At 44.9% G+C, this 72,089-nt stretch overlaps 2 long non-coding RNA genes across 4 annotated transcripts in view; both read left to right on the top strand.

Moving 5' to 3' along the window:
* LOC142827573 (uncharacterized) overlaps positions 1-5,988 on the top strand; it is a 6,238-nt gene extending 250 nt beyond the window's left edge. The window contains exons 1-4 of one of the 2 annotated variants that reach the window (XR_012902247.1): positions 1-50; positions 721-873; positions 2,550-2,678; positions 5,268-5,988. The exon at positions 1-50 is cut by the window's left edge and continues 250 nt beyond it. This is a non-coding gene — a long non-coding RNA (uncharacterized LOC142827573). Of the gene's footprint in view, positions 874-2,549; positions 2,679-5,267 lie in introns of both variants that reach the window. The other variant, XR_012902246.1, reaches the window with a different exon arrangement.
* Positions 5,989-40,126: 34,138 nt separating this feature from the next.
* Positions 40,127-69,142, top strand: LOC142827772 (uncharacterized). Of its 2 annotated transcripts, none has more exons than XR_012902522.1 (7): positions 40,127-40,844; positions 41,100-41,149; positions 52,978-53,042; positions 60,295-60,366; positions 61,321-61,492; positions 63,118-63,226; positions 68,991-69,142. It is a non-coding gene; the product is annotated as an uncharacterized LOC142827772 (long non-coding RNA). The 2 variants fall into 2 exon arrangements; XR_012902521.1 differs by having other exon boundaries at positions 41,100-42,065.
* Positions 69,143-72,089: the final 2,947 nt, after the last annotated feature.

Below are 72,089 nucleotides of genomic sequence, written 5' to 3'. Positions count from 1 at the left end.
GGAGGAACTACTAGGGATTCTATTCTGATCACCTGGAAGATCCTTTACAGGTAAACCCTGAGGTGGAGGGTCATTGGTAGGGCCCTGGGCCTGGAGGTAGTGGAGCAGGTAGGCCTGCATCCCCTCCTATCACCCGACACCCTGAGATTTCACTCTCTGGGTGAAGAATCCTGCGTTTGTCAGCCATCCTCTGGAAGTAGGATGCCTGACCCTTCTCAGCTCAGAGTCTAGATATGAGCCATAGACTCTTATTGCCCTGCCCTGACTGGTGGTGTCACGTTGCTGGATCTTGAGGGGAGCAGCCAGATCACTGATGTACCCATAGGTGGGGGTGTTGGCCCCAAAAATGGTATAGGAGGGGGCCATGTGAGGTATTGAATAGAAGCTTATTATCTGATAATCCTATGTATGCTGTTCTTGTGTTTGTGTAATGTCTGTGTGTGCAATTATGAGCATGTACTTGTATGGACACTGAAGATTTCCCTGCATGTGGTTAAGCATTGGGCAGGGCCGAGCCTGTGAACATGCTAATTACCGAGGCCCTGTGGAACAATGGCTCTCAATGGGCTATGGACACACCCAAAGAATGGGGGCTGTCACCTGAGAGCAGCCAGCAGGAAACACAGAGACTGGCCTCTGACCAGGTGACCTGCTACATACTAGAAGAGGCCAGGGAGGAGGTATAAAGAGGCCATGCGGTCGATGCTATTTTGTTCTCAGCTCAGCACTTCATCCCAGAGGCAGCATTGCAGGGATCGAAGAGCCTGGAAGACCTGTGAACCCATCCTGATGATAGGATGTGCAATAAGAACTCTTAAACCAGCAGCTGTAACATCTCTGCTAGAGCCTGCATCGAGGACTGGGAGATTCAGTGTATGTAACGTACTGTACTTTAATAACCTTACTCTCATGCTTTTCTTTATTGTAATAATAAACCTTTAGATATAGATTCTAAAGGATTGGCCCAGTGTGATTTGTGGGTAAGGTCCAGAGGGTAAATTGACCAGGGATCTGTGGCTGGTTTCTTGAAACCGGACAGAACTTGTTCGGGGTAGTTGGGATTGGGTGCTAGGACCCCCCCCACCTGTGTATAGGCCCGGGGCCATCTGGGGCACGGACATTGCTGGGGTGTCGGAGGGGTTTTGCTCGTGAGGCTTCAGGCAGGCTGCTGAAGCGCTCTGTGGGACTGGTTTGTGGCCTGTGTGGAGAGGTCATCAGTCTGGGGGCTGTAAGGAGCCCCGGATTCGAACAATTCGCCCTGAGCGGACGCCTTCAGCTGTGCCCAGACACGGCCCGGTCTGTCACAGTGGTGTGGGCTATTTAACTGTGTTTATTGCTCAACCCCCTGAAAACACTCCTTTGTAATCCCGCTAATTCCCCATGGGTGAGTGTGCATGATGTACAAGGGTGTAGTGAGGCCGCATGGCCTACCACAAACCCAGATGGAGAAGAACTCTGCTGTTTGACCTCTACAGCTACATGACTGCTGCTTCCTGTAAAAATATTAAGGGTACTAAAAGACAGATATTGCTTCAAACACAATTTATCTGTATGCTTGGTTTAAACTCATTAGTGTTTTTGCTTTAATTAGAATGAGTATCAAATTTTAGAGAACACACAAGTGACTTAGACTCCCAAGTTCCTTAACTTTTTCCATTGTTTAAGTCACTTAGTTAAATTTTCAAAAGCCCCATCTTCTTTTTTTGCCCATTTGTTATCAATTTCCCTGTGTGTGGAGAAATTCTATATTATCTCAATAACTGAGAGTCCTCATTGCAAAAGATTTTGCCTTTATACACTGTTGTTCCAAAGAGACAGTACATATTTACCTCACAAAAGTGCTGTGAGGATTAATTAGATTATCTTTGTAAGTCACTTTGAAGTTATGAAGCAGTACTCAAATGCTGTAATAAATATTATTAAGTAGTATAATCCAATAGGATATTAATTTGGTTAAATCAAATAGGATTTAACCAAGGTAAAGTGGACATGACTACTTTAACTACTGTCTTATCTCACCATTTTGCATGGAGTAGTAAAAATTTTTGCATTAGTAGTAAAAATCCATTAGGAAACGTCATCACTCTTAAAGGACACTAGAAATTTCATAGCCAAGGTTGCTTGCTGAAATGGATGTTAAGGGCCTGATTTTGCTGTCAGTTACATGCGTGTAAATCAGGAAACAACTCCATCTAAGTCCCTTCATTCAAAGTGGTATAAGAGCCAGGATCAGCAAGATCAGAATCAGGCCCTGTGTCTCAAAGACTGCATGATTTATCCAAACCTATTGAAAATGTGTATTAATAGCTCTTATCTAGTCACCAAATAAGCACAATCATTCATAGAAATGCAGGCCTGGAAGGAATTTCTGAAGTGAAGTCAGGCCCAGGAAAATGTAGACCATCCCTACAGGTGTTTATCCAACCCGTTCTAAAAACCTCCAGTGAGAGGGATTCAACCACTTCCCTTGGAATCTGTGTTCCAGAGTGTAACTGCCATTATTGTTAGAATATTTTCCTAATATCCAACCTAAATCTCTCTTACCACAGATTAAGTTCCCTCCACTGGACAAGGAGAACAACTGGTCACCATTTCCTTTACAACAGCACCGTAACACATCTGAAGATTGTTGACAGATCTCTCCTCGGTCTTCTTGACTCAAGGTTAAACATGCCCAGGTATTTTTTTAACCTTTCCTCAGAGCTCATTTTTGCTGTTCTCCTCTGGAATCTCCAGTTTGTCTACATCTTTTCTTCGCATGTTATACGGCCAAGCTCTCCTGCGCCTGAAGGGTGGGGTGTACATTCCTAGCGTTCTTAACGTATTCCTAGAGTCTTTTCCTGAATGAAACACTTGGTCCGTGTTTTGGGCAAACAGGGATGCTCGGTTGAATGGGAGGTCCTCCACCTTAGGGTGTAGATCTTTTGACACCGAAGCCAGGTGGAGCCAAGAGTCTCGTCGCATGACGATCGACGTTGCCGTCGTGCGGGAAGCTGAGTCTGCGATATCCAGAGATATCTGGAGCGCATTACGGGCCACTGTGTAACCCTCTTGCACTATGGCTTTCAGTACCTCCCTTTTTGAATGTGGGAGATGCTGTATCAGCGGCACTAACTTCGAATAATTGTCGAAGTCGTGGTTGGCAAGATGGGCGGAGTAGTTTGCCATCCTCAATGTGGCTGTTGCCGATGAATACACTTTTCTGCCGAGCAAGTCCAGGCGTTTGGCCTCTTTGTCCACGATGGAATTTCTCGCCTATACGGACCTCGCCTTTTGTTGGGCTGCATCAACCCCGATAGAGTTTGGTACAGGGTGGGTAAAGAGAAACTCTGCGTCCTTGGCGTCGATAAAATATTTCCTGTCTGTGCGTTTGTTGGTAGGGGGCATAGATGCCGGGGTTTGCCAGATGTCATTAGCTACCTCTAATATAGCGGCATCGAAAGGAAGAGCCAGCTTCGATTTGTTGGACTGCTGCAAATTTCTAAGCAGGGCATGGTGTTTTGGAGGTGCGCCAGAGGTGCGTAAGTTTTGTGAATCCGCTACTCGCGTAAAAAGCTCGTGAAACTGCTTGTAGTCGTCCGCCAGAGGAGGTTCGTCATTAAACACCGCGTCGTCCGGGGAAGAGGAAGCGGCATCTGTCGGGGAGGCCACGGACTGATGTTCCGCCACCGGTGACTGGGTGGTATCGTCCTGCGGGGCAGAGGTCGTGGACGCATCTCCCATAGGCGCTGGTGGGCATTGAGCCGGTGGAATGGAGCCCTGGGTAGTTGGTGGTGGCGAGTATATTTGTTGTCGGTCCGGGGACAAGGGCGAGTGCCTTGTGATTGATCATGAACGCTCAGAATGCGGTGAACGATGGCGAGACCCACGATGTGAATATTGTGGAGAATAGGAAAGCGTGCTCCTGTGGCGATAGTAGCGGGAGCGAGTAGGCGATCGTGGGGAACGAGAGCGGTATGAATAACGATACGGCGATCTCGAGTAGTATGAGCGAGTGAGGCGGTGTAATGGACCTCCTCGGGGATCTGTAGTAACGGCGTGTAGGAGAGTACTCGTGATAGTGGCTCCGCCGTCTTTGAGGTGGTGAAATCAATGGTCCCGGGGAGAAGGCTGCCCTATCTGAGCCTGGAGAAGGCGTGCGGGGATGATGCGTCTTCCTTTGCGCCTTAGTCGGTACCGCCCTGGAAGCATGGGGGACCGGGCTATCTGGAATAGAGACAAGCGAGGCCACATTGGAAACTTCTCCTGGAAGGCGTGGTGATCGAGGCGCAGGAGATGGGGAAGGTGGAGGCACCTCCTCTCCAGAAACGTGAGGCTGTAGGGTCGTCGGAGCCGGTGCCGAAACAAGAGACGGGGAGGGCTCCTCCACGTCCAGAGGTTGGTCGGTGCGGTGCGGTGCCGACGTGCCCTGAGTGAGAGGAATAGCTGCGTCACTAGGTTTTGGATGTGACCTGGGTGCCGAGTGTTTTCTCGGTGCCGTATCCGGTGCCTTTGGCTGTTGTGGCTTAGGCTTCGGTGCCTGTTTAGGCTTCGGTGCCGGGCCGGCCACCGGTGCCGTCTTAGCTTGGGCGCGGTCGTGCGCCAACGGTGCCGATTGCTTCGGTGCCGAGGACCGCACCGAATCTGGCTGCGGTGCCGCTCGGAGGCTCGGTGCCGCCGATGATGGTGCCGATTCCGGATGGTTTGGCGGGGCCAATGCCACGGAGAGTGCGGGGCTCGGCGCTGATGTGCTACTGGATTTTGAAGGCTTTTCCAATGCCTGCGGGTGGCCCGACGCGGCTCTCAACTCTGCCGCACTTAGGCTCCTGGACGGAGCGGAGGTCCTTTCCTTGGCCTTATGCGTACCCGTGGTCTCTCGCTCCGTTGTCGACGGCGGCAGGAGAGCCTTATTGAAGAGCAGCATTTTAAGGCGCATTTCTCTATCGCGCCTTGTGCGCGCCGTTAGCTTGGCTCAATGGCCACACTTCTGAGGAATGTGGCCCTCCCTTAGGCAGCGAATGCAGCGGGAGTGGCCATCAGACACGGGCATAGCCTCTCCGCATGAGGCACATTTCTTAAACCCAGGAGAACCGGGCATGACCGGTTGTTGGAGTGTACCCCCGGAATTATAACGGGGAAATGAAATAAGTTTTTTTTTTTTTTTTTAACAATTAACTACTCTAACTAATGAACGATATATAACTGACTAATACTAAGTTAGGAAGGGGCTAACTGGGGAAAAACAACAGAACATATGTCTAATTTTTAACTATACGATTTCTCCTCAGGAGAGGAGCGTGTTCCAAATCCGTCTGCGGCCGTGGACGGTTAGGAGGAACTGGCGGGTCGGACCACGCGACGCAGAAAAGGCGCGAACGCCGCGGGACACTCTGCGCATGCGCGGTCCTCCGGAGGGGGCTACTGCTATGAAGAAATTTCCGGTTTGCGGCGCCGGGACGAGCCCGACACCTGTAGTGGAGCACCCACGGGGACACACATCTCGAAGAACAGAAGTTACTGCACAAGGTGAGTAACCTTTTCTTCTGTATAAATCCATGGCATGTCCACATCTTGAATACTGCATTCAGAAGAGGTCGCCTTATCTCAAAAGATATCTTGGCTCTGGGAAAAGTTCAGAAAAGGGCAACAAAAGTTATTAGGGATATGGAATGGTTGCCATGTGAAGAGAGAGTAAAAAGACAGGTTCTTTTTAGCTTGGAAGAGAAAGAATAAGGAGAGATATGATAGAGGTCTAATAAATCATGACTAGAGTGGAGAAAATGAAATAAGGAAAACTTGTCCCCAAATGCAATTAATAGGTAGTAGGTTTAAATGAAGCAAAAGGAAGCATTTCTTCACACAACACACAGTCAACCTGTGGAACTCCTTGCTAGGATGTTGTGAAGATCAGGACTTCAACAGTGTTTAAAAAATAGTGCTAGATAAATACATGCCCCTGGTCTACTCTAGGGGATAAGGTCAAATTAAGACATGCAACTTCAGCTTCGTAAATAGCATACCTTAAGCCAAACTATCTTAAGTCAAATTTTGGTGATGTCCACACTTGCTCTTACTCAAGAAGTGGGACTGCCACCATTGATGGGAGCATCCCTCTCAGTTCAAATTAGTGTCTCTTCACTGGAAGACTGACTGTGGCTGCTTGATCTTATCTGTAGTGTAGACATGACCATAGAGCAGTGGTCCCCAACCTGTAGAGGTTGCCGGGCGCCAGGGGCGTAGCCGTTCGCCCGCAGGGCGCCAGGGGGCGGGGATGGAGGCGGGGGCCCCCCCAATAACCGCGCGCCCCTCCCCCCACAGCCGCTCCCGGGGCCGGTGCCCCCCGCCCCTCCTCAAAGTGCCTGGGGCCACCTCCAAGGCCCGCGCGCCCGGGGCCGGCGCCCCCTTCCCCCCCCCAAGCGCCGCGCGCCCGGGGCCGGCGCCCCCTTCCCCCCCCCAAGAGCCGCGCGCCCGGGGCCGGCGCCCCCTTCCCCCAAGCGCCGCGCGCCCGGGGCCGGCGCCCCCTTCCCCCCCCCCCAAGCGCCGCGCGCCCGGGGCCGGCGCCCCCTTCCCCCCCCAAGCGTCGCGCTCCCGGGGCCGGCGTCCCCTTCCCCCCCCAAGCGCCGCACGCCCGGGGTCGGCGCTCCCTCCCCCCCAAGCGCCGCACGCCCGGGGCCGGCGCTCACCATGCGCCTGGAGCCGGCTCCGGCACTGTGCATGCGCCACGTGCCCAGGGCCAGGCCAGCCCCGAGCACGTGGCGGGCGCACACGAATGCCCGTGTTGGGGACCGTGTTGGGGACCACGGCCATAGAGGGTAGGTCCATCAATGGTCGTTAGCAAGGATGGGCAGGAATGGTGTCCCAAGCCTCTGTTTCCCAGAAACTGGGAATGGGTGACTGGGTGGATCACTTGATTATTTCCAAGTCTATTCATTCCTTCTGGGACACCTGGCATTGGCCACTGTCAGAAGACAGGATACTAGACTAGATGGATCTTTGGTCTAGATCACATTTTTCTAGTTTACTTTTGAGAATGTTATGGGGGACTGTGTCAAAACCCTTATTAAAAAATTAACATATTGCATGTCTACCTGTTCCAATACCACCAGGATAAATTTCATCAGGCCCTGCTGACCTGAATATGCCTCGCTTATCTAAACCTTCTTTAACCTGTTATTTCCCTATTTTGTCTTATGTTCCTTCCTCCCTGTTGTTGTTTGTGTTGAGTATTTGATCACCATAAACCTTTAGAGAAGACTGTGACTATTTTCTTCCATTATTTGATCTGAGGAAGTGGGTCTGGCCCACGAAAGCTCATCATCTAATAAACCATCTTGTTAGTCTTTAAAGTGCTACATAGTCCTGTATTTTGTTGAAGCAAAACAGGCACTGAACATATCCGCCTACTTGATGTCATCTCTGTTTAGCTTGCTCTCCACACTTAGTAGCAGACCTAAACTTTCCTTCCTTCCTTCTTTTGCAAATATATCTAAAGAACCTTTTCTTATTGCCTTTTATGTCTATTGCTAGGTGTAACCTTCCTGATTATGTCCCTACAGAAATGTACTAGTCTCTTGTATTACTCCTTGGCAGTATGCCCATTTTCCTACTTTTTGTTAATTTCCTTTTTGATTTGCAGCTCTTTAACAAATTCCTAATGGAGTCACTTTTGCCACTTACTATACTTCCTGTCTTCATTGGGATAGGTTGCAGTTGTGCTTTTAATATTGTCTCCTTGAGAAACCGCCAGGTCTCCTGAACTCCCTTGTTCCTTAGATTTTTTTTTTCCTACCCAAAAGAGCTTACCTATGCATTGTCTGACTTAATTAAGGTCTGGGCTTGTTTTTAGGTTCATTGTCCTTATTCTGCTCCTTTCACTCCCTCCTTTTGTTAGGATAAAGAAATTATTCAGGCATGTATGGAGGGAAGTGAGAAGGGGATGAAAGCACTGCCCCCTGCCCTCCCCCCCCCCCCCCCCCCCCCGTCCCTCATGGTCCTCCAAGTAAGCATGCTCTGGCTGGCCTGGGGAAGTCTGGAGCCGATTTCCCTGCTTGCTTAGGGGACTATGGGGGAGCATTCACAACCTTGCAGCCCACATTTACAAAAAAAAAAAAAGCACACACTTTCTGTGAAATTCCTCTGTACGGACCTGTTATTTCATGATCATTTTCACCCATGTTGGCTTCCTCCTTCAGATTCATCACCAATTCTCTGTCAGTCAGAATCAAGAATAAAATGCTTGTCCCCCAATTACTGATGCCACTTGCTGAAACAAAGTTGTCTCCATATGTTTTAAGAACCTACTAAAACTGAGGTATTTTGCTGTACTTCTTATCTAACAGGTGTCAGAGTAGCTAATTTCACATATGCAAATACAATTACATAGTGCATTTAATATATGCATATTATATTTCAATAGCTCCTTTCTCTTTGTAATAAAAATGGCAAAGAAAATTATCCCCTTATATCTTTCTCTCCATGCATTTCAGCCCTTCTGAAGAGAGAGTGGTTATTTTGTAAAAACAACAAATAGTCTGGTAGCACTCTATAGACTAACCAAACATGTAGATGTTATTATGCGCTGAAGTGGGCTGTGCCCACTTCTTCAGATGACTGGTCATTTGAAGAAGTGGGCTGTGCCATGAAAGCTCATGATACCATCTACCTATTTTGCTAGTCTATAAAATGCTACCAGACCATTTGTTGTTTTTTAAATTTATCCTGTACAGACTAACTTGGCTACGCCCTGAAGTTTCTGGTTATTTTGTATGACTCATTCATAGTGCGTCATTTTGCTGGGGACACTGGACACTTTGTGGAAGTGGCTGCAGAGAGTACCAAAATGCAAGTTTTAAAATCCTATCTTGTGGAGAACAAAAACCCATTTCATGCTCTTAGTGAAACAGTAAATCACAGAACAAATTCTATAAGATGTGTTTCTGTCTCCCAGTTCCTTCCCTTCTTTGGGTCATTTTTAGACAGTGCAGACACCACACTGTAAACAACTTTTTTTTTTGTTTTTTTTTTTTTTGCAGCAACAGCTGGCTCCATAAGTAGCTAGTCTGGCTGCTTTGTAGCAGGTTTTATTGTGCAAGAAGGCTGACCATGAGTTAAGTGCTCTTCTGGACTTTCCAAACATTTTTCAGAGGAATTTACACATTGACAAAAAATAAAAACAAAAAATCCTTCTGTGAACTGGAGGTGAATCAAATGGGAACACCACCACCATGCGCCAAATGGCCCTATCATTTGATTCACACTTATCCGTCCCGAAGTATAAAACTTTAAGAAAAATGATACTGAGCCCAACTGTCTCCTTTTCATCTGACTTGCATTGTCTAGCTTCTCTCTCTGCATTTCCATTGATGGAGGTGGAAAAGAGGAAGCTGGCTGAAGATCTTTACGTAGTAGAGCTGGGTAGTGGGGCAATTTTCAAAAATTGTACAGGCAAACATAATTTCTGATGTGACCCTTCTCCAGGATGGTTCACAGACACTAGAGGATGTACATGATTCATTGGAGCGCCTAGATTCTGAGACAGAGAGACACTCACAGTGGCCAGGAGACTAGAGCCCTTGCCACAGAGGCCTGGCTCCTTGATCTGCTCTATACTTGAGTTATGAGTGTAACTATTTTGATCGGCGTGTGATTATTTGACCATTATAGGTACAACCGTGTGTATGTGTAGAGTTTGACTGGTATAAAGTTGCAATACAGCTAGTGTAGCTTATTCCACTTCCCATACAAAAATACCTATCTGGTATAAAACTCCTTTATACTGATTTAACTGCATCCACGCTAGGGGAATTGTACTACTGTAACTATCCTGGTTTAATTAAAGTGGTACATCATTCTGGTGTAGACAAGCCTTCTCTCTTTGAAGCTAGATTAATGCAGTGCCATGGGCTTAAGGCTATCTTTGGGAAGCAATTAGAAGCTTCAGATGGTACAGAAATTTTTGGAAAACATTTGGTTTTTTTTGTGTGGAGAAAAAATGGAGTTTTGATCTATCTAATCCTTTTTATTTGAAATGGTGTGCATGTGTGTGGGAAACTTTCACTTCCACAATCACCTCCCCCGCCCCCTTTCAGTGGGAATTAAAAAACCAAAGGAGCTTTTCTCCATTGTCTGTCCCTCCCTCTCTCCCCCCCCCAATCTGCACTAGGCAGCTGTTTGTGGTTATTACTCTTCTCTGCAATTTAGAATGTCACTATCTTTATCAAGTATTTGCCAATCAGCTGGAGCTATGACATATACATTGTAGGTGAACAACAATTCTCATAACTTTGAGGTAGTGTGTAAATAGCACTTTTGTATGACAAACTTCAACCTATATTACACTAAACTGCTTGATCAGATGTGATTGTGTTAGCAAAAGAATCGATGACTCTTAACAAGAAAGTAAATTTTAAACCAAGGAAAGAAAAAAATTTTGTTCCAAAAACTCGGAACAGTCCCTAAAGTACTCTGCTTTCTCTTGATGCAGTTCACACTGGCTTATTTAACATACCAGGCAAGTAATCAAAGGTGATATCGAAGAGGAGGCAAGTTACATGTCAGTAAGTGGGTGTGAGTTTCATACACACACAGGGGAAGCTGGTGGAAAGTGTGAGTTGCACCAGTTTACAACTCTATTCAGTTAAACATTGAAGTTTAGACTACGGTATCCCGCAAAAACGCTGCTGTGTCCAAGGAACGTGTTTGCTCTTCTGCAAAAAAAACCCGCGTAGCTTTTTCCGCAAAAATGTTGCAGCCTAGACCTAGCCTGAGTTTGCCCTACTCTCGGGCACCTCCTCACTCCCCATCTTATCTTCACTACAGCCAATACCTGTTAAGGAATCCATTCTCATACTGTACTGCAAAACACTGCCACAATGTGCCAATAGATAGATACCTATGGAATTTGGCAATGAAACTTTCCCTTTGACATGGTCTATAAAAGCCTCAAGCCAAGAGCTGTACTAAGACAGGTCTCATTGTGATGCACTTTATTATTCCTGTATCACCCCAAAGAGATCAAGAAGGTGCAGATGACAGTGACTCTTAAAGAACACACACAGTACTGACAGAGTCTTAAAGGTGAAAATTCAGATGAAATGGATGAGACTATGAAGTGCTAAGGGATGTTTGTGGTGAAATAGATGTTTCAAAATCCAGGTATTTTAGATCTCCACTCTCCCCCTGTGCCCCATCATGGTCATGGATGTTGGAGTCAGCTGAAAGGGTCCTGTGGCCTGACCCAAATTCCAGTGAAGTAACATTCAGTGATACTATTGATTTCCATTCACTTCAGAGGAGTGTCGATGGTTCTCAGGGCTAAAGTCCTAGGGGAGGACATCAACATGGTATTGACAGAATTTACATTCTTTGAGAGTCTATCAATGTCAGAGTTTGGCAAATGGAACTTGTGGATGCAGGGCAAGAAACTTCCGGTAAGCTGATATTTGACTACACGCTGAAAATGTCCTCCATCCCAGTCTTTCCCTGCCACCTTCGTTAAACCAGAGTGGTGTTAGCTTGAGCATCTCAGTCAAACTCCTCTGCTACTGTACCATCTGCAGAAAGATCCAAACCAGGCACTTATAGGATAAATTGATATTCTCTGCTCCGTTCTATCTCAGAGTACAAAATTTTAGCCTTGAGCTAACAAAGGTGCTGGTTCATCTTACAAAACAAAAACTTGTGCTACTCATCCAATAAATGAGCTTATTCAGTGTAAATTAATTTTATTTTAGAAATTTAACTAGATCTGAAAACCATATAAAATGCTTATGTAGCTCTAGGCATTTTCCAGTATAGTTCTGTACATATTTATTATATTGATGGAGTGCCAAACATTCCAGTAAGTTGTTGAGAGAAGTCCAAGTGACTTTAAGTTTGTGTAATTCACGTGCCAAGGAGACACAAGGGAGGAGTGTAGTGGGAAAACCAACAACAGCTGAGTTTGAGTATGTAGATAAAAGCAAGACATTGAAGGTGCATGTAGGCAAACTCCTAAACACATAAATTAGTACCACTTACCATTGGTCTACTCTGCATCTGGGCTTCCCAGAGGGTGTAGACAAATGCCAGCTCTGCTCAGGCTACCATGTTAAAACTAGCAGTGTGGCTGCAGCAGCCAGGTGGCAGGTTTGGTTAACTGCCCACCTGATGCACTCCACCCCCAGACACCTGGACATATACTGAGCCACTAGCAGAAGCAGAGTTAGCATATCTGTCCACTTGTGCTAGGAAGTACACTCCCAGCTGCAGTGCATACCCAAGGCTCCCTTACACTAAGACTCTGTGGACCTGATTGTCCATTCAGTTACACTACTGTAAATCTGCTGTCACCCCACAAAGGCATCTAAGAGCCAAATTTGGTCCTCTTGCATGTACTGGCACCAACATATGTAGCACATCTGAATTGGGCCTGGTCAGTGTTATTGCTAAACATCTGAAGCACAGTAGAATTATAGGAAGAGGGTCAGGGCAACCTTAGCAGAGATCTGTGGAGCAAAGTATTTTTGAAACTTAATAGTGTGCATGTGCATGCAGGTATGGGTGACAGGGAGCTGGAGAAGGATACCAACAACAGTTTGTCTTGCTCCTTTCACTAGCCGGAACATCACCCAGTACTTCACTTCCAGCCTGAGAAACGTAGCTGGCTAAAACCCAAGCTAAACAATGGACCAAATTCAGAGGGAGACTAAGGGAGTTTACATATGTCAGACTAACATTTCCTTCTGGTCCCCTCATAGCATAACATGGGGTTCTCAACCTAGTGCAAAGTGTGGACCATATTTTAAATACTGAAATAGTTTCATGGACCACCCCTTTTATTTCCTTGCGGCAACTACAGACTACCATTATTTACATTGAAAAGACATATTAGGAAATTCCTTTTTGTATTTTAATGCACCAGCAATTAAGTTGTGTAAGGAGCAAGACAAACTGCTGTTGGTATCATTCTCCAGCTCCCTGTCACCCATACCTGCATGCACACTATTAAGTTCCAAAAATACTTTGCCAGTTTCAGATCACAATTTGAAAGTTTCTGGTGTAAGTTGTTCCAGTTTAAACTTACTCCCACTTACTGATGTGCATTTCGCATATACTCTTTCAGTTTGGGCATCGGAGTCAAAAGGAGCCTCAACTGTAATTTGCATGCAAATGGGCCAGAATAGAGGATTAAGAGAAAAAGCAAATAGTACATGGATGTAAAATGGTGTAAATTAAAGCAGATTATCCTCCATGGGCCAGATTCTAGTCTCATTTAAGAACCTGATTTATCTTAGAAACCCTTGAGAGCTGCTTTTCCTCCTGCACCACTTTTATTCCTGCTCTCTCTCTCTCTCCTCCCTCCATGTGTTATTGACATAGATCAGTGTTTCTCAACCTTTTTTTTATAATGTACCCCCTTTAAAATAAAAAAGTACCTCTAGTACCTATAATTTTCAGACACACACAATTTTTTTTCTATCATTGCAACACATTTGTTTAAACAACTTAATCGTAGCCAAATGAGCGATGAAATTTTTGGGTGTAAAAAATACAAAAATAATAAAGCACTGTAAAACTTAACTGATTTTTTGTTCTCCAAATTTCAGTTGTGTTGATGTACCCCCCAGACTTCTATTGAGTACCCCTAAAGGTACTCATATCACTGGTTGAGAAACACAGACATAGATGACCATCTGCCACCCAGGGCTTGGTTCTTCATTGCCTGGCATGTTTTGTAGCAACTTATTCCTGTGCAAAGTGGGTGTGAAACCACTACCAAATCAGAATGGTAGTGTTCACATTGTTCCTGCATGAGTGTAAGGGATTGTACCAGAAGCAGCACACTCCAATTTAGGGCTATGTAGAGCCAGATCCCATGTGAGTGATCAGTTTTAACAGAGTTTCACTGATGTGCAGCTGCTGAAGATCTAGCCCACCCTCATTTATGTCACTGCAGAGTTTGGCCCACACCTTTCCATAGACATTGTGTCCACTTGCTACAGACTGCTCTTCACTGAATTTGACCCTTAAAGGGCCTTACTCACTTCTCACAGTGGTTTTATACTAGGGTATCCCATGGAGTGAGTGCTAAGTGAGAAGAATCAGGACTCCTGGGCTATGTCTACACTGGCGGGTTCTTGCGCAAGAACTCTTGCACAAGAACATGTCCACACAGCCTTGTGCTTTTGCACAAGAGATGTGCTTTTGCTCAAGAGCATCCATGGTAGTGTGGACGCTCTCTTGCACAAGAAACCCCTGCTGCGGGTCCACACTTCCCTCTTGTGCAAGACCTCTTGCGCAAGAGGGTTACATTTGTTAGAAAAGAGCGTAACTCTTGCGCAAGAAGCCCTATCTTCCCACGCTTTACTGTAAATCTTCTTGCGCAAGAGCAGGTGGGCAGCCATTCTTACACAAGAACCCACCAGTGTTGGCATAGCTCTGGAGTAACACTGATATACATCCAGTGAGATAAGAATCTAGCCTAATGGGGCTTGCTGCTTCACAATCCCTGAGAGACTCATAGGGAAAAGTCAGTGAATAAATGACATACATAACCCAGAAAGCTCAGCTGCATGTGAACTGGGCCACATTAGGACATGAAAGATGCAAAATAAGGTCAGGCTGTATCAGCAGTGTTCACATGAGTTCTCACAGTTAATAACATCATAACTAGGTCAATGATTTAATCTCTCTGAGCCCTTGTGTATGGTGCTTAGTTGACTATGAATACGGGAAATTAATTTCTAAGGCCAGGCCTGCTTATATAGAGAGAGTGCAATCTCCTATTAGCTCTGATATTAACACTGCTGAGCGAGGCAGTGTTATTCAGAGGAGGTCATCACTGTAAAAGTGACTCGAGCTCTTACTTGGGCATTGTCCTAGACCTCCCTCCCATTTCCACATAAATCTCTTACCTGAGTTTGGTGTTTTAAATCCAGGTGTACTAGCCTGACTGGGGCCATAGGCTAGGCAGAGCTTGGATATTGCTTTCACTCAGGCAGGTAGCCCACCCGTTGTGATTATGAGGTTGCAGGCTAAGTCACTGGAGCACTGGTAATCCTCCAATGTCGTCCCAAAGTTCCACCTGTTACATGACTAGAAGATTCAAGTTCTCCCACTGGGGGATGGGGGAGAGAGAAGAGCCAGGGTAGCTCACATTACTGTGGCACACTGAAGCATGGGCTATGTCCCCAGAAATCCTACTGACCCACACAGAAGAGCACAGCACCTGTTAAGATCCTGTGTAATGCATTCAGAGCTTTGTTTAGAGCGTGGCTGCTCACCCCGGGCTAGGCTAACAGGTGCTGGTCATCCACATTTACTCTGCAGTGAGGCTATAACCAGAGAGAACAAATCATAAGGACCAGTGTGTGCATATACCAGTATACTGATTAGCACTTTGAGCTGCTTGGGTTAAAGAAAGCTGCTGGGAAGCCAGTTTTTAGAGGCTTGTTAATTAGGCAGAAGAGTGACTCTAGGCACAAACCTTGTTTATATAATTGAGTATTTGCTCAGTTTCTACCCCAGGCACACAAGCAGCCTGGCTGTTTTTGTCTGAAGTGAATGTAAAACAGAGTGTCTGGTCTGAGATATCACTTCAGCTTCCATGAGGCAAAACCCAGACCAAACAAGCAGAAGCTAGTAGGACTTGATCCAAAGCTTACTCGTACCTCGGACTCTTTCCTATGGCTTCAGTAGGATTTTTGGATCAGGTCTACTAGGGTAAACAAGCAACCTAGGAGCAGCATGTTATACTGCCATGCAGAAGCCTACTATGCAGGCAGCAAGATTGGCACTGATGGGCTCTAATGAGAGCTGCAGCGAGCCTCCCTCACTTGGCCTCTGTAATAGGTGAGCTTTACAAAGCACGAGCAAAGGTGATTGGAGAACCCACTTCTGACAGCTTCCCTGGAATTGACAGGGAAGATGAGGGCATTTTACCAGACTAAAGAAAACAAAATAAACAGGCAAGACATGGAACTATATAGCTCTGAAGGAGGCCTTGCTGTCCACTGATTTAATAATAGCTTAAGCATCAAAGCAGATGCTTTGATGTCCCTGTTGGCTCCAAAACTGCTGTAAGGGTCAGCAATCTCTTTATTTTTAGACATTTATTTTTTATTAAGTCTTGGAAATATTTGCAAAGTACATATGCAAAAGACAGATGTCAGTGATCTATCTAGAGCAGTTGTTTTCAACCTTTTTTTCATCTGCAGACCTCTAAACATTTCAAAGGGGGAGGGTGACCCCTTTGGAAATCTTTGACTGTCTGTGGAGCCCCAGTGATCCATGACCACAAGTTGAAACCCACTGTTCTATAGCATCTAGCTCAGGGTTTGACATACTATCATACTGCAGTATTTAAGGCTCCTATCCTGCAAGCTTCTCCAGACCTTGTAAGTCACTGGAACTCTATGCGGTACAGAGCTCTGCCTCTGTGGCACAGCTTCAGAACTGGGGCCTGTGTAGTGAGCAAATAACACTTCAGACAAGACTTCTACAGCATCTGAGAGTCATTAGCCAGCATTATTGGTGAATTTCTCAATCATCATAGGCCTGCCTAGAGGGAGAGGGGGAGGAGGAGAGAGCGCACACACACACACACACACACATCAGGCACTGATGCACTTCAGTCCCTCCTAATATTTGTCTGTGGCATGTAACAATCTAGTCTCTTGTGGGCTGTCTTACTTTTGATTCAATTTTACTTGTTGGGTGGTGTGGGTGGGTGCTGGTGGTCTGTAATATATAAAGAGGGGGGGCCAGTCTAGAGGATCAGGTGGGCCCCTTCAGGCCTTTGAGTCTATAAAGGAAACGTACCAACCCCTTCCAAAGGAAAGACATGAAAAAGGCACCACAGAAGTCTCTTAGGTCAAAGAGCAGATATCTCCAGCTTAAAAAGTATTTCTCAAAGACAATCCAATGTGACACACAAATTGAAAAATGCCAAGGAAATACATTGTTGAAAAAAATGGTTGCATGTGAGTGTGGGGGCTATAATAACAGTTTGGGTGGGTAAAGTATTTCTACTTTATTAAACATGCCTTTAAAAATAATAAAATATTTCTGTTTATTTAGTGCTCTTGGCTACTGAGCTGGTTAACTCTAGCCATGTGGATGCTTTGGATTTTCTTGTGCTAGGTAAAGTAACAACAGAGCGAGACAAAACAAACACCTTTCCTCAGTTTCCTCACCATTCTCAAGAATTCTTTGGGCTTAAGTTAGCAGTCCAAATATTCTCCTTTCCTCCCAGCTTATGGCTTGCCCATCTGATTCTCTCCTGCACAGTGTGTGTCTTTTGGTCTTAGCTGGTCAGCGGGTCTCCATTGCTACAGAAGCATGCTTCTGTCTCCTGCCCCAGCCCTGGGCCACTCAGTCTCTGTGGTTTTAAAGGCTGGCATTAGCACTAACACATTTCTGCATCCTATCAAAGTCAGGCCTGGTAGTGCTCTTTCCATCCTCCTCAGTGCAATGGATAGGCAACATCGGCCTCACGAGAGTGGCAATGTCATGACTCAGACCCCTAAAAAGCATGAGATTTTTTTAAAAGAATATTATGTTGGGTTTTCTTGGTCTGTCTTTTGATTTTCAAACTCCTCCTTATTATTTCCAGTGTGTGCACGTGACAATTAGTCTTGCCCACTGCCCAATTTTATCTGGAAAGGTGATACTGGCCCCCAATTCAGGAGCTCTGGAGTGTGGAATAGGCGACAGAACCGACTGGAAAAGGAAAGATTCACAGTGTCTCTGTGCTAATCAGCACTCACTGGGATTTTGCAAGAATCAGAGATATGGGACTAAAATCAACCAATAAATAAAAAATAGATATATGGTGTGGTGGTATTTTATGTTTACTTTTTTTCTGACTCCTGCAGGTTAGTAAATAAAGTACCTGATTTTACAGGGAGACAAGAAATAAGAATGTTCAAAACCCATATGGTATGCACAGAATGCATGATGGAGTACAAGTTTTAATGGCCTTCTTCTGTGATAATTAGAAAAAAATTACTTTTGGCTTCTTCACCCTTGAATAATGCAACCATCCCAAACTCATGTCCATCAAAATGTTATGTTTATATATACAGTCATATGAATTAAATAATATTGGAACAAAATCAGGATATGCTGGTTTTGTTGACACTATCCTTAATATATTTACTGAGGGTATGTCTACACTACCCTCCTAGTTCGAACTAGGAGGATAATGTAGGCATACCGCACTTGCAAATGAAGCCCGGGATTTGAATTTCCCGGGCTTCATTTGCATAAGCGGGGAGCCGCCATTTTTAAAACCCCGCTGGTTCGAACCCCATGCAGCGCGGCTACACGGGGCTCGAACTAGGTAGTTCGGACTAGGATTCCTATTCCGAACTACCGGTACACCTCGTTCCACGAGAATAGAAATCCTAGTCCGAACTATCTAGTTCGTGCCCCGTGTAGCCTCGCTGCACGGGGTTCGAACCAGCGGGGTTTTAAAAATGGCGGCTCCCCGCTTATGCAAATGAAGCCCGGGAAATTCAAATCCCGGGCTTCATTTGCAAGTGCGGTATGCCTACTTTACCCCGCTAGTTCGAACTAGCGGGGTAGTGTAGACATACCCTCACTGTTTTCCTCCACCAATCCTTAGCTTTATACATCATGAATCAACTGTTGGGCCCAACAATGCACTTTCCTGTTTCTGGGTCAAAACTCTTTGGATCAGATCCGTAGGTCATGTGAGTCAGTATAGCTCCATTCACTTCACTGAAGATAAAGATCTGGCCCTTTGCAAACAGGTCCCAGTTCAGCAATATTTCTCAACTATACTTAGCTCTTCTATGGTGCTTTTCCTAAGGGGATGTCAAAGCACATTACAAGGGAGCTCAATATCATTTTAGAGATGGGAAAAACTGAGGCACAAGAGGGAAAGTGTCTTGTGCAAGGTCACCCAGCAGCAGTTACAAACAGAACCCAGATTTCCTGAGTCCCAGTCCAGTGCTCTAGGCAGTAGGCCTTTAAACATCCTTAGGTAAAATAAAGTCATAACAATGCCTCCCTGTAAATCATCCTTTTAGAGGAAAGCACTTAAGTACATTCTCAAGTGCTTTCCTGAATTGGGGCCAGAGAGGAGATGAATATTCAATGCTCATGTTCATTTTCCTTGTCTACGAGAATTGTTTCTTATTTAGCTTAGCCAGACATTGATCACAAGTGACTAAAGAGACACCCTGGGGAGCAGCTGAAGCAGAACGATATTTTTAAAATGGTTTATGGCAGCAGTAGCTCACTCTACGCAACGTATGTTCAGACAGTAAGCCTTTTAGGGTTCGATCCCTGTCTTTGGGTATGTCTACACTTCACGGAGCCAGAGGCGAGAGAATCCCAGCAGCTCATAGAATCTCAGCTGCCTGTAGAATCCTGTGGCAGTGCAGGGGCCAGAGAACCCTGGCTGCGGCAGTGCCGGGTCAGAGTCTGGAGAACCCCAGATGCCCTTGGCAGCCCAGGGCCGTGGCAGTGGGGAAGAGATAGAGGAGCCAGAGGCAGAGGGCTGGCTGGCTTGGGACTGGTGGCAGGGGCATCTCCCCTGGTCGAGAAAATTCTCTCATTCAGGACTGGTCAGATCCTGATGGTTCCAGACCAGGGAGGTCCAACCTGTAGTGACTTTAGTCAGTAATCCGTCTGGGCTGGATTTTCATCTGTGACCTGGAAGTCAGGCTATGCCAGTCCCCTAAGCAACCCAGACCCATAAAACAAAATTCTTTTTTGCTTTCTGATGACCCCTTGACTCCTCCTCTACCTGGGTTTTGCAAGGTCATTCCTGATAGAATTGCTTGGTGATGATAAGGCAGATTCATCCTCCACAACTATTGTTCTGATTGAAAAATAATGCATCTTTCAGCTTCATTTTCTCTTACTATTACCTGGTTTCCATGGAAACCAGATGTCTTTCCACACTTTTCCTTGGCATGACATTAACTGCAATAGATGCTGTTACATTGAAATATAGCAAAACAGCTCCAAAGGCAACTCCCTTTAATGTGTAGAGTCTTCAGCTCGTGCTGCTCTTCACTAGAGGCCTTATATTTGGAAAGGGAGACCTGCTTAGGATCCCATCATGTGTGGTGCCGTGCAACTTGAAGTGGTGCTTCAGTGAGGGAGGATGGCCCTCAGCACCTTACACCATGTCATGATTAGAAACCTAGTCACTTTGCAAAATACACACACAATTTCCATGGTTGAGAGAAATGGAGGTAATTCATATGCACATGTAATACAGTGATTCTGAATAAGTGATCATGCCCCTCTCTAGGGGCTGACCGATCAGCCTTCTGCTCCAGAGCTACTATTTTAGCTCAAGAAGTAAGGGCTTGGGCCTTTGATGCTGAAGGCTGTATGTTCAATACCAGCTGATGATTACTATGCTCAAATGTGTGTGTGTCATGCAACTGATAATGGGCCCTTACTGTGCCATTTATGTTTACAGATTAGGCCTTCTCCCTTACATTGCCAGAGTGGTGAACACAAGTCACTCGGTTTCCCATTTCAGCAAAGGAGCCATGTGAAAAATCCCCTGGGCAGTGTTTGGAAAAGAAGGGATGTAAGAGCCTAGTTCAATGGGTTTATTCTTAAAATGTTCTCTTCCCCTCCCAATATCCCAAAAAACATGACACATTTTTACTGTATGTTACAGTATGTCTGGCAAAGATGAAGCAAGTAAGCATGCTAAGATATCTGCCTAGCTGGGGCTAGAGTCCTCTCTCTTATTCACACTTCCGATCTCTATCACAGACAGCATGAAGACTCAGCTGAAGTCAGTGGAAACCGTGTGGCCAGACTGAGTTCACTGTGTAACAGACATTGCAGAGCAGCTCACGGCTGAACTAGCTCACATATCACTTGACAGTGGACAAGAGCTGGAGACAGTGAATCAGTTCAAGTATTTGAGGACAATCAACACTAGGGAAGGATCAAAGACAGAAATTCTGGCAAGAACTTTGCAAAGAGCAGCAGTAGTGGCAAAACTAAAGCCTGCTTGGAGGAACGGCAACATTTCCCTGGAATCCAGATTGAAACTGCTGCACAAACTGGTCATCTCCATTTTTCTGTATGCATGTGAGACATGGACCCTTACAGCAGAATTTGAACAGAAAATATGGGTAGTAGAGATGAGATACTTCCATAAAATCCTGGGCATCTTCTACTTCGAGCATATCACCAGTGAAGAGATCTGCAACATCATCGTCCAATGTGCTGGGTCATATGATGATCTGACCACTGCGAAGAAGCACAAGCTACTGTGATATGGGCATGTAACAAGATGATCCTTCCAGGGACAGAAGAGGTGGGCAGAAAAAGAGGTGGGCCGATAACATAAAAGAGGACAAGAATTGACTTTGCAGAGACTCAAACAATGGCGCACAACGGTCAGGGGGTGAAGACAGCTGGTTGATTGCTCATTTGTGATGGTGCTCCAATGACCAACATGGCTATGGGAGTGATGATGATAATCAAGATGAAGCAGGATAGTCACCTGAGATCCCATGCCTAAGGGTACCCCATGAAGCTACATTTCTTAGGCTTCAGCTCTAGCCCCAAGTGGGTGGGACTCAGAGCTCTGGGTTTAGTTCCATGCAGTGGGGCTTTGGTTTTCTGCCCTGAGCCCCAGCAAGTCTAATGCTAACCCTGCTTGATGAACCCCCTGAAGCCTGCTCACAGCCCCCAAGTGTGCCTTAGCCCCTAGTTGAGAACCATGGTCCTAACTAGAGCATGTGTGAACCTCTTATGCTTAACCATCTGGCTTAACTTATATTTGGCTCCCTTCCCAGATCTGAAGAAGAGCAGTGTGAAACTTGACTCTTGCACTGACAGAAGTGGGCCAAATAAAAAAGATATTGCCTCATTGACCTTGCCGCTTCTCATTATGTCAGCCAAAGATTATGGCTCTCTATGAAAGGGTAAGTGGATGGAAGTGGTTCATGGAGTGCCCTTCTGCAAGTGTGCAGAGACAGTCTAGAAGCCAGATACTTGTGTGAACATGAAGGGGAGGTCAGTATAATTAATAGTGCCAGACACATGAAGGAGGGTTCAGGTAGACAGAAAATAGCACTGAAAAGAAAGCACAGTGCCCCTCCCACTGGCAGCCAGTCTTCAGCCTGCTATCTCAGTGGGATTCGGGTCACCTATATTCAGTGCAGGCCAAATGCCTTCAGCCTCTAGCCCTGGGTGAATGCCTCTCTGCACCCCATATGCAACAGTGTTGCTAAGAGCCACACAAGAAGGTTTAGATTGAAAGCCCTGTATGGGATGTTCTCTCCTATAAAGCATCATGCCCATCCGTTCTACATTATTAACACTAACCTGTTCACTGCATGTGTGAAGTGCATCAGGAGGCTCTCACAAAGGAAACTAGTAAATGGCAAATGGTAGTGTAATGGAACTGGCCTTGGGACCTCTGGAGCTTAGGGCATGAGCCTCTACCGCTTGAGCTAAAAGCGAGCTGGCTGTCAGCTAAGGCCATGGGTGATTGGTAATGCAGGCAAGGGAAAGCACAGCCTACCCAAAACTGCCTGCATGCCTGACCGCCTAAGGCTGGGGCCACTGCCAGAGAAGACTGGGGCTGTGATGCAGCAGCGCAGCTCTGTCACGCTGCTAGGGAAGGCAGCCCAGTTCGGCAGCCTGGCCGCCTGGGAGAAATGAGACATAGCATAGCAGCCCTGCTCTGCCTGGCCGCTGGGGAGGAATAGAGCTGCTGTGCGGCAGCCCAGTTTTCCCCAGCCGCTGGCGAGGGACAGGGCCACAGTGTGGCAGCTCGGCTTCCCCTGTCCTCCAGAGAGAGCCACGCCTGGGCTGCAGCATGGCAGCTCCGGCTTGCCACATGGCCTGGAAGGATCAGGCTGGGAGTGGGCGTGGCCTCAGGTGGAAGAGGCAAGTCCTTGGGCAGAAGGGACAGGGTTGGGGCTTGATTTCCCCAGTTGGCCTTTCACCCAACACCCATGGCTAAGGCTCTAGAGGAAACTAATTGTTTTGCTCTGTAAGTGGTCTAAGTGCCACTACATGGGACCACACCCAGTGGGTGTGTGGGTTACATAAGCACTGATTTACATTAGTGAGGCATCATCTTATCAAATCATTCCATCATGCCAAAGGTGTGTGTTCTCATTGAGGCCAGTCTGGACTTGTGGTGACAAATGCTACACAATACTGGTTGAACCCTTTGAAGAGCGTCATGCTTGTATCTGGCATTGTGGTTGGGTTTCCCCGTGCACCCACAGACGGAGCTCCATTTCTTTATGACTAGCTGAGCATACAAAGATGAATACAGAGGAAATGATTCATTGTTCCTAATGCTTTTTGTCTACACAAGTCTCTCTGATACAGCTGGGCTTGCAGTATTGGAATGTCTTGCAAGCCTTTGCCACACCTTTGAATAACATTCGTTCTTTCAGTCCAGGGGTCAGCTTGGCTATGTTAGCTACTCGAGACAGAAAAGAAGAAGGAAAAAAGAGAGACAGAGAACTTGGGAGTGAAGGAGGAGAACCTGACTCATTGTTTCCCTCAGAAGCAAATAATCTTTTGCAAGTATTCTCATGCACAAAACTCCTTTCAAAGTCACATGGGGGATGGAGAGAGACACCATTGCGGAGAAAGACTAGACTCCTAATATTTGTTTGGTGACAGCACAGCATCCATGGAAACATGTCTGAGGATTTTCTTCTGTAGCTTTATGTGCTGCTGAGTCAGTAGAGGACCAGAGCAAGAGTAGACCGCCTCTAGTTTATTTCCTTTTATTGCCTTTATGACTATTCATGTGATAAAAGCATGAAATTAACAATACACATCAGGGGCAAAGTAGAACTTCACTGCCCTGGCCCTGTTTAATTAGGCAGGCAAAGACAGGCTTAAATAGGTAAGCAGCAGAACCATTGAAGTTCCTCCTATGCATAGCATTCTTCACTTCCTGACCTAAAACCGTTGTTTAGTATGGATTGTTACACAGCAGCTATGTTTACCCTGTCCCCTCTTGTGGCCAGGCTTGATTGGTGGATGAATTAGTAGGAAAAAGTTTGTAGAAGGAGTATGGGATCTTTTGAGATGAAAGGTGCTACATCTCTCCTTCAAGAAGGAAAGGCTTGGCAATCATAGAATACTAGAACTGGAAGGGACCTCGAAAGGTCATCGATCCAGTCCCCTGCCCCCATGGCAGGAGCAAATACTATCTAGACCATCTCTGATAGACATTTATCTAATCTACTCTTAAATATCTCCAGAGATGGGGATTCCACATCCTCCATGGGCAATTAATTCCGCTGTGTTAAACTACCCTGACAGTTAGGAACTTTTTCCTAATGTCCAACCTAAGCCTCCCTTGCTGCAGTTTAAGCCCATTGCTTCTTGGTCTATCCTCAGAGGCCAAGATGAACAAGTTTTCTCCCTCCTCTACTGCAATGTGAGATAACACTTGCTTTTTATGTATTATTTCTCGTAAAGTGCCCTGAAAATTGAGACCCAGCGTGAAAGCACTATTTAAGTAAAAGGCTTTATTACAGGAAAAAAAGGACTCTGTATTCCAAGGCTGATGCAGGTCCCTAGCACTGTTTATAAATTGTCACTCGCTTCATGGCCCTTAGCCACCCAATGAATAAATAACAGCATTTCCATGGAGTGGGAGATGTGAAAGTTTTTTTAGAAGCGAGGGGGCATGTGTCTGCCTCCAGAAGATTACCAGCTGAGGGGTATCATAGAATAATTACCAGGATAACCAGGCATGCAAACCTCCTTAGATTCCTTCATAAATATAGCTTCTTTATGATACTGAAACATAAACTGTTTGTTGCTGTAAGGCTAGAAGAATTGTTTATGCCATAATAGCATGTCAAAACAGCAACTGCTACACATTCAAATATTTGCTGCTGCACCACCACTCTGTTAGCTAGCATTCAAACCGTAGAAGAGAAATTATCTTTTGATGCACATTAGCTGGTTGCAGAAAATTAAATTCAAGCAATAGCCCCTAAACACGGCAATGAAATAAAATGTCAGCCTTTGCAGACAGCCCATAGCAGAATGGCTCATCAAACTAGCATGAAAGGTCAGCTCAACATTCCCCTTCTCTTATCATCACTTTGGGAAAACTCTTTCACTTTGGAGAGTGCCTTTCATCCTGGAGGATCCCGATGCCCATTACTTTCCCAGACCAGAGTACTGTTGAGGCTGTAAAAAATTTATCAGTTGTCTCTCAGCTGTGTATTATATCTATAAGCAGGTGACCGTACTACCCTCGCACATCCACCCTCAGTTTGTGGCATTGCAGGGGTCCTTTGCCTCCATCATCCTCTACTCCCTGCACACTAACTTGGCTGCACTCTGCATCTTTCACATCTTAGCCATCCAGCCAGGTCACCTTTCCATTCATTCTCCTTCTGGGATGAGCAGAGAGTCCAAACAAACCCCTAAAGCTTTGGTGACCACATAGGAGGCTGTCAGACTCCGCTGGTCAATTGCTCGCTGCTCTCTTGTGCCACTCTGCTAGCCATTCATCACCCCTTGCCGCTGCCTCACGCTTCTCCATTGCTACCCTGCTGGCTGTTCATCACATCTTCCACTGTCTTGTGGTGTATTTGGCTATGGGCCAAACCTAGTGATTTCAGCTCTGAGCCCAAAGGACAGTCCAACCACAAGAGAGTCCAACATCCACTGGAGTAAATTTACATACAAAAGAGACTCCTCATGTAGCCTTTCTCTCTCTATCATTGAAACAGTGGGGAGAAACAGGTTGAACCAGTCTTACAGGACACACCTGAAGGGCATGCAGCCTGCTGACTCACCTCCCTCCTGAGCTTAACCTATAGGGATTTGGAAGATGAGCCTCTGTCCATCCAAGTGTATTTACACTGATGGGGTCTCTCTTTTGAACTGAGTTAAACATAGTCTGTCTATTTTGCATTCCTCCAATAACTGCAAGCATTGGTGGTCATGTCTTACATTTCCTGCCTTTAGTGTTAACACAGTTTGTGACCCCACAACAGCCAAATCAGTTACAATGGGCAAAACACCTTCTAACAGCTGAATATCTAGCAGGCCTAAGCAAACTGTATTTACATAACCACACCCAGGATTTCCTTCCCATTCTGGCTGGCTGTAATGGAAGCATTGAGTCCAGACCCTGCTTACACTGGTTTACTGGGTTGCTAGACACAGGTGGCTGTTGTAAAGCTGCACTCTCCATTTCATCTTTCCAAGCAGCTTTTCCAAGGCTGTTGCTAAGGAGCTTTTTCCAGCTGTCTCAGTCACTCTGGCAACCACCTGGGACCCCTCTCCCTGGTTCTCCCCATCCCAAGGGTATAATTCCCTACTGGTTGTCTCCAACAGCTCTCCCACATTGACTCTGCAGTGTCTTCCTTTATCAGAATCATCCACTCTCCAACTGGGCTGAATCCTTAAACTCTAGTGAAGACAAGACAGTTTGTAGTTTTCACATGTGTTAGCAGACTGAAATAAAAAACTATGGAGAAATCTTATGAAAAATGGCATGAGATTCCAATATGTAGCATTGTTGAAGCCATGATAGTCCCATGATATTAGAAAGAAAAGGTGGGTAAGGCAATATCTTGTATTAGACCAACTTTGGTTGATGGGATGGAGACACTTCTGAGCATACATAGAGCCTGGACCAGAAGACAAGCTCTGTGTAAGCTCAAAAGCTTATTTCTCTCACAAAATGAAGTTGGTCCAACAAAAGATATTATCTGACACCCCCTATTCCCATGAGATTCTTATGTCCACAGAGGTTAGGCCCAGGGCCCAAGCATTCTGTAATTCTGCAGTCATGAAATTTGCCACAGAATTGGGGTCCAAAATGTAAATTTTATATTAAAATAATATGTTTCCAGCCTTTAGGGCTGTGAAGATAACTTGGTTCACATATTTTGAGGTTAACGGAAGCAATGTGGTCTGAGGCAGCAGACAGCTTGAAAGAATAGCTCTAACACATGCAAACTGATTTCCCCAGGTATTAAACAGGGGGTACTAAAGCCAGAGGAGGCTTTTTCATGGGTTCAACTGCATCCACAGAAATCCAGGGTGCAGAAAACAGGCAAACATACAATCTGGTTGAGAGGGGAGGCCTCAGGGGAAGGAAAGGATTGGAAAGCTCACCCTGGGCTGGGGCTCTGGCCCCAAAGGGCTGGGCCTGCCCCACGGAAGATGCTTTCCAGCCTCTCCCCTCTGTGTTGGAGATTGCTACTGCTGGTGGTCTGTGCCACACCTCAGTGGAGAAATCACATGCTATCCCTGCACAGAATACCTTTGTCACCATTTCTCTGTCTTGTCTATTCAGACTGTAAACTCTTTGGGTAGGGATTTTTTCTCACTATATTTGTACAACTTCTAGCATAATGGGCCATGATCTCAAGGGCTTCAAGGGGCAACTCCAATGCAAATAATAATGTGAGCTACCCATTCATCTCAGTGGAATGATAGTTTTTCAAAACGAAAAGATGATGTTTGTACATCAGTGCATCAGGAACATCCATCTAGTTTGTCCATCACATCATCCCAAACTCCCTCCCACATCTCACAGATGCCAAAAGCACCAATTGCCCCCTGTCCAGCTGCAAAACCTCTAGCTTTTCTTAGCAGAACTGCTGCCATGATGCAGTCAGTGCTAAGATCCGTGGTTAGCAACAATTAAGAATGTGGAAGCCAGCAAAAGGACAAGGAATTTAATATCAAAATAAGTAAGTCAGGGGCTACTGTCCTGTCTATGTTGTTCAATTTCTTACTTCATAAAAAGCCTCCTTTTGAAGTCCCATACAAATTACTGAATCTAGGGACTCTGCTTTAAATTTTGGATCCAATTTGCTACTGCATAAATGGTGCCTTGGTGAGCAAGTTCATTTTGTGTCTCACCCAAAAACCTGCATCTTCAGTGGCATGATGCCTCCTAGTACTAGACGGTGGCATTGGTTCAGTTCTGAATCATAGGCACAACTGCTGCCTAATGAATTATCCATGCCACTTCCTGGAGTGCCTGAGTTTTCCTTGGCATTCTCATGCAAACCTGGCTACAGTCCAAGTCCAGAGCTGGGGAAAAAAATCACAGTTTAAGATGGCTGGGGCATGGCTGGAGCAACCCAGTTTTGAGTTTGTGTTGATTTTGCATATCAGTGCCATTGCTGACGGGATTTCTAGGGGAGCTTCCCATTTCAAAACCATTACTTTCAAGGAGTTGGTGACTTGTAGATAAAATGAACCTTTCTATAATATTTTGTGTTTTTTAAATCTTCACAAGAAAAAGTGACTAATTAGGATCTGCAGTTCTTTTTCAGCATGATGGTGATTTGTGTTGAGTTTTATTCTCAGGAATAGCACTGTTCTTTCAGGGAGGGACGTGGGCAGAGCTGTGAATCAGCATTTACTATTCAACTGTTAGGGTGTTGCCCATACAATAGTCACCAGCTTATATTTTTTACGAAGGCAGCAAGACTTCATTGGAGAGGAAGATTGTTAGGCAAGAGGATATTTTCCAAATGTTCACCTATTTAAATAAGAAAGACACCTGGGAGAATAAACTAGATTTTAAATGGAAGCCTAAATTCATTGAGAGGGAGGTGGCTAGTCTCTAGCATTGGATTTGTTTGATTGAAGTGGAGGGGAAGTGAATGGAACAACCCAGACAATGCCATCATTCTTCCCAGCTTTCTCTTCTGAAAGGAGAGATGCTTTTTTTAACCTCACCATGCATTGCAATCCCATTACATCAGTTCCACATTACCTGCACTGCAACATACGGATGAAAGAAAAAACCTGCTGTGTTAACGCATGGAGGATGGATAGAATTTTACTTCTAATTTCCACTAGTGCAGTCATCCCTATTGATTTTAAAAGGACTCTGCATGACAGTAAGTCCTTTCCTGAATTAAAAGATCGTTGGTTTGAGTCCCATATTCTTAACATTGCCCAATTAAACGAGGCAGTTCTAGGTTTTGACTTCCTTGTTGTCAGATGGGTTGTTTCTATTTTTAATTTGGCTATTTCCTTTCTTTCACTCACTGAATTTTATAAATAGGCTTCAGATGACTTTTTGGCAGGGTGACTGCTGGTTTCATTAACATTAGTCTGGCCCCACATCTACTGCCAGTATGGGACACTTTGGATAAAATGAGCAAGTCCGCCAGTTAGTCAGCTGGGTCCTGATATATCAGATAGATGCAGATTTTAAAGTCTGATCTGTTGTTGAATTCATCCCAAACTGATTTCATTATTTTTAAGGGCTACACATAAAATCTTTAAATATGCCAAGTTTGTTTCCATAAGCTAATTTTTTTCTCTGCACTGTACAGCCTCTCCTATGCATTCACCGGAGGTAAAGGGCATATCTTGCTCTTTAACAAATACAAATTAGGCACCAAAATGTGCCAGATGACTTTCCAAACTCAGATGAAGAACCCATGCTAGTCGCAGCTGGCATACATTCTAGCATGTTATTTTCATTTGAAAGAGGCATCTGTGATTACACCAATTCAGGATCACACAGAAATAATTCTGATGAGAAATGTTATGATTGGAATGAAAGGAAAGGATCACCACTGGCATTGCTAAAAGGAAATTCACAGATCCATAATAATATTAGACACACCACCGTTAGAAGGACAGCCTTCCACTGGTGAAAGAGTCAAGCTCCCAAGCTACATTCAGGGACTGCAGGGATAATTTAGGCTGAAATTTTAAAAGCTGAAAATGGGTCTTGGATGCCCAGTCCCCATTCATTTTAATAAGAATTGAACATCCAAATGCCCTCAGTGCTAATAGCTAATAATTTCAGTTGAAAACATTCAGATATCTCCATCGCCCACTGGTTCATCATTTTCATGGTATCACTAATATGTATTTCAACATCACATCTCCCCAGAGTCCAACGTATGGGTCAAGGACTGCAGACTCAGACTGTATCACACTGAATTATTTTTCAATACATTTTTCAATAGTCCTTCAATAAAGCATGTGGAATATTAGGCCAATGCTTTCGCTCAGTATATGTCCTTGTCTCCAGTCTACTAGAAGCTAACTATGTTACAGACTGTGGGCATGTCTAAACTACATCCCTCTTTCGAAAGAGGGATGTAAATTAGGCAGATCGAAAGTGAAAATGAAGCGGGGATTTAAATATCCCGTACTTCATTTGCATAATTGTGTCATAGCATTCTTTCACAAAAAGATATTTTGAAAGTGAAATCGCCATCTAGATGTGGTTCTTTCGGAAAAAAAAAAACTTTTTAGAAAGATCCTGAAAAAATGAGGAAGAACGGCTCTTGTGCAAGAGGGTGCTTTTGTGCAAAAAGGAGCTGTGTAGATAGCTCCCTTTTGCGCAAAAGTCTCTTGCGCAAAAATGGCCTCTAATTAATTATGCAAATGAATTATGGCAATATGCTAATCCGCACTTCATTTGCAGAAGTTTTGCGCAAGAGGGATGCAATGTAGACGTAGCCATCATTTCACCAGATTTAAGTTCCTAATTCTTTGCTGACCTTGTTTCAGGATTCCATTCTCACAGCCATCCACCTTAAAATGACCAACCCCTTCACTCGTCTACCCAAACACAGTCCAGATTTATATCTATAAAAATGATGACAGAATCTGACACCTAGTCTTTGCATGCAAAGGAAAAGCAGGAATGGACTACAGGGCATGATACTTCCTTAAGACATGGCTGGGCTGCTAGATTCCTGGGCATTCACACTGACATCAGTGACCTTAGCTGTTAAATGGTGCACCAGCAAAGCAGTAAAATAAAAGATTTAAATCTTTTCAAAGACCTTCGCAAAAAGAGATGGATAATGGAGATGGATAATGTGGAGAAAAGATTTTACTGGAAGTTTCTGAAATGGTAGAACACAACATGGAGATTTCAAAAAATAAGTAGAGTTTAAATGTAAGTTATTTAAAAATAACTGGCAATCTTTTAAAGACATTGCTACAGTGTACAATTGGACTCATATCTGCTTATCAACCCTCAGAGGACACATTATGGGAGAAAACAGTCTGCAATAAGTTACTGCACTGACCCCTTTACTGATGCTTTTGCAAATATAATAAATCAATGGACTCCCTTTTCAGCAGCAGTTCAGCATGATGCAGCAAAGAATGCATAGATTTTATGTCAGCACATTCCCTATTCATTCTGGGAGCTAGACTGTACTTAAGTATCATTCGTTCTTGCAGTTAATGAGATTATAATTAGAAACAGAAAGCCCTATTATTAGTTAAACAAACCAGTTCTGTATGGCTCTCAGTAACTGATGCTGCAGCTAAATTCCCAAGATTACATAATGACCTATTCAGATCATAGCAAGCGAGTAGGGCTGCTATACTGGAGAACTGTATTACTGCAGCTTGCAGTGATTCAGTGGTTCAGATAATTCATGTTAGCTGTTCTGTTTTGGGTGCCCACAGAGCACTGCATCCACACAAAGCTCTCTGCATTCACAGCCAGTGCTCACTGCAAGCACTGCAGGATTTGTGGAGCATTACAGTAGTCCCACAATACTCAAGGCAGCTTCTGTGTTTAAAAACCTGGCCTCACTCCATTGGGTACGTCTACACTACAGCGTTAATACAAGTTATTTTAATTCGAAATAGTTAATTTGAATTAAGCTAATTCGAATTAACACATCTACACACAAAACTTATTTCGAAATAGCGTGTTCACACTGAGTGGACCCTGATCTGAAGTTAAGGCTGGCCAGAACCAGTGCCAGCAGGGCATCAGGTTAGGACTTAGTGTGTGGGGCTGCTGCCTGAGGCTAACTGAGCTCCATGCTTAAAGGGATCCTACCCCCACTCCGGACAGACAGTTTTCAGGGTTCCCCGCTTGCTTGTCTACCTCGATGAGGGACAGCAAAGCAGTCCTGTCTTGGAGTGCCCTGACTGCCCACACTTGGGACACCACAGCACTCGGCCACATGGAGCCAGAGCTGCCTCTGGGCACCCCGGTGTTTCTCATGGGGTCATTGCCATCAGCCCGGCTGCACTTGCTGCAGGCTGCCATCCGGGGGGTCCATTGGGGGGCTGTCAGGATCCAGGAGGCCCTGCGGGAGAGCGTCCACCCCGAGGAGCCCTCAGAGCCACCCCGGTCCTCCCCACCGGGGGCTCGTGCTCCATTCCTCCCTCACATCCTTTCACTTACCCCTTCCTAGCCCCTCTTCCTGATGTCAAATAAAAGACACGTATGTTCAAAAATAGAAACTGGGTTTGTTGAACAAAACTGGGGGGCGGGGAACCTCTGGGAAGACTGGGAAAAGGAAGTGGGAGAGGGGAGAAGAGAGGGTTGGAGAGGGAAGGGGGAAACCTGGGAGGAGGGAGCTGGAACAGGGAAGCAAGGGGGAGAAAGGGGAGGGGAAGCTCAGGGCTCAGGGTTGTGGGGGGGTCTCGCCAGACCAACTTGATTTTCATGCAAACTTGCTCCTGGGTTTGCATGTGGCCTTTGGTGGCCAGGCTGGCAGCTATCCTGCCATAAACGGTCGCATTCCTCCGTCTAGTGCAGAGATCATAGACGTTGGGGGCATCCCTCCCAAACCTGAATAAGGTCCATGATCTCCACCCTGGACCAGGAAGGCACCCGCCTTCTCCAGCCCCTGTCAGGCTCCTGGGAGCTGGCAGACTGCTCCTGGGGAGCTGTGGTGGGCTGGCTGCCAGTGGCTTTCTGGCTCATGTTTTTGGGCCACTGGGTCAGGGGCCCTGGTGGCCACAGCTGGAAGATTTGGAGTTGGCACAGGCACTGCGGCCAGGGTCTACCCCTTTAATGGCTCCGGGGCTAGGGGAGAGGAGAGTAAGTTTTCCTGGTTGTGCCCAGAGTGGCCACCAGAGCTCCCTGGGAAGGGCTGGAGGCCCCCTATTTCGAATTAAGTGTCTACACAGCATTTAATTCGAAATAGCTATTTCGAATTTGGCATTATTCCTTGTAGAATGAGGTTTACCAAATTCAAATTAAGCGCTCTGCTATTTCGAATTAATTTCAAAATAGCAGTTTGCATGTATAGACGCTATTAAAGTTAATTCAAAATAGCGGCTGTTATTTCAAATTAAATTTGCAGTGTAGACATACCCATTGGGAACTAAATCAGACCTCAGACGCAACATTGGTACATGATGTACATTTCTACCTAGTCACATTCTCTCCTTTTCAGACTATTCTGTTGTCTACTTTGGGCGGTTCTGTCAAATACAAGGATCCACACAAATGGGGCTTACACTACAAGCCACTACACCATCACATTTATATTACATTGCCATGGTAATCAGCTGCATCCTTTGCCATGCTGCCAGTCTGTCTATGGACCCAAAAGCGAGTAGTTTGCTACAATGAGCACAGTCTCCTGTGGGCCTCACTGCTTGAGGAGATAAGGATTTAATTGATTTATTCAATTATTCAATCAGTTTTCAGCTTATGGTTCCCCCTTAACCCATTTTGTTGTAGGGCTGCTTTCAGAAGTTGTGGATTAGGCTAATGGTCTCTGTCTGTCTGTCTCTCACACACACATACACACATGTCCTTCTATGAGCCTTACTCAACATGGACTGAGCATGGGACCACAGAGAAGACATCCCTGGAAGCCCCTCCAACCTATCCAGACACTCTGTTCTAGGGCTTGATGAATGCTCAGAGAGGATATGGGATTCAGATGGGGAATGAGCCATGTGGGAGTGCAGGTAGCTACTAGCTTTTTTGTGCAGCTATTAACTAATGGCCATGTTCTCTATTTTAGAGCTTAGAATCATAGAATACTAGAACTGAAAGGGACCTAGCGAGATTATCAAGTCCGGTCCCCTGCCCTCACAGCAGGACCAAGCACTATCTATCATCCCTAATAGGTGCCTGTCTAATCTGCTCTTAAATATCTCCAGTGATTTTAGGAGTGTGGAAGATATTCCTCAGGCAATGCCAGGCTTCTGGGGCACCCCCAGTAAATATAAGGGGTGAGAGGTGGTGTCCATGTTCGTATGAGCATACAGAGCAGGACTGCCCACTTCCTGATTGCAGAAAACCAAATACCCTTGCTCCACCCCTTCACTTAGGCCCCATTCCTGCCCTGAGGTCCCACCCCCACTCTCTGCACTCCCCTCCTTCAGTAGCTTGTTCTTTCCCACCTTCACAACTTGCTCATGTTCACTGGATTGGGCCAGGGGTTTGAGGTGTGGGACAGTGGGGTTAGGATGGGGTGTGCAGGCCCCAGCTGGGGATGTGGGCTCTGCTGTGGATCCATGTTGATGGGTTTGGGGTACAGAAGGGGGCTCCAGACTGGACTAAGGGGATTGGAGTGTGGGAAAAGGAAAGGGGTGCAGGCTCTGGGAGGGAATTTGGATGTGGGAGGGAGCTCAGGGCTTGGGTTAGGATGAGGTGAGGGAGAGCCATAGTTCTTGGCCAATGGGAGCTGCAGAGTTGGAACTTGGGGTGGGGGCAGTTCATGGAGCCCCTCTGGCTGCCCCATTGCTTAGGGGTCACACGGACATGCCAGCCACTTCTAGTAGCTGTATGGTGCTGGGTCAGGTTGGGAGTTTGCCTTTGCCCAGCTATACCACCTACTGAACTTGTAACTGCCCTGTCAGCGGTGCTGACCAGAACTGTCAGAGTCCCTTTTCAACTGGGCGTTTTGGTCAAAAACCAGGTGCCTTGCAATCCGAACACAGAGGTGTTGTTAGGACCAGATTATCTGCACAGAATAGGCATTTTATCACACATGCTCTTTTATTTTCTTGCCATTGTCCTAATGAACCCAGTAACTGGATCCACTAGATCTTCTTCCGTCTCTTCTCTTCCTTATATTTTGCACTATGGGTGTGTCTAGACTACAGGGTTTTGTCGACAAAAGTGGACTTTTGTCAACAAAACTATATCTGCGTCCACACTGCCTTTGAGTTCTGTCGACATAACGTCGACAAAACTCAGCAGTTTTGTCAACGGCTGTAAACCTCATTCTACGAGGAATAACACCTTTTGTCGACAGAGTTCTGTGGACAGAAGGTGTTATTGCATCTACACTGTCCTTTGCGTCCACACTGTTATGTCGACAAAGCGGCTTGCTTTGTCGACAGAACTGGATGTAGTCTAGATACTCTTTGTTGACAGAAGCTTTGTGGACAGTATGGGTATGTCTAGACTACAGAAGACAGAAGTTTTGTCGACAGATAGGCTGTGTCTAAACTACATGGCTCCATCGATGGAGCCATGTAGATTAGGGTTATAGGCAAAGGGAAATGAAGCGGCAATTTAAATAATCGCCGCTTCATTTAAATTTACATGGCTGCCGCGCTGAGCCGACAAACAGCTGATCAGCTGTTTGTCCGGACGCTCCCCTGCCGACATGAAAGCCCTTTGTCGGCAGCCCTGTTATTCCTCGTGGGATGAGGTTTACTGGGGCTGCCGACAAAGGGCTTTGATGTCAGCAGGGGCGCGTCCAGACTAGAGCACTGAGCGGACAAACAGCTGATCAGCTGTTTGTCCGCTCAGCGCAGCAGCAATGTAAATTTAAATGAAGCGGCGATTATTTAAATCGCCGCTTCATTTTCCTTTGCCAAAACAACAAATCTACATGGCTCCGTCGATGGAGCCATGTAGTTTAGACGTACCCTATGAGACTTGTTATGCCTTTTTCTTCCCTTCCTTTGTCCCATAGTGTGCCTTCCCCCTGGGCTTTGCAAGTATAACTGCACTTCATTTGTAATATCAGAGGGGAATGAATGAAGTAAAGCCTTCCTGTCAGCAGAGATGCCAGCTGTGAGTGGGGCCCCATTGTTCTGAAGGTGGGTTATGCCTCCTCACAGCTCAGCAGATGTTTAGAAGAATTCTTCTGAGTTATTCAAGATAGGTTACTAACTGACCCTGATTGTATGAAATTACACTAGATTTTCAAGTAACTGCAAACAATGTATTATAATTTCTGGATAATGCAGATAACGTTATTATATCCCCCCCAATATAATATCCAAACAGGGGGATCCCCTCCTTTTTTCCACTTAAAAATCCCCTATCTTCAAAGGCACTGTGCTTTGGCCTGCATACTTCGAGACCAGGGAAGCATGGCATTAACTCACTCCAGAATCATCTGGGGGACATTGCAATGAACTGAATCATCTGGGGGACATCGCAGTGAACTGAATGATGCACAGTACTCCTTCCTTAGGTACTCCCCTAAGCATTATAGGAGACTGATCCCATGTCCTTAAGGTAGCTCCTTCCAGGGCTGTGTGGATTTCCCTGAAGAAGGTGGGCACTGAAAGGAGAGGAGAATGGTGAGGGTGAAAATATCCTCAGGGAAATGTAGGTCATGGACTGTCCCACATTGCAAGATGTACTGGGTGGCTGAATCTGGTGGATCTGGTACTCCCCTGACTATGGTGGATGTCAGTTCTTTCCAGGGATGGATCAGAACTAGCACAGACTCCAGTCTGGAGTCTGACTGTGCCAGTGAGTGCTTCTTCCCTTTGGCTTGTGTTTTGGAACTAAAGCTGGTCCTGACAGATTCATTCTCCTTCATGCCATACTCTCATTGGGTACGTCTACACTTGCACCCTAGTTCGAACTAGGGATACAAATGTAGGCGACCAAAATTGCTAATGAAGCGGGGATTTAAATATCCCACGCTTCATTAGCATAATCTTGCCCACGCGCTATTCCAATCGCCTGCTGATTCGAACCAGGAAGTGCACTCCGGCCGCGTTAGTTCAAATCAAACCCCTTGGTTCAACTAACGTTACTCCTCATTCAAAAAATTTTGCTCAACCAAAATTTGTGTGTGGTTTTTTTTGGGGGTTAACAAAAAATCCCATCAAAATGGTTCGAATTGGGCCCCGCACTTCCAAAAGCCGGCCCTGATTACTGCCTATATTTTCCAGTGGGTAAAGAGATTAAATCATTGGAAATCAAAGGTAAATTCTTGGACCTTTTGGGAATTGCAAGTCTCTTTTCTCCAGGTTTGACTATGTCGTTAAAGTCAGGCCTCAGGCAACAGGAACTCCAGGAGCTCAGAGCATTTCTGCTGTCTGCCACCCTACTGAACAGGCCTGCTCTCTTTTTGAGCTCCTCCTCCAAGCTACTCATGGTTTGCAGTTATGGTGGTGTAGGGGAAATTTTTAGTTTGCTGTTTATTTCCCTGACAGGCCATACCACCATTTTGGGTTGCCTCAGATTGTCCTTTGTCATCCATATTGGTCCCCTTTCTTTATCCTCATTTGGCGCCTTTTTGGTTTGTGGCAGAAACAGATTAGCCATGTGACCACTAATCTGCCTGGCCCTAGCAACAAAGAAGCTATTTAAAACTGTCCCTACAGTCACTGAGGTCTGTTCACCGTAGAGGCAGCAGTAGAGCCAGGTGTGCCTAGAGACACTAGTTAGCACTACTGATTAGCCATTGCCCATGCAGGAGTAGCTGATGCCTGGGTGAGGTAATCTGCAGCCTGCTGTAATATCCATCTAGCATATGTACTGTGTTAGGGAGGAGTTTTTTCACATACACTCACAGGATAGTGGCCCACCGGCTATCCACCTTCATTCTGACCCACAGCCAGGAGGAAGGAAGACAACTTACCTGAAAAGATATCAGTCCCTGCAGCATTTGGTCCATTGGAGAGTGGTCATATTTGGTCATTCCTGAGAAGTACCTAGTACCTGCCAGTGAGAATAGGACAGTCATAATCTTAGCATCTTTACCTCACTTGTCATAACATCTTGCGGCCCAGTGTTCCCTGTAAGATGAGTGCTTGCGTGGCCACCCAAGAGAGATAGGAGAGATTCAAATGCTGCCCAGCTGATTAGCAGAGTGCCTACAAAGCCCACAGCTGGCAGCATGTGTTTCTACTGGTGGTGCACATCCACTCATGCATTGGTGCGCATAACTAAATTTATTCCGCACATGGATGGAAACAATTACGGTGAACATTGCCTCAGGTCTGGGATTCTGGCCCCAAAGGGAGTTAGCAGCTGAAGTATTATTTGTTCACCTGGTATTTGTGTTACTGCTCACCTGATTGATTAGAGTCCTGGTTTACTTTACTGTTTGATTATTGTTAATAAACCTTTAATCTACTTGCCTCATTCATTTGTATGTTTTTTTTGTTAAGGGTACTTAACAACCAAAAATAGATGTTGCTTGGGGGAAAAGAGCCTAAGTACCTCTGAGGTCCAGAGAATGATTGTAGTCCTAACAGCAGGGGTGGGGTTTCCTGGACCAGAGCCACTGCTTAACCTTTTTCTTACTGGGAAGGAGTTTGCACACCCCATCACAGCATGTTATAAATATATAGTGAGACAGAGAAACTTATAGTCAGAGGTGGACAAGATTGGAACACACAAGTTCGGGAAGCCAACATCATTGCAATTACACCAGGTTTGGATAATTTTATTCTGACTCGTTATAGGTCCTATTCTATTTATTTAGGCTTAAAACTGAATTTGTGTTCTTTAGGAAACTTAGTTTTTCTATTTTCCTTTAATAATTGATCATATTACTAGAATTTGTCACAGGTCATGCAACAAAATAAAATGATAGTGGATATGCTGTTTATCTCTTGTAATATTTCAGTCTATTGATTAATGCAGTACCCAAACAAACAATTATATGTGCAAAATGAATTTTAAGTAAACTTTGTTCCCAGTTTCTACTACTATGGTGGCCGAAAGCAATTTTCCTCAGCTCCACACATCTGTTTGCTGACACTTATCCCCTTGGCCAACCCACATAAATGAAGACTCTTCCAGGAAACATTTTCAGGTCATGAAATCTGGACCCTGAATAGCAGAGTCTGCATCATATCTATCTTTCAAAGAGGGCTAAATTCAATACATTTCCCTCTTCCCCACACACCTATAGGATCAGGCTCTATAAAATCAGGACCAAGTCTTCATGGAAAGGGGAGAAAATGAGCTCTTCTGGACATATAGTAGTTACTGGACATATAGTACATTCTATTGGACATACAGTATAGTAGTTATTTAACATAGAAATTAGGGATGTTAGTGAGTAGTTGAGTGGAATTTTGACTACTTGCTTTCCTGCCTCCCCTCTCTCCCCTCCCCCCCCCCATGAGAAGCAGCAGAGGCGGTGGGAGCCAGTGCGGGAGGGAGCCAGCTTAAAAGTGGGTTCACCCAGCACTGTCTCTGTGGTGCCACCTGCCCTTCCCCACTGCCTCTATCAGAGGCAGCAGGAGAGGGATAGGAGCTGGCTGGGCTTGCTGTGGACAAAAGCTGCTTCGACAGCAGCCCCTGTTCATCACAGACAGGGAGAGGGTTACCAGATGATTTAAAAAAAAATACCAGACACACTTGATCTCAGATGGGGGGAGAGGAGTGGGGCTGGCCTGGGAGAGATTGAGAGAAGGAACCGGATGGCGGGAAATAGAGCTGACCGGGAAGGGGTTGGGGGGAGCAGGGCTGGCTGGGGGGGAACCGGCCGGTGGGGAGTGGGGCTGGATGGGATGGGGTCAGGGGGAACGGGGCTGGCCGGGGGATATCGGGGGGAGAGGGAGGGAACCGGCCGGCAGGAAGCAGGGCTGGCCAGGAGGAGGCTGGGGGGAGCGGGGCTGGCTGGGAGGGAGTGAGGAGGAGCGGGTCCGGCCCAGGCGTGCACAGATCCCAGGGTGCTGCCTGTCCCACGCACGGTCCCGGCGGGGCGCACGGGTGAGTCCAGCACTGGGGATTCCATCCTGCCCCCACCCCCCTCCTCTCTACTGTGTAGTTGTGTACTGCCTGGCTGGTAGACACACTCACGCAGCATGAGCGTGTCTACCAGCCAGACACTACGCAACTATGTAGTGATACTCATGATAATAATAAAACTTACTTAATTAGAAAATACCGGACATTTATATATCTGGTATTTTCTCAATTTGTTTCCCCGACAGAAAACTCAAGTTCAAAACTGGACACCTGGCAACCTTAGACCAGGCTGGCTGCTGCGAACAGGGGCTGCTGGACTCAGTTCGAGCCAGGACCAAGCAGTCCCAGCTTGCGCTGCTCCGGGATCCTGTACCTCGGTATTTTAAATGTAGTAAGAACCCAGCTTAAGCCGGCTCCTGGCCCCTGTTAGGGCTCTGCAGAGCAGTCCTTACTGATTAATCGTGTCATCGATACAAATTGTATTGGCGTATTGACTACATGATTATCCAGATAACTGCAATTTAACATCCTTAATAGAAATAGTGAAGGGAAGCCCTTGTTTCAGAAGTCCTACAATTATATAAAGATGAGCAAAAGCTTTTTTGGTGTTGCTTCTTTAAAGACATTCATAATTCTGCACTTCAGCTGTCCGATAACGATCATAGAGTCATAGTTAGCTTAGCTCAGTTTATTGTGGTTTCATAACACAGCAACACACATTTATCGCACCAGCCCTTTCCTAGCTAGTCCTCCCTTAGCTTCCTGTTCCTCCCACAGCACTTCCTTTCTCAGTATGGGGATCATGGGATATGTGGTTTGACTCTGACCTTGCTACCTTTATTTCTGTGCTCCTGTTGGTGTGGGCACTACTTTCAGAGCTCACTCAGCACCCAGCTAGCAGTTGTTGCTGTCTGGCTGCCCAGTTAATGCCTAATTTTTGCCCAGGGTGATGCATGGGGAGGGGGGGCACATGTGCCCCAAATGCTGTGGGCAGGAGAGGCAAGGGGCTGGCCAGCAGCTGGCTGAGCCAGAATCCCTGAGAGACATGGGGAACTAGCCGGGGAGAGCCTGGTGCCAACAGCAAGGGTCCAGCTCTCTCACACTCACCAGCAGTAGAGGGGAAAATGGAGCAACATAGCCCCAGCTCACTCTGTTCTCCTAGATGCGTTGCTCATGGGTCGGCACGAGACCAACTCTGCACTCGCCTGCGGGAAGCAGAAGAACATGGCCGGAGGCTCCACTTCTCCTGCCACAGCCAGTGAGTGCAAGGGGGCCAGACCCCCCCAACCCCTCTAGTCCCCCGGCTTCATTGTTTGTGGGAAGAGGTGGGGAGAGGGCAGAGCCAGGGTGGGGAGGGGTGGAGTTATTCCAAAATAACGCTGCTGTGTAGACGTACCCAAAGTGGCTCATGGATAGATCTGAGTGTCACTGTCCTGGAGTGTGAGAGGAGAATATAGGAAACACCCATAGGGATCTGATGAAAATGCGCTTTCCCACACTTTTGTTTTTCCAGACTGGTATGCTCCTCCCCTCCTTTCTTTCTGTTAGAGCTGGGCCAACAAGGTAAGTTTCAGACTTGGGATAGGGGGTATAGTTTGGGTTCAAGGTTCAACCAGGTCTAGAGGCTTGTTTCAGGAGACCCCAGCATCTCATGAGCTATTATTATTGGTTTTTGACCCAAGTGTTGGAAATCTCACTGTTGATTGCACAGGATTTCTGCCAGCTTGGCTGTATTTCAATCTGATCTAGAAAATAGGTCCGTCCTGGCTCTAGGTCTGTCCCAGAAACAAATCAGCAAAGGCTGGCTATCGACTGAGAATTAGCTCTGAATCCCCCATTACAAAAAATTTAGGACAGGGTCTGAATCTGAGGCTCCAGTATGGACTCATCTCCATGTACCATAAATTACAGTTTTACACATTTCGACTGCAAGAGTTCTAACAATTAATCTGTCCTGAAATGCACCTGTCTTTCAACCTTTCCTGAGAGCTCTGCAAAGGTCTGGAAGTCATGAGAGCTGAGTTTTTCTTCCAGCTTCTGCTGCTGACTTGCCATGGGGTCTGGAGCAGGTCACTTTACCTCTCCATGCCTCCATTTCCCCATCTGTAAAACGTAGACAATATTGCTGGTCTTTGCAAAGCACTTTGAGATCTGAAGATAAAAAAGCTGTATCAGTTCTAAGTATTTTGATTCTTATTATATTTGCAAAATTCAGGTTATTCTTTTTGTTTGATTTCCTTCCATATGCTTAAATTAACACACAATCCAACCCCAACCCAGCCCTCAAAGTTAGCAGCCCCTGCACTGGTGAACAACCCTACAATTATTAACCAGTCTGTATGTGGGTGTGCTCGACAGTGGAGAAAAGATACAGTATTAGTAAGAAAGAGATCTTTATTTCAACAAACAACTTGAACCAAAATGGCTACACCCATCCAATTCTGGCCTGCTGTGTGACCTGTCTCCTGGTATAAATGAAGTAAGCAGTCTGTAGTTTATCTAAGTTATAATGCCTCCCACTGAGTTGCTTATGAAATGCTCCACAGCCTGTAAAAGCATCATGTAAGTCAGGGGTGGGGACCCTAAGGCACAGGCGCTGGATCTGGGCCCCAGCTTGCCTGGATCTAGATCTCAAGGTTTGGTCCCCTTCCCTGCCAGGGCTGCAGAGCCAACGCTGGCTCCCCAGTGCAGGAAGCAGGGAGCCCCAAGCCTCATGGGCTGGAATCAGGCAAGACAGAGGCTGGATCCGACCCAGGGGCTCTGCCTGATGGGGGCGAGGAAGTGGCTCCGCATGCTGCCACACCCTCTCCTCTTCCCCTCCGTGGAGAAATGGCACCCAGCAAAACGCTGCCTGAAGGCTTTCCCCCAGCACTCCGACTGGACATAATTGCAGGGGACATGGTGCCATGTGCATCCCAGGGGAGCTGCACTTGGTAAGCTCCCCCCTCCTGCCCAGATCCTCTACCTCATCCTGCACCCTACTTCCCACACAGCCTGACACCCCAAGCTTACTCCAGAATCCCCCCTACTGCCCAGATCCCCTACCCACTCTTGCACCCCCCCTCCTGCCCAGACTCCACACACCAAGTCTTCTTCCTAGCAGCCCCTACCCAAATACTGAACCCCTCATTTTTGGGTCCTACCCTAGAACCTGCGGGGGCACAAAATCTATTAGCCCCCCCCCCCCAGGCCCTTGTGTGTAAGGAGGGATTGTAGGGAGTGCCTTTTTGCTTCTCAGTTGGGGGCCATGTCAGTAAGTTGTTTTGGTTTTTCGGTGTAATAAATATGTCTAAACTGCTGCTTTTTTTCGAAAAAGCCCCATTTTGAAAAAAAGCAGCGGCCACCATTATGCAGATGAAGCACGGGAAATTCAAATCCCAGATTCATTTGCAATATCGACGTGCTTAATTTACATCCCCAAAAAAGGGATGTAGTCTAGACACAGCCTAAGGTGCCACAGGACTACTTGGTTTTAGCGCTACAGACTAACATGGCTACCCTCTGAGACTGAGTGCTAAACAGTCAGTCATGAATATGAGAGAATATGAATCATGGCAAACCAGCTGAAGCTATAACTCGAAATACACTTGCTCTTTTATAAAATCATGTTCGTGCTGAGAGAAAAAGTACACTGTAATACAGTTTCCTTATCGCACGGGGAAACAATGTGTGTACACTGTGAGCTTAACTGTCCGGGTGCAAAGTCCAGTGCTGAATGAACCTTCCTGATGAAGGTAAAGGGCGTGCGTCACTGGTTTGCATAGATTAGAACACATGGTGGTACTTTTTTGTGTTTATGTGGAGAGGGTTTTTTCGATGTAGCTGCAGGGCAGGAGCAGACCAATTCTGTGAAGGCGAATTCCGTGCTAGCCTTGGCTGCTCCTTATGGGGCCCTCATGTGAGGTTCCATGTAGCAGCATGTCCTCTTGCCATGTCCCATCCTGTTGCCCTGCCTGAGCCTCCATGTGCAATCCAGAACCACAGTTGCAGAGGCAGCTTCAGGATTTCCCTCCGTCCTGCCTCTCTGCTTTGCACAGCTCCCCTGCCCCCCTCTCAGCCCACCCTGTCGCAGCAGCATCTTGGCTGCAGGCCAATGCAAATACTGAGCAGCACTCAGAGCCATTGAATGCAGTTCAGTGTTTGCATTGGCCTGCAGCCAAAACGCAGTGAGGAAACACCTTCTACAAGCAGCCTGATCTGGGCCTGGGTAGGTGACAACTGCAAAGAGCCGGCAAGTTGTCAGCTCCTGTGTCTCCTGACCCCAGGATGGGTCAGGGGAAGAGCTCTTACATGCTGCCAGTGTCACTGCTTTCCTGCAGGGATCCCTCCCTCTCACCGCTAGAGCTCTGCAAATCTGTGGGTATTCGCATCCATGTTTATGCATATATCCATGGCTCATTTTTGTGTGTGTGGATGAGAATACAAATTGTGCTCTTTTCATGGCCACACTGTAAATCATAGCAGTTGTGCTTTGAGACTAGGGTTCACTTGATGACAAGTCCACTGTGGGAAAACCCCTGCAAGTCAGAACCATTAAAAACCGTCACTAAGAGCCACATAGTGGAAGCTACAAAGCTCCACACAGTTCTTATCTGACTGTAAATCTCCTATCTCAGTGACCAGAGCAAATATGAGCTGCCCTAAGATTATAAAGCGGGGATGGGGAACCTTTTTTGGGTCCAGGGCCACTGACACACAGAAAAATCAGTCGGGGGCTGCACATAAATGAGAAATCACAAACAAAAAACAAAACAAAGAAAAAAAACCGTCGCTCATGTGGTCCACTACTGAGTAGTAGAAAGACGCTCCCCACATTCCCCTCCCACACCAGAGACTAGAGGGGCCCAACCTCATAGATTTTGTGTGCTTCAGCCCTGCAGTGGGAAGGAAGGGAGGCTGGAGCGGCAGCGCAGGCTGGCCAATGCTGGGCAGGGGAGGGGGGAACGGTCTTGGAACCTCGGTAAGCTGAGGGCTGCATCCATCCCCTGGGCCTGAAGTTCACCACCCCTGTTGTAAAAGGACATGATCTAACTACAAATCATACATTCAAAACTATTTCTTACCCATGTTATTAATACAGGCAGTCCCCGTGTTATATGGATCCGACTTACATCGGATCCCTACTTACAAACAGGGTGAGGCAACCCCGCACTAGCTGCTTCCCCCCAGCAGACCAGGGAGACGCGAAGCTAGCGCCCCCCCCAGCAGACCAGGAAGACGCGAAGCTAGCGCCCCCCACCCCCAGCAGACCAGGGAGACACGGAGCGGCTTTTCTCAGCAGACACCTCAGCTTGAGAATAAAGGACTGAGGGAAGTGAGGTGTGGGAGAATAAAACTGACCTCTGGAGAAATGTTTGGCTAGAGTTTCCCCTACAATATGTACCAGTTCCGACTTACATACAAATTCAACTTAAGAACAAACCTACAGTCCCTATCTTCTACGTAACCCAGGGACTGCCTGTAGTAACTTAAATGGTTTCAATAAATCTTACCAGTGCCTCTCTTGGCTTGGGCAATGATCACACTAGACCGGCTACTTCCCTTATAATGTCCAACATTTGCTTCATAAAACTGAAATGCCCACCCGGAGAAGTGAAAAAACAGATCGATAGAGCCAAAAAGGCACCCAGACATGAATTACTTCAAGACAGGCCAAAAAGAGAAAACAACAGAATTCCACTTGTCATCACCACAACTTTAACCCCTCCAATGCATTATCCACAATCTACAGCCTATCCAGGAAAATAACCCCTCACTCTTAGAGGCCTTGGGGGAAAGGCTAATTCTCGCTTACAGACAACCCCCTAAGCTCAAACAAATTCTTTCTAATAACCATGCAACACACCTCATCATAATCACCCAGGAACTCAACCCTGCAATCAGCCCCGGTGCCAACTCTGCGCACACATCTATACTAATGATTTCATCACTGGACCCAACCACATCAGCCACCAAATCAGAGGCTCATTTAACTGCACATGCACTAATGTGTTCTATGCCAGCAATGCCCCTCTGCCATGTATATTGGCCAAACTGGGCAGTCTCTACTGGAAAGAATTAATGGACACAAATCAGATATCTGAAAAGACAATACACAAAAACCTGTTGGAGCGCATTTTAATCTATGTGGACATGCATTAATGGATCTCCAAGTCACTGTTTTGTTTCAGGTAAATTCCACAAGCCAAATGCCCAGAGAAGGACTGGTACTTAACTTCATTTACAAGTTTAATTCCTATGCAAATGGTATGAACAAAGACATCCCCTAGCTCCCACACTACCTTCCACATCTTATGACTTACCCTACCAACCAAACAATGGAGGTGCTAATGGTTTTTATCAGCCTCTTGTAACTATTTAGTCTTTAAGGTGATACTAGACTATTTGTTGTTTTTAAAATAAAAGGAGAAACTATGTAGCACTTTAAAGACTAACAAGATGGTTTAATAGGTGATGAGCTTTTGTGGACCAGACCCACTTCCTCACATCATGGGTCTGGCCCACGAAATCTCATCACCTATGAAACCATCTTGTTAGTCTTTAAAGTGCTACATAGTTTTTCTTTTGTTTTAGCAAGATCAGACTAACACGGCTACATCTCTATGGTTGTTTTTAAAGTTTTTCCTGTTATAGCCTAACTCCACTACCCCGCTGAAGTTTATCTACTCACTGTATCTCTTTTTTCTTCCTCCCCTCCTTTTTTTTCTCCTTTTTCTCTTTTTTTCCTTCTCCCCTCTCCTTTCTTCCCTTATTTATTCTTGGATCTGGATTTCTAACACTCCTGTCATCCGAAGAAGTGGGCTGTACCCACGAAAGCTCATGATACCATCTACATGTTTTGTTGGTCTTTAAGATGCTACTAGTCTATTTGTTTTTTAAGTTTTTCCTGTTACAGACTAACTCGGCTACCCATCTGAAGCATTGCTTCTACAGGTGCCCTCCCTTCCATCCCCCTGCTCCGAAAGAACTTTACAAGAATTATTTCTCTCATTTTCTGATCAGTTTCATTTTGGGGTTTTCAAACTCCTGCATTGGTTCACAGACGTGCAGTGGTTGGGGTTCCAGTCCTGCAAGATGCAGAACAAATAAGCAATTTTTAAAAAATCATGACTTTTTGTAACCTGCTATTTCATAGCAGTAGTTACATGTAATATCCAAATGTATGTTTAAACAAAATACAAAGGTGTGTATAAACGTTTTCATTGTGGTGCAGGTAAGAACAAACAAAACTGATGTACTAATGAGTACATATAAGCATTAGCAATATACATAGGTAATTGTTATGAGTATACATCAATAGGGCTATAGCTATTTGGTTACTCAAGTATTATTCAGTATTTAAATAAGCAGTACAGGAACATGTAATTTAGCTTGATCTTGTTTGTTCTTGCTTATTGCATGTCACACCTTTGCTAACGCCCAGCCCTTCTGAGTCTGTCTGGTCTAGTGCAAAGTGAGATACTGAATGCTGCACTGTACTTGATATGATTGGAAGCCTAGTCTGAACTACCTAGTCCGTGCCGCGTGTAGCCGCGCGGCACGGAGTCCGCACTAGCGGACATTTAAAAATGGCGGCGCCCGGCTTTATGCAAATGAAGCCCGGGAAATTCAAATCCCGGGCTTCATTTGCAACTCCGGTTGCCTACATTACCACCCTAGTTCGAATTAGGGTGGTAGTGTAGACATACCCTCACAGACTAACCGAAGTATTGGAGCATAAGCTTTCGTGGGCAAAGACCCACTTCGTCAGATGCACTCCAGGACTCAGCAGCTCTCCTGGAAAAAACTGAGCCACTCCTCGCCGCTTTTACAGTGATTAGTGTGATATAAGAAGCAATGCAGCATAGAATAGTACATGTTTGTCTTTTTTCTTCTTCTTCAGAAAATCATATTAGGTAGAATTTTCAAAAGCATCTTGGGTATTTAGAAAGTCAGTAGCTAGCAAGTGATAGAAATGTAGCCGTGTTAGTCTGGTGTAGCTGAAACAAAATACAGGACAATGTAGCACTTTAAAGACTAACAAGATGGTTTATTAGATGATGAGCTTTCGTGGGCCAGACCCACTTCCTCAGATCAAATAGTGGAAGAAAATAGTCACAACCATATATACCAAAGGATATAATTTAAAAAAAATGAACACATATGAAAAGGACAAATCAAATTTCAGAACAGAAGGGGGATGCGGGGGTGGGGGGAAAGGTAAATGTCTGTGAGCTGTAGCTAGCAAAGCAGTCTCATTGACTTCAGTGTGACTACTTGTGCAAATGACTGCTCACCCTCGGGAAGAAGAGGTTTACAACCAGGCCCTGTGGGATCTCCATATGTACCCTGTATAGACCAGTCTGACAACCTTTGATCCAAGGGATTTAGTGAGCTCTTCCTGTTTCTTTCTTTTCCAGTTTTTTCCAGGAGAGCTGCTGAGTACTGGAGTGAATTTGGCTGCTATCAGGAAATTCTTTACCTTGGTTGTAAAATTAGGGTATTGCTCTTGTTCGCAGCAAAGTTTTTGGCAGTTGGATAGCTTGCTAGAGCAATTTATTTTGTTTTGTTTGCAGTTTCATTGTACTCTGGGTAGAATATCTGGAGGAATGCTCTGGAGCAGTGTTTCTCAACCAGTGGTATGAGTACCCTTAGGGGTACATGAGAGAAGTCTGGAGGGTATGTCAATACAACTGAAATTTGGAGAAAACTGAATTTTTGTTTTAAGTTTTATAGTGCTTTATTATTTTTGAACTTTTTACACACACAAATTTCACCCCCCCCCCCCCCCCCCCCCGGGCACGATTAAGTTGTTTAAACAAATGTGTTGCAATGGTAGAAAAATTGTTTATGTGCTTGAAAACTGTAGGTACTGGGGATACTTATAACTTTTTTTTTAAAAGAGGTACTTTATAAAAAAAAAGGTTAATAAACACTGCTCTGGAGCATTCTGCTGCTCCCTTATTTGGTACGCTAACCTGCTTGTTCTGGTCCCATTGTTATAATAGTTTATAATAATACAATTAGGAGTAGTTTCCTATATTAAATATTATGTGTATTAGGATGAAGAGTGATTCACATTACTATGAACAGTTCATAAGACTGTTAACAGTAGTTAATTATAATGATTCCATCCCATTTTAAGGACTTGGCATATTGTAGAACTTAGCATATAATTAAAATTGAATAATTTAAAATAACTGTAGAAAATGGGGGAGGGGAGCCAAATAGTTTCTATACCAAAATTGGGCATTAGTTATTCAATTCAATTCTACTGTGTTCTACTGTCTTATAGAAGGTTAGGTCTTTGGTCATTGTGGACCTCAAGGATTGAAGTATTTCATACTATTGCTCCTGGGGGCTACTTCTTGAATCTCCCACTGGACTCCCAGTAATACTTCTCCATTGCTCTAAGTCTATGGAGTGAGCATTTCTTAAAGCTCTTATTCAGACTGATCAGTGCTACCCTTATAACAAGTAGGCCCACTGAGTTGAATGAGGGGAAGTTCTACTGAGCAAGGTAAGCATTGCAAAAATCTATTCCTAAGAATAGGTGTCCTAAGAGCTAAGCTAGGTTTTTCCTTTCAAACTTTAAATGTAAATGAACAAAGAAAGTCAACCCTCACACTTAAAAAATAACAAATAGTCTAGCAGCACCTTAAAGACTAACAAAACATATATATGGTATCATGAGCTTTCATGGGCACAACCCACTTCTTCAGATGAATGGAGTTAATAAAGGTCCAGTTTCAAAGTAAATAGAGGAGTGAGGGAGGAAGAGAAAGAAGAAAAAAAGTGGTGGTGGTGGTGGTGGTGGTGGGGGGGGGAAAAATCAATGAGAGTCTCCATGCTACATGAAGCTGATAGAGAAGTTGCACATTGTTCTTAAGTACCCACTGTTTGGGTTTTTTATGTCGTTAGGATGTGGCATGCTGAACCCTTAAAAATGTTACCCTCCTGAGTGCAGTTTGACCAGCCAGAGATTCCAGGCCCAGCTCTCTTGCCTTCTACTCCTGATCCATATTGATTGTATCATTCTATGTCCTTGTTATTCATGCATTGAAAAATGCAATCTAGTTATTGCTCTCATTTTTGTTCTGAATTTTGGGAGGCAGGTGTTATCCTTGGAGTCACTTTCCACTTTACCAAGGTTGCTGACATATTTGATACAAGATTTTTTCCGATGAGGAACACTTAAAAACACCCAGTCTGATGGTGCAAGTTTCTTCTGGGCTAAGTGAAATCTCTTATTTGCCTGGGTAACAAAGCACAGTTGCAGGGTATTTTACCTGGTTCATTTTCTGTGTAGATTCATCCTTGCAAACTTCTGTCTCACCATGTCTCTGTTCAGCTTGACCCATGCTGTGAGCGTCACTAGCTACCAGCTGATAATCTGAGGGGGCAGCACAGCAGTACCATATATCAGGTCACATTATCAAACAAATCTTGAGCTGAGTTCACCTGGAGATGTCTGCACTTGTAGCTGGAGTTGATCTAACTCTTGTCTGCTTTCCCAACCCACAAAGGTTTGTAGCATATTCTCATTCTGGTGAAGTATGTTTGAGCATGGGAAAAGGAGCATAACTAATAAAAAGTATAATTAAATACTAGGTAATTGCCATTTTCATTTTCTGCACCCTGCCAAAAGCGGTAATTACAGCTTAGTACACATCAAAATGTGCTTCAGTAGTATAGCAACAAGAGAACAAAGCTAGTCTGCTATTGTATTTATGAAGATACAAGCCAGCAAGATAAACCAGGTATATGACATTTATGGACATATTCTGCAAGGACCCTTCCATAAAAGCACCCAAGAACAATAATTTAACAGGAGCTATATGTCATCTTTGTCCCAATTCACTTTGGACTAGATTGTGAACCCCCTACTTCTCTTGGTGAGCAATTACTCAGATGAGCAGTACCATTGATTTTAATGGGTCTACTTGTGACAGCAACTGCCTACCAAAAGGCTTAAGGAGTTTACCACCTGGTCTTTTATGGCCAATGTAGAACAGATGTCAATAGTCTAATCTAATCCATCAACCAACAGATGATGATGAAATAGGGTTTGTACGGCAGAACTGGTCAAATCAAACTCTCTTTTATTTAAAATTAGGTGTGTAAAGGGGTAACCGGTTATCTGGTAAGCATTGCCTTACTGGTATGCTTACCAGGGTAATTGGTTAACTAGATCAGTGTTTCTCAACCTTTTTTTAATAAAGCACCCATTTTAAAACAATTATAAGTACCCCCAATGCACGCACCCCTCCCCCAGAGCCAGGCACCCCCAGCCCCCCGCTCTAACCCAATGCCCCTCCCCTCCCCCAGAGCCAGGCCCCCTTAATCCCCCCACTCTAACCCAATGCCTCTCCTCTCCCCCAGAGCCAGGCACTGGACGTATGGTAACCCTACCTTTGAAGTGCCCACTCCCACTGCCCAGCCCTGTCTTGGCAGCTTGACTACAGGGAACAAGTGGCTCGCCAATGCCAAGCTTGCCGCATGGGGCTGTATGCGCTCCCACCCCAGCCCAGCGCCCCCCTATCGTGGCACCTGGGGGCAACTGCCTCCTCCACCTCACCCTCATCCTGCTTTGCCACTGATGCAGGGGGATCCTTTGGAGTAAAGCTTATTGTGCCACTTCACTGCCTTTTAGCTCCTCTCCGCAGTGCCACAGGGAAGGGGCGAAGGGGATGTGTTGTACTGCAGTGCTGGTGAGGGTGGAGATAATGTGCGTTACCAGGTTCAGCCGCCCTCTCCACTGGAGCACCCCGGGGAAGCTGCCAGGGAGGAAATGAACTAGGAGAGGTGGCTGTACAAGTGATATTTTTTTCTCCCTGCCCAAACCTGCCCCCAACTTGGAACTGCCCTGGGTCTCACTGGAGCCACCCAGCCATGTGCTTTTCCCACCAATGCTGGGGCACGTGAACAGAATGGCTGTTAATGTCCGGGTGCGCGGCTCCAAACATTCAATTTGACAGGCACATGTCGCCGCCCCCTCCCTGATCCTCTTTGCAGGACAAAATCCCAGACATTTTTTGCCAAATTTCACTTGTGTTGATGTACCCGCCCCAGACTTCTCTTGCGTACTCTTAAGGGTACGCATACCACTGCTTGAGAAACACTGACTGGTGCCCAGCCTGGCCGGGCCCCTCATGCTGCAGGAGGGGGCTGCTCCAGCAGTCCCCTGCTTGTGGTGGGTCATGGCGGGCTGGTTAACTGGTTAAACATATGTAAACAGAATTGTACATCCCTATTTAAAATAGTACTGTAGATATACCCTGCACTTTACAACTGAACCTGCTAAAGAAAATGGAAGCCTTTTTTGAAGGGATTATATGCTGAAGAAACTGTGTCCCAGCAACAGCAATGTGAGGAATATACTGGATAGATAGCATCTAGGTAAACCGAGTGGCACATGGTCATTATAATTATTTCTCTTCTCATTCATATTGCAGTAGTGCGTAAAGGTCAGGGCTCTGCTTTGCTAATCATTGTACAACACACTGACCAGAGATGATCCCTGATCCAAAAGAAATGTTGGTCTTGAGATTTTCACTTTACTCCTTCAGCTTTTCCACCATATTATTTCAGTTGAGCAAGAAATATTTTATAATTCAATCAAATCATAGAAATGCAGTACTGGAAGGGACCCTGAGAAGTCCTCAAGTCCAGCTCTCTGGCACGGAGGCAGGACCAAATATACCCAAACCAGCCCTGAGAGGTTTCTTTTTCAAAAGCTCTGGTCATTGGGATTCCACAATTTCCCTTTGATGCCCGTTCCAGAGCTTAAACCTTTATAACTAGACAGTTTTTCCTAGGATCTAATCTAAATCACTGTGCTGCAGATTAAGCCCAGTTCTTGTCCTACCTTCAGTTCTCTGTGTCACCTGGTCAACATGCTCTTTATAACAGTGCTTAACATTTCTGAAGGCTTAGCAGGTCTCTCTGTCTTCTTTTCTCAAGACTAACTGTGCCCCGGTTTTCAAAAGTTATTTTCATTGCTGTCCTCTGGACTCTCTCCAATTTGTCCACATCTTTCCTAACATGAGGCGCTCAGAATTGGATGCAGTATTTCAGCTAAGACCTCACCCATGCTGAACAGAGTGGGATAAGTACTTCCATTGTCTTATATACAACACCCCTGTTAATACACACCCAAATGATATTAGCCATTTTTGCAACAGTATCACATTGTTGACTCATTCAGTTTGTGATTTCCCCAGATCCTTTTCAGCAATACAGCTGGCCAGCCAGTTAGTCTTCAAATTGTTGTTGTACATTTGATTTTGCCTTCCCAAGTGAAGTACTTTTGCACTTGTCTAAAATTATAAAGGTGAAATTCATTCTTCAAATTTGTCAAGGTCATGACTTGCAAAGTGTTTGTAACTCTTCTCATCTTGATTCATCCACAGTTTTTAGGATTATAGTCTTCATTGGGACTTTGTTCTTGCAGTGAAAAGAACTTGCAGAAGAAAAGGTATTGTCAACTCCTACTTACTTTAAGCACACTTTGGAAAATTGGATATAGGTTAATAATGCATAAAGATGGATGCTCACCCACAGTATAAAACTTGTTTTGACTTTAAAAGTACAGAATAAAATAGAATATATATTATAGACTATAGCAGTCTTGGAGTGGTTATTCATTGTGAAATAGATGTCTTGAAAATGTTGTCCATCTGGATTGGTAGTTAATATTTTAACGTGTTAGTGTGTGAGTGTTATGCCCTCTGTTCATTAGCATTAGTATTGATCAGATTTGGTTCACAGGCCTTCTTATATTTTTAAAACCTAACGGCTGTGTTTACACTGGGCTACTTATTCTGGAAAATCAGCCGCTTTTCCGGAATAAGCTGCGAGCGGTCTACACTGGCCCTTGAATTTCCGGAAAAGCAACGATGCTCTACTGTACAAAATCAGCCGCTATTCCGGAAAAACTATTCTGCTCCCGCTCGGGCATAAGTCCTTATTCCGGAACACTGTTCCGGAAAAGGGCCAGTGTAGACAGCCCAGTAGTCTTTTCCGTAAAAAAGCCCTGATCGCGAAAATGGCGATCAGGGCTCTTTTCCGGAAAAGCGCGTCTACATTGGCCACAGACGCTTTTCCGGAAAAAGGGCTTTTCCGGAAAAGCAGCCTGCCAATGTAGATGCTCCTTTTCCGGAAAAACTGAAAACGGAATAGTATTCCGTTTTAAGCATTTCCGGAAATTCATGCCAGTGTAGACACAGCCAATGAGAATTCTGCCTTCTATAAACTGACGGGGCCTCGTGCTTTGGAGCAGGAAAATCACAGTGCTATCCTCACTATTGCCAGGAAATTCCAAGTGGCCAAGAACATCAAATAAGTGTCTTTATCAAGAGGGGCGGTATTGGTTTTCTGTTATAATCGCAACTTGAGATAAGTGACATTTGTATGCTGCTCTTTTAAAAGATGTTTCTGCAGCAGATGCCCATGCTGGCGCTGATCCCAATATAACTGTGCAGTTGTTACAGTTTAACATAAAGTTTATTCTGCAAAGGGCCTTCGGGGTATTGGCTGTCACGTGTTCAATTTTCTGCAGCAGTTTTAAGGAAGCTTTTACTGAAGCCATTTGAAAAGCTTTGGACTGTGCCTGCAGGTTACTGCAGCATTTTTCTGGCAAGAATATGACTGAAAAGATTGGTACAGAACTGAAAATATCTGAGAAGGGAGGCTAACTGTGCTGATTCTTATAGTACCACATAATGCTGCTGTTGACTGTCCTGGCCGTTGGCAATCAGAAATCAATAGATTTGCCTGAACATGGGTTAAAAAATAGGGGCGCTCTGTATGGGGGTTCAGCTTACATTTGTCTCTAATGCCCTGCTGTTTCCCACACTTCTCGTAGCAAAGCCATGTGTCTTCTGGATGTGATCACTGTTCACATTTCTGGCTAGCTCTTCCTGTCAGTGTAGAAAGCTGAGTGGTATAAGCAGAATAAAGCGTTAGAGGAGCATCAGGTTAAAATGATACATGGAAGAATTTTTTGTAGTATTCTTCCAGTATTTGCTGAAATTAAAAAGGGCTTAACTTTGGCCAAGCTCCCTTCTATTTTGCATAAACATTAGAGCAAGATGATATTAGAGCAAGTGACCTAATGCTTGCTGAAAGTGGATCGTCAGTTCATGTGTGGCTATTTACACGGGAAAGGGTGTATTTTAGGATGGGACACTGCTCCTCACAGCAAGGAACAGTGTTCCTAAAACCTCTTCTTTGGTTCATATTATTCCTATTGATTTACATTTTTATCTATCTACAGTAATTTGATTTACATTTTTATCTATCTAGATGCAGCTATAAACATTAAAAACTCCAAGTCCATCCAAACCATGTCAAAAGAACAGGGAACAAAGAAGATCCTCACTATTTGCCTGGGGTCAAGATGGCCTTTTAGGAACTCCTTTTTTTTCCCTTAGTGGTGAAAGGCGTAGCAAGAACCATTGGCTGGAAATTATAGTCAGACAAATTAAAATGACAGCTAATACACTCAAACTTAACAGTGAGGGTGATTAACTACTATGGGACCAATTACCAAGGGAAGAGAGGGGCTCTCCATACCCATAGATGCTGAGGTGCTGGAAATAAGGCTGCAGGGGGGGACTTCTGCAGCATCCCCTGGCTTGACATTATTTCCACCATATGCAGGGCTTACAGTTTGGTTCAAAGGCTCTAAGCTCCCCCACTATATAAATTGTTCCAGCACCCCTATCACAAAGTCTCCCACTAAGATATGCTATAATCCAGGGGTGGGCAATAATTTTTGATGGGGGGGCACTCCAAGATTTTGGTACATGTTCAAGGGCTGTACTTTCCTGTGGAGAGGATGCTGGGTCTGGGACAGAGGTTGCGTATGGAAGGGAGCTTGAGGGAGGGCCTGAGGTTCAGGAGAGGGCGAGGGGTCTGAGAGGGAGTTGGGGTGAAGGAGTGGGTTATGATCTGGGGCAAGAGATGGATGCAGGGTTCAGGAGAAGACATGGGTGCAGGAGAGAATTCTGGCCTGGGGGACAGGTGCAGAAGGAGGTGCAGAGCATCTGGGTTATGACCTGAGTCAGGGGCTTGCAGGGCTGGGGAAGGGGTATGGGTGCAGGAGAGAACTCTGGCCTGTAGGAAAAGTGCAGGAAAGAGTGCGGGGTCTGGGAGGGAATTGTGACCTGGGGCAGTGGGGGGAAGGAGAGGTGCAGAGAATTTGGATGGTGACCTCGGGAAGGGAATTGGGTGGTGGGAAGAGGTGAAGTGCCAGATGCAGGCTGAGCGGGGAGGCGCTTACTTAGGCAGCTCCTGGCCAGTAGCACAGTGGGACCTTCAGGAAGGCTCCCTGCCTGCTGGAGCCCCAGGCCACTCAAAGCAGCAGGCTGCTGGGAACATGTGCCTCTAGGTGCCACGTGCTGCTGTAGGGGGAGACATCATGTGCTGCTCTCGCCCCCAGCACAATCATCGCAGCTCCCACTGGTTAAATTCTGGCCAATGGGAGCTGCGTGTTGGTGGTGGGGGCAACATGCAGTCTCCCTGCACTGGGAGACACTGGGGCACGTGGCACTGGGGCACGTGGAACATTGCTCCAGCAGCCAGCTGTTTTGAGTGGCCTGGGGCTGCGGCAGGCAGGGAGCTTTCCTCAGGGTCCCAGTGAACTGCGAGCAGATCCAAAGGTTTGTTGGGCTGGATCTGGCCCGCAGGGCATATTTTGCACACCCCTGTTTTAGTCAAACACATGTTACTGTGCTCAGTAACCAGGTAGCTATGGCTGTGTAATGCAGGACACCAGATTACATGATCTAATGTTTCTTTCTGGTTTTACAAATCTCTGACTCGAGCCATTTATACCTAGAAGAGGATGTTAGCTCTAGTGGTTCTGATGATCTCAGCAGCTGCAGTATCACAGAAAACCAGACCTCAAACCATTTAGGACCTTAAAGATCAAGTCACTACCTAAAATCAACAGGGCCAAGTAGAGATTCTGGGGCAGAGATAGAACATAAGGTCTCTGCATGAATCAGCAGTTAGTATGTGGGCTGCCATGTTTTGCACTAGCTGTGGTCCTGTGTGGAGTGCAGTATAGAAACATAATCTTAAATGAAAAATCATGTTGCTGAGGTGAACTTGGTGCAAGCCCTGAGCACTACCACTTGCAACACCTCCGGAAGTGTCACCTTGTGCTAAACATCCCAACTGACCCAAAAACCATGGCGCAGAAAAGTGAAATGACCTGTCACTTGGAGAACACAGCGTGTGGCAGAACAAAGATAAGCCACATTTCCTCAGGCCCAGGTTGGAACTGTATAAGCATCCTTCCTCTGCAGAAGATAATTTTTAATCCTATTAATAATTACTGTAAGTGAAATAAAAAGATGGGTCACCTGAGGCTGCATTTTCAGAGAGGCACTAGACTCATGTTTGCTAAATGTACAATTGTATCCACAATTCAACATACGTTAGAGAAGTGACCCTTATTAGTGCAAAACCTTTGAAACATGCTCAAAAGGAAGAGCCAAAATAAAAGATCCATGCCTGTTCATGTTTTGAGGGGTCTGGTGTTCCAGTTTAGAATTAGATAGGCTTGAAACTCGTAGGCCTAATTCTCATTTCTAATGCTATTTTACACCCAGCTTAGACATAATATGACCCTAATGTAAATGAAAATCATAGAATAATTGAGTCATAGGGCTGGAAGAGACCTCAGGAGGTCATTGAGTCCAGTCCCTTGCCCAAAGCAGGACCAATCCCAGCTAAACCATTCCAGCCAGGACTTTGTCAAGCTGAGACTTAAAAACCTCCAGGGATGGAGATTCTACCACTTCCCTAGGTAACCCATTCCAGTACTTCACCACCCTCCTAGTGAAATAGTTTTTCCTAATATCCAACCTAGACCTCCCCAACTGTAACTTGAGACCATTACATCTTGTTCTGCCATCTGTCACTGAGAACAGCCTCTCTCCATCCTCTTTGGAACCTCCCTTCAGGAAGTTGAAGGCTGCTATCAAATCCCCCCTCACTCTTCTCTTCTGCAGACTAAATCAGCCCAAATTCCTCAGCCTTTCCTTGTAGGTCATGTGCTCCAGCTCCCTAATCGTTTTGGTTGTCCTCTGCTGGACCCTTTCCAATGCGTCCACATCTTTTCTGTAGTGGGGGCCCCAGAACTGGATGCAGTACTCTAGATGTGGACTCACCAGTGCAGAATAAAGGGGAATAATCACTTCTCTAGATCTGCTGGCAATGCTCCTTCTAATGCACCTTAATATGCCATTAGCCTTCTTGGCTACAAGGGCACACTGTTGATTCATATCCAGCTTCTCATCCACTGTAATCCCTGGGTCCTTTTCTACTGAACTTCTACCTAGCCAGTCGGTCCCCAGCCTATAATAGTGCTTAGAATTCTTCTGTCCCAAGTGCAGGACTCTGCACTTATCCTTGTTAACCTCATCAGATTTCTTTTGGCCCAATCCTCTGTCTAGGTCACTCTGGACCCAGTCCCTGCCCTGCCCTACAACATATCTACCTCTACATATCTCTATATAACTGGCAAGAATATTGTGGGAGAATGTATCAAAAGCCTTGCTAAAGTCAAGGTATATCACATCCATCACCTTCCCCATATCCACAGAGTCAGTTACCTCATCATAGAAGCTAATTAGATTGGTCAGGCATGACTTACCTTTGGTGAATCCATGTTGACTATTCCTGACCACCTTCTGCTTTCCAAGTGCTTCAAAATGGTTTCCTTGAGGATCCCCTCCATGATTTTTCCGGGGACTGAGGTAAGGCTAACTGGTCGGTAATTCCCTGGATTGTCCTTCCCTTTTTTAATGATGTGCACTACATTTGCCTTTTTCCAATCACCTGGGATTTCTCCTGATCTCCATGAGTTTTCAAAGATAATGGCCAAAGGCTCTGCAATGACATTTGCCATTTCCCTCAGATGCATTAAATCCGGATCCATGGATTTGTGTATGTCTAGCTTTTCTGAATAGTTCTTAACCTGTTCTTTCTCCACCGAGAGCTGCCCACCTCCTCATACTGCCTTGCCTAGTACAGTAGTCTGGGAGCTGACCTTGTCGGTAAAGACAGAGGAAAAAAAGCATTGAGTACTTCAGCTTTTCCAACATCAACTGTCACTAGGGCTGTGTCTAGACAGCAGGCTTCTTTTGGAAGGACCTTTTTCGGAAGAGATCGTCTAAAAAAACTTCTTCCGAAAGGAAGCATCTACATGCAAAAGCACATTGAAAAAGCGATCTGCTTTTTTGAAAGATAGCATACTAAATGGACGCTATCTCACATGTAAGCTGTGATTCTTATGGATGGAGTGGCTACCAGGGAACCTGCGCATTTTCTTCTTTCCTCTTCCTTTGAAAGAACTCCCTCTTCCCCAGCCACACATGCTTTTTTCAAAAGAGCTCTTTTGGAAAAAGGCTTCTTCCTTGTAGAAAGAGGATTACGAGTACCGGAAAATCCCCTCTATTATTTTGATTTACTTTCAGAAGAACGTGATTGCAGTGTGGACATAACTCAGGTTTTGTTGGAAAAATGGCCGTTCTTCTGACAAAACTCTGTAGTGTAGACATACCCTATGTTACCTCCCTCATCCAGTAAGAGCCCCACACCCTTTCTGACCACCCTCTTATTGCTAACATGCCTGTAGAAACCTTTCTTGTTACCCTTTACATTTCTTGCTAGCTGCAATTCCAGTTGTGCTTTTGCCTTCCTGATTACTCCCCTTCATTCTAGAGCAATATATTTATACTCCTCCCTAGTCATCTGTCCAAGTTTCCATTTCTTATAAGCTTTCTTTTTTTATTTAGCTCACCAACGATTTCCCTGGTAAGCCAATCTGGTTGCCTACCATATTTGTTTGTCTTACTGCACATCAGGATGTTTTTTTCCTGTGCCTTTAATAAGGCTTCTTTAAAATACTGCCTTCTCTTCTGGACTCCTTTCCCCTTCATGTTAGCATCCCAGGGGATCCTGCCCATCAGTCCTCTGAGGGAGTCAAAGTCTGCTGTTCTGAAGTCCAGGATATGTATTTTGCTGCTCTCCTTTCTTCCTTTGGTCAGGATCCTGAAATGTATCATCTCATGATCACTGCTTCCCAGGTTGTCACCCACCTCTACTTCCCCTACTAGTTCTTCCCTGTTTGTGAGCAGCAGGTCAAACTGTGCATGGCCCCTGGTCATTTCCTTCAGCACTTGTATCAGGAAGTTATCCCCAACATTTCCAAAAACTTCATGGATTGTCTGTGTATTGCTGTATTGGTCTCCCAACAGATGTCAGGGTGATTACAGTCTCCCCATGAGAATCTTGCCTTATCATTCATAGTTGGCTTTAATTAAAAAAAATGTTCAAGGAAGGAGTTGCTACCAATTGTTTTGGTCCATGTCCTCCTTTAATATCAGAGTGATGTGGTCTTCTGGATTTCCTATAGACAAAAAGAATTTGCACCTCTCATGCAGGGAGACAGATGGGAAACACTAAATGTGATGATTCTGGGATTCCTAAAGCCCTTTTGGAGGGAAAGAAAATAAAATGTTTTAAAAAAAGTAACTTTACCCTGGACAGGGACCTAACTTTCTTTGAAGGAAATTGCAGAAGAAGAAAAATGCAATATAATTGAGAGTTCTCATCTCTATTAATTGTTTCCATCTAGGGGATTAAGTTGTTAAGGCAGAATGTGAATCATATATTTCAGCCTCTGCATAAATTTAAGTGTTCTTTTGTTTAAGTGGCAGAAGAGGTTCATTTTATTGCAAGAACAAGTGGAATTGTAGCCATCCCTGAACACACAGACCTGACAAGTAAGTTTCTCTTGGCATAAGATGTATCACACAGATGTTTCTATGCTCGGATGGTGGCATGGGTGCCAAGGATAAACTGTTCAGACGGGTAAATCAAATACCAGGTCAGACTTGATTAGGCCACAGAAAGAGGGTGGTTTCTATGGTGATGAACAGCAGCAGTTGTGGGAAGTACGGTGTGTAGGTGGCAGTGAAAGCTAGTTTAGCTCCATGCAAAAGTAGTTAGGCGCTTTGATGATTTTTTAGTCTGCTCACCAAAGCATCTCATAAGAAATATAAGACAGAGATGGAAGAATCATTGGATAAGAATTATTCTTTCAGTGAGATAGGGAATAGATAATAAATGAGATAATGTCAAATGTGATGTATTTTAGTGATTAGAAAGGTAGTTTAATCCTTTTCTGTGCTGAACACCAGAAATAAAATCAGATAGATTTATCCCATAAGTTGATAAAGGTCAGGAAGTTCATGTCAAAGGCATATTCTCTTCTCTTGATTTAGACACTTTGAAAACAAAGCAAATTGGTTTTGGTGAGTTAAAATGCACTCTGATATCGTTTTAATGTCAATCCACTTACTGCTTTCCCTCGCCCCCCAAAAGACCCTAATTCAGCAAAGCACTTAAGTAGATATTTAATTTAGCCTTTCACCTTCCTAGGCCCTCATCTAGAGAAGCAAGACTCCAGTAGCCATGTTTAAAGTACACACATATATAAAATAATGTAAACATTTGGAGGTACCTGGTTTGACTAAATATTCCAAAGCCTTTCTACCTACTGCAGGACTTCTGTGGGGAAGGGTATTAAAAATTCTGTTGAAATCATCTACCTGAGGCTGGACCTACCCCTTTAGTCGAAAGATAAAGGGATATGGAAGAAGGAAAACAACGGACTCTTCCCCATACACCCACATGTCAAGCCAGCCTGTTCTGTCTGTGCTCCTCCCTCCACTCAGATCTGAGCCCATAGAGAAATGCTGTGCTAGGCTGGGTGGTGATGAGGAATGGAATGGTGCAGTAGAGGCAGCTGAGCCCCACTTTCACACAGAAGAGAGCAGAACCTCGTGTTGATGGCTGCCCATGCACAGAATGGCACTTCAGAGACCATCTCATCTTACAGTACAAGCAGTAAGTACCATCATTCCCAGTTCACAAAGAGGGGAAACTGAGGCAACGAGGTGCTGTGATTTGTCCATGGCCACAGCCTAGCAAGTCACTCAGCAAAGCAGGATTAGAACTCAGGAGTTCCTCCCTTCCAGCGCCACGCATGGGGACTATATAGGAGGTGCAGTTAGCCTCCCCTTCCGAGTTTGAACCCCTGCATTTCATACTTGAGGTTTGCTTAAAGCAGCATACTCTGGTTCCCTGCTTGCAGCTTTGCCTTTGGAGCAGTAAGTTTGTTATAAAAAGAGGGAGGCAGGGGATTAAAAAGAGTAACAAACTGGGATTGTTAGATCATCATGAAAACATTGCCAGGTACTTAAAAGCTGGGGTGAGAGGGAAGAAGTAGCAATGAGTGTTGTGCTGCTGGGATTTGAATTTGGAAAAGCACTGTTCAACTTTTAAATGTTCTTGAAAAGGGGATAAATAGCAAGATGGCAAAATTTGCAGGTACTACACAGTTACTCAAAGAACTAAGTCCAAAGCTGACTGCAAAGATACCATCTACATGTTTTGTTAGTCTTTAAGGTGCTACTGGACTATTTGTTATTTTTTAAGTTTTTCCTGAAAAGAGTTACATAGGGTACATCTATACTGCACTCTTATTTCGAAATAAGTTATTCCAGAATAATTGTTCTGAAATAGCTTATTTCGAAATAGCACATCTACATTGCAGGGAAGCCTCAAAATGAGCCCGAGGCAGGCTTCCCTAATGTAGACGTGCTATCTTGATTTAGGGCCCCAGGAGGAATAACTGGTGAGGAGCTATTTCGAAATAGCAGAAGTGGAGCAGCTACACACTCCTTATTTTGAAATAGTTATTTCTGAACAGGCATTATTCTTTGTAGAATGAGGTTTACAGAAGTCGGAATAAGCCGGCTGTTATTTCGAAATTATTTCGAAATAAAGGAATTGCTGTGTAGATGTTCACATAGTTATTTCAGAATAACGGCCATTATTCCAAAATAACTTTGCTGTGTAGACACACCCAAAGGGATCTCGCAAAACAATGGCAGATAGGATTCAGTGTTGAGAAATGCAAAGTAATGCCCATAGAAAAATAGAATCCTAACTATACATTAAAAAATGATGGGGTCTAAAATAGATGTTCCCACTCAAGAAAGAGATATTGGAATCATTGTGGATAGTTCCCTGAAAACATCAGTTCAATGTGCAGTGGCAGTCTAAAAACTAAAAAGCTAACAGAAGATTGGGAATCATTAGGGAAGGAATAGATAAGACAGAAAATAACAGGTTGCTTTTATATAAAGTCATGGTATGGCCACATCTTGAATACTGTCACCCCATCTAAAAAAAGAAATACTGGATTTGAAAAAGGTACAGAAAGGTCAATTGAAATTATTAGAGGTAAGGATCCGCTTCCATATGAGGAATGATTAACAAGACTGGGACTTTTCATTTTTTTGAGAAAAAAATTACCAAAGGATGGAGGAATATATTAGAGGTATAGAAAATCATGAATGGTCTGGAAAAATAGAATAAGGAAATGTTATTTACTCCTTCACTAACATAACACAAGATTTAAATTAAATTTATAGACAGCAGATTTAAACCAAATTATTTCTTCACAGTCAATCTGTGGAACTCTTTGCCAGGAGATGATGGAAAGGCCCAAACTGTAACAGCAGTTGGAGGTGTGCCACAGAGAACAAGAGTTCAAAAAGGCTGCCCTTAAAGGAGGCAAGTGACTTTTTTTTTTGCTCAACAAAAATCCTTGGTGTTCCTCATAAAAAAATATTGTTTGGTGTTCCTCCGTCTTAAAAAGTTTAAGAAACACTGTGTAACAGGGTTCCGATAAGAACAAAATAAGTTCAAGAAGAGTAGGTCCCTCAATGGCTACTAGCTAGAATGCGCAAGAGCAGTGTCCCTAATGTCTGTTTGTCAGAAGCTAGGACTGGGTGATAGGGGCTGGATCATTTGATGAATGCCTCTTCTATTGATGCCTTCTAAAGCACCCAGCATTGGCCACTGTGGGAAGACAGGATATTGGTCTGACCCAGTGTGGCCATTCTGATCTTCTATAAAGCCCCAAAGTATTTGCCCCCTGCTGAAACCCACTAAAACCCACTCCTTTTCCAGAGCTGAGATAGAGCCCTTGACAGTCTCTCTCTCTCTGCAGTTAGCAAGAAAGTAAAACTATATATTCAAATGTTAAGGCTAACCAGTGTCCCTTAAGTGCCTTGCCATAAGATGTCAGAACATGTTAATATTAGAGCTGAGTAGGTTTAATATTTATTTATTTTTTCTTTCTTTTATATAGGAATTAGATACAGGGCTCCTGTCAACTAATTGCTAAGTTATCTGCCCCCCCCCCCCCACAACTCCCCGAAAACAACAAACCTAGAATTTTCCAGTGTCTTAGTAGCCCTAGAAAGAATTGTGTGTGTGTGGCAGGGGAGGGTGAATGGAATTGTTTGTCCCCCCCAGTTTGTTACTTGGCTTATACTAAGCATACTCAGTAACACTGCTAAAACCACTGTCCGCATCTGCCCATGCTATGTTCTCACTCTCTTCCTGCCCCCTTCAGGGCATGCACAGCTTGCCCCACCCTAAATCTGAAATGGTGCCCCGATGCTATGGTCAAATGTTTGCATTGTTGTTGTGATTTGGGGGCACAGGCTTGCTCCCTGCCCGGAAGGGAATGGGTGCAGAATGCTCTGTGTCAAACCAGAACAGCAGTTAGGCTTAATTTGCTACGTGCAGAAATGAATGGCAGAAGCTGGGGCTGAAATGTGGGGCCCAGAACTGGACACAATGCTCCAGTTGGGGCCTAATCAGTGCAGAGTAGAGCAGAAGAATGACTTCTTGTGTCCACGAGGAGTAACGGTAGTTCGAACTAGGAAGCCTAGTTCGAACTACCTAGTTCGTGCCGCGTGTAGCCGCGCAGCACGGGGTTCGAACGAGCGGGGATTTAAAAATGGCGGCGCCCCGATTATGCAAATGAATCCTGGGAAATTCAAATCCCGGGCTTCATTTGCAATTGCGGTATGCCTACATTACCCCGCTAGTTCGAACTAGCGGGGTAGTGTAGACATACCCCCAGTGAGGAGGGCTTTAAACTAGGTTCAATGGGGACAGGTGAGCAAAGCCCACGGGTAAGTGGAGAACATGGAGACCTGGGAGATGGGTTGGAAATGAGAGGGAGCGTGGGCTATAATGGCAGAGAGAGAGGAGGGTTAGGGCAAAACTGGGAGGCAAGGTCAAATCAGTATCTTGGATGCCTATATACAAATGCGAGAAGTATGGGTAATAAGCAGGAAGAACTGGAAGTGCTAATAAATAAGTACAATGATGACACTGTTGGCATCACAGAAACTTGGTGGGATAATACACATGATTGGAATGTTTATATGGAAGGGTACAGCTGCTGAAGAAGGATTGACAGGGAAAAAAGGGAGTAGGTGTTGCCTTATATATTAAAAATGAACACACTTGGAGTGAGGTAGAGATGGACATAGGAGACAGAAGTGTTGAGAGTCTCTGGGTTAAGCTAAAAGGGGTTAAAAACAAGGGTGATGTCATGCTAGGAGTCTACTACAGGCCATCTACCCAGGGGGAAGAAGTGGCTGAGGCTTTTTTTAAACAACTAACAATGTCATCCAAAGCCCAAGATTTGGTGGTGATGGGGGACTTCAACTATCCAGATATATGTTGAGAAAATAACACAGTGGGGCACAGACTATCCAATAAGTTCTTAGACTGCATTGGAGACAACTTTTTATTTCAGAGGGTTGAAAAAGCTACCGGGGGGAAGCTATTCTAGATTTGATCCTAACAAATAGGGAGGAACTGGTTGAGAATTTGAAAGTGGAAGGCAGCTTGGGTGAAAGAGTTCACAATTCTAAGGAAGGGTAGAAGGGAGAACTGCAAAATAGAGACAATAGATTTCAGGAAAGAGGATTTTGGTAAGCGCAGAGAGCTGATAGGTAAGGTCCCATGGGAATCAAGACTGAGGGGAAAAACAACTGAGGAGAGTTGGCAGTTTTTCAAAGGGACATTATTAAGGGCCCAAAAGGAAGTTATTCTGCTGCGTCTGAAAGATAGAAAATATGGCAAAAGACTGCCTTGGCTTAACCATGAGATCTTGCATGATCTAAAAATAAAAAAGGAGTCATATAAAAAATGGAAACTAGGCCAAATTACAAAGGATGAATATAGGCAAACAACACAGGAATGCAGGGGCAAGATTAGAAAGGCAAAGGCACAAAATGAACTCAAACTAGTTACGGGAATGAAGGGAAACAAGAAGACTATTTATAAATACATTAGAAGCAAGAGGAAGACCAAGGACAGGGTAGGCCCACTGGTCAGTGAGGAGGGAGTAACAGTAACAGGAAACTTGGAAATGGCAGAGATGCTTAATGACTTCTTTGTTTCGGTCTTCACCGAGAAGTCTGAAGGAATGACTAACATAGTGAATGCTAGTGGGAAGGGGGTAGGTTTAGAAGATAAAAAAAAAAGAACAAGTTAAAAATCACCTAGAAAAGTTAGATGCCTGCAAGTCACCAGGGCCTGATGAAATGCATCCTAGAATACTCAAGGAGCTGATAGAGGAGGTATCTGAGCCTCTAGCTATCATCTTTGGAAAATCATGGAAGACAGGAGAGATTCCAGGGGACTGGAAAAGGGCAAATATAGTGCCCATTTATAAAAAGGGAAATAAGAACAACCCAGGAAACTACAGACCAGTTAGTTTAACTTCTGTGCCAGAGAAGATAATGGAGCAAGTAATTAAGAAAATCATCTGTAAACCCCTGGAGGGTGGCAAGACGATAGGGAACAGCCAGCATGGATTTGTAAAGAATAAATCATGTCAAACCAATCTGATAGCTTTCTTTGATAGGATAATGAGTCTTGTGGATAAGGGAGAAGCGGTGGATGTGGTATACCTAGACTTTAGTAAAGTGTTTGATACGGTCTCGCATGATATTCTTATCAATAAACTAGGCAAATACAACTTAGATAGGGCTACTATAAGGTGGGTGCATAACTGGTTGGATAACTGTACTCAGAGAGTAGTTATTAATGGTTCTCAATCCTGCTGGAAAGGTATAACAAGTGGGGTTCCGCAGGGGTCTGTTTTGGGACCGGCTCTGTTCAATATCTTCATCAACGATTTAGATATTGGCATAGAAAGTACGCTTATTATGTTTGCAGATGATACCAAACTGGGAGGGGTTGTGACTGCTCTGGAGGATAGGGTCATAATTCAAAATGATCTGGACAAATTGGAGAAATGGTCTGAGGTAAACAGGATGAAGTTTAATAAAGACAAATGCCAAGTGCTCCACTTCGGAAGGAAAAATCAGTTTCACACATACAGAATGGGAAGCAACTGTCTAGGAAGGAGTATGGCAGAAAAGGATCTAGGGATTATAGTGGACCACAAGCTGAATATGAGTCAGCAGTGTGATGCTGTGGCAAAAAAAGCAAACATGATTCTGGGGTGCATTAACAGATGTGTTGTGAGCAAGACACTAGGGGTGTGTCTAGACTACATGCCTCCGTCGACGGAGGCATGTAGATTAGCCAGATCGGCAGAGGGAAATGAAGCTGCGATTAAAATAATCGCGGCTTCATTTAAATTTAAATGGCTGCCCCGCTGTGCCGATCAGCTGTTTGTCGGCAGATCAGGGCAATCTGGACGCGCCGCGCCGACAAAGAAGCCTTTCTTGATCGGCACAGGTATGCCTCGTGAAACCAGGTTTACCTGTGCCGATCAAAGAAAGGCTTCTTTGTCGGCGCGTCGCGTCCAGACTGCCCCGATTGCCGACAAACAGCTGATCGGCAGAGCGGGGCAGCCATTTAAATTTAAATGAAGCCGCGATTATTTTAATCGCGGCTTCATTTCCCTCTGCCGATCTGGCTAATCTACATGCCTCCGTCGATGGAGGCATGTAGTTTAGACGTACCCTAGAAGTCATTCTTCCTCTTTACTCTGCGCTGGTTAGGCCTCAATTGGAGTATTGTGTCCAATTCTGGGCACTTCATTTCAAGAAAGATGTGGAGAAATTGGAGAGGGTCCAGAAAAGAGCAACAAGAATGATTAAAGGTCTAGAGAACATGACCTATGAAGGAAGGCTGAAAGAATTGGGTTTGTTTAGTTTAGAAAAGAGAAGACTGAGGGGGGACATGATAGCCGTTTTCAGGTATCTAAAAGTGTGTCATAAGGAGGAGGGAGAAAACTTGTCCATCTTGGCCTCTGAGGATAGAACAAGAAGCAATGGGCTTAAACTGCAGCAAGGGAGGTTTAGGTTGGACATTAGGAAAAAGTTCCTAACTGTCAGGGTAGTTAAACTCTGGAATAAATTGCCTAGGGAGGTTGTGGAATCTCCATCTCTGGAGATATTTAAGAGTAGGTTAGATAAATATCAAGTAGGGATGGTCTAGACAGTATTTGGTCCTGCCATGAGGGCAGGGGACTGGACTCGATGACCTCTCGAGGTCCCTTCCAGTCCTAGTATTCTATGATTCTATGACCTGAACCTGACACTTCCCCTCAAACCTGTGTCAAGTGCTTCTACCCTGGCCTGGTCTTTGGGGCTTAACATGGTGGGGTCTTCCTGGCACCCACACACCATCTCCACAATCCACCTCTGTCTCCTGCCTGTGGGGTTCCCTGAGGCAGCTAAATGCTCCTCTGTTGCCACCCCCACTGCCTTGCTGCATGGCAGAGTAAGAGGCACTGCAACATGTTGGTACACTCACTTCCCAGCACACACACTTCAGTGAGGTGGCAGTGGCCAGCAGGAAGGGACACACAACTGCTATTGTGCCAGTCCCTTAGGCAGGAGGAGGTGATTGACTCTTATCTGACCTGAATCCAAGTCAGCTGGGTTGTTCTCAGCCCTCACTCAATGCTTGAAGCTGGTTTGGTTGTGTTCAGGTTGAGTTGCAAGACTCTAGTGACCACCCTCAACTTACATTGACTTGTTCTGCATCTCGTTGAAGTGAGCATAAGGGGAAGAATGTCACATGCAACTGAAACTGTAGGTAGAATTCTAGGGAGGCTGAATGGAAGTGCCAGAGCATGACAGTTGACTTAATACATATCTACTCTTGTGGGAAGTGCCACAAGATCATTAAGTGGCAAGTGCTTTCATTCTTCTTCTTCTCATCCAAAGAAAGATATCTCCAAGAGCATATGCTCACGACCACCATGCTGGGGTAGAGATAATGGCAACTTTTACAAATGAGTTGTACTGAGGTTAGTGAATAACTTCTTTCATAAATGGAAATTACAGTAACTTTATTCCTGCAGTTCTCATGGGGATGTGAATTACTAACTGACTTTGAGAAACAGTGCCACCAGTTGACGCCCTGATTTAGAATATTATAAGTACATGCCTAAGGACGTCCAATGGAAATGAATGGAACTACTTCTATTACTAGATATGTAAGTTACTTGTTGAATCAGGACTTGAATGATCATCTCTTTTTGCAGCCTGTAGATGTTCCTTGAAGAAGTTCCAGCCAACGATTGATGTGACTCAACTCTACATATCCTCTTGAGTTTCACAAGCTAAGAAGATAAAGTGACCTAACTGTCATGGTTCACAGAAAGCTCCTTGTCTTATTAAAAATGACTTTATGAGATGTACAGTGTTTCCCAGTAGCTTCTGTTTGTTTTGTATATTTCCTCTGTGTGTATGGTGTGTGTGTGTATATATATATATATATATCCAGCAAACTACCAGTGATGTAGGTAGTTGCCACAGGCTTTGCAGCATACTTGCACACTCTCTACATATATAATATGAGAGAGAGAGACAGATTGCACGCAGAAGTATACTGCAGAACCTATAGCAACTGCCTACATCACTGGTAGTTTGCTGGATTCAAATGTATATCTTATTGTATAAGACATTAGATATTCTAATGGAGAAAGTTTTCTGGAGATATTAATATTAATATCACTGTCAGGATAGCATCTAATCCAACAAGTGCAGTCTACTTTGAATTATTATTCATGGACATAAAATATATATTTTTAAAAGTAATATTGTCAATTAATGCTAGTAAAATTTAATTTGTAATTTAAATGTAAATCAGAATTGATTCAGAATATAATTAAGCTTCAAATTAATAGGTAATATCTAGTAACTAGACAAAATTTTGTCTTTTGCCTAAGATTAAAGGATATACTAATCACTTCAAATGCACCCATGTATATCAGTTGTAGGAATGTGCTATAAAAATGTAAATAGCTCTCTAAAATTAGATTGCACACTGCAGTATTTTGAATCAACATGTTTCTGTGAAATTGAACAATTATTGTTCTGTCAGAGTTAAATGGGATTCTATCTCAGTTTATGCAGAATTCAAGGGCTGCAAATAAGCTAAGGGAATGTCAGAAAGAATCAAAATTAAGATCACTATCGAAGCATTGTACAGACAGGTCTTCCCTGTGATCTTTGCTAATAAGAGAAACATATTAAAATTTTCCAGAATGTAAAGACTATGGACTGCATCTTGGGCTTCATGGATTAAAGATCTAGGCCCAGACCTGTTCTTCAGTGAGAAGCTATAATCAGAGGCATTTTGGAAGGAAAAAAATATTCGTCCACTATTATGGGTGAGATATTAAAAAGACAGAAAGGAAGACTTGCAGATATATTACTAAAATATAGGATCTGTTCCTTCTGCATATGTAGGTCAAACATCCTTACCCCACACATAGAGGTACCTGGATGACAAGAGGTCTGAAGTTGCTTCTACATACAAAAATACAAGATGTCAAAATGAGCTCTGTCGGCCACACATACTCAGCAGCAATTGCCTTTTTAAAGTGGAAAACTTATAAAGAATCCCTCTCACATATGCCATAACATGTGTGGTCATTGCTAATCACCATCTACAAAGGAAGTACTGAGACATAGGCCAAAATTTGGCCTTAAGATATATGGGCCCAACACTCATTGATAGGCCAAATGGAACATTATTACTGAAGCTGAAATTAAGATTTTAGTAGTAGTTCCACAGGTTCTTCAATGCATAAAGACACAAACATCAGGGAAGTAGCAGGGGCCTGATATTGTGACATGGCAACTGTTAATCATTCTAATCAAAGTGAGGTTTTCTAGTCCCTTAGACATGCTCAGCAACATTCAGGAGAGGATCACTGATGTTTTCTCAATCCTAACGAAGGGCTGGATTTCAATGAGAAAATGGCTCTTGTACAGACTGCAGAGTGAGGACTGTATCCCTACACAATAGTCAGAGGTAAACTGAAGTGCTGAACTTTGTAATGTATAGCAGAGAAAGAGAAAAATCAGGTACAGGCAAGAGAGAGAAAGATACGTTTCAAATGACTTTTAAACAGAACTGGAGACTTGATAATGTGGCTTCTCCCTTAACTGGGAATTCCCATGTGTGTATTCCTTTGTATAGTTGTTTCTAGTTAAAAGGGCCCTTTCAGTTTAACCTCTTGTGGTTATCGATTTTAATAAATCACGGAGGGTGTGTCTATACTACAGAGAAAATAGAAGCTGCAGTTGTTGCTTTTCCAGGGTTCGAATGAGTGGGTCTAGTGAAGACATGCTAATTTGAAGTGAGATGGGTGCTCCGGTGGATGCTGAGAGTCCTGCTTCCACAAGGAGTAAGGGAAGTCGAAGGGAGAATGTTCTCCCTTCAACTTCCTGCAGTGTGGATGGTGCCAAAATTCGAGTTAAGGTACTTTGACTTTAGCCACACAATTAATGTAGCTGAAGTTGAGTATCTTAATTCGACCTTATCCTGTAGTGTAGAAGTAACCTGAGACCTTGACTGAGAGCTTGTCTACACCAGGATGGTTCACCTGATTACATTCCACGTGAACTTAAATGGATTTAAACTGGTGCAAACGGCTGTGTAGGCTCTTATTTCAGTTGAAAAGCAGTTTATTTAGGTGTAATTTATGTTGCTAATTTAGGCAGGGGTGTAAGATGAACTGAACAGACTCCTCCCCCGTTCTTTAACCAAAACAAAAGTGTCCAAACAACTTTTGGTGCTATAACTTTCTTTTTCAGACCTGCGTGACCGGAGCCAGAGCTCCCTACCTGCCTCTGGGGCCAAAGCTGCACGGCTGCTGCCAATCTCCTGCTACTGCCCAGCTGTTGGGGCCAGATTTTCCTGGTGTGCCATCCCCACCTCATAGGGCTCCTGGCTGAATTGCTGATCTGCCCTTGCTGGACCACAGATGTTGCCAGAGCAGAAAGTCCCAGATAAGGGGGGTACAACTTGTAATTGGCCTTTCCCCCTCAGTATGACTTAGCCTGGAGAAAAGGGAGGAGCAATAGGTTTCAAGAACAAATGTTTCCACTTGTAGGAAGCACTTTCTACTAGAGCAGAGAACTTTAGACACAACTGCCATATCACATGGCTTATCAGTGGAGTAAGTTGAGGTTATGTCAGAGTGTGCCTTGGTGCGCAGCTCCAGCAAGAGCTGGCTGAGCTGCGGCAAAAGCCATCAGGGAGCTATTGAAAGGGCTGGCAGGGACCTGGGTTGCAATGGGACAGTACCTGTAAGAAATTTTAATTTACTTTCACTGCTGGGTTATGTTCT

This window comes from Pelodiscus sinensis, chromosome 3, assembly GCF_049634645.1.
Source record: "Pelodiscus sinensis isolate JC-2024 chromosome 3, ASM4963464v1, whole genome shotgun sequence".
Lineage (NCBI taxonomy): Eukaryota > Metazoa > Chordata > Testudines > Trionychidae > Pelodiscus > Pelodiscus sinensis.
The sequence above is the reverse complement of the archived record's forward strand: the minus strand, read 5'-3'. Positions and strand labels throughout refer to the sequence as shown.